Source organism: Primulina tabacum, chromosome 2 (genome assembly GCF_025594145.1).
Source record: "Primulina tabacum isolate GXHZ01 chromosome 2, ASM2559414v2, whole genome shotgun sequence".
Taxonomy (NCBI): Eukaryota; Viridiplantae; Streptophyta; class Magnoliopsida; order Lamiales; family Gesneriaceae; genus Primulina; species Primulina tabacum.
The window spans coordinates 3124086-3185033 of NC_134551.1; the positions used below are offsets into that span (position 1 = coordinate 3124086).

Sequence of the window (60948 nt, forward strand, 5' to 3'; positions counted from 1 at the left end):
GGTGCTAGTAGCTCCGGCGGTGTAATAAACATTATTTTGAATAAAATAAAAAGAAGGGTCTGACCTGGCTGACGCCGCCCTGGTGTTCAAATTCGTGGCATTATTATAATTAGATTGCATCATCGTGGAGTAGCTGGGGGCTTGTATTAAATGTTGAGATTGTGGGTTAGGAAGAGGAAGACTAGTAACATCCCCGTAGTCACCATGAGGTGTCGGCGGCGACGCGGTACCAGCGGCCGCCCGGCGGAGGAATCTGGCCCCGTGGACGGCTTGTTGGAGTTCCATCTCCGACGCAGCCCTCTTTCTGACCATTTTGCTGCAGCCCTGCAATGGAGCGGTGGAATAATTACTCAAATGATCAGCAGTGTCTCCCCCGCGAGCTGCACGTATGTTATCACCCTCGATAGCCCCAAAAGCAAAAGCCTTCGCCGCCATACAAGCAAGGGAAAAAACAAGGCTACGGTTTTCTGATCATGTTCTTGTTAATCATTGATTATATAGACAGAGGATGGGAAACTAATCTTTTCTCCATAGCTCATGAGAAGAGGATCCAAGGAGATAAGAGCCGCAAAGATTCAGACAGAAGCATTGGGATTCTGTGGAGTTCCTCGCATCCCCCCCGCACATCAATTTCCTAGCTGTCGCTCTAGTGGTCGTACAATGGTGGTGGTGCAAGCTTCCACCTGAGTAGAAGATAATATTAAAACATCGACAGAGATTACGGATGCTTTGATGTATCTAATCTCGAGTATCAAGCCTTTTTGTCCTTGTGCATTTGACTTTTGTCTTGGAAAATTTCAAACTACGAGTGTGAAATATTTTCAATTCTTCAACTTTGTTACGTACGCTAAAGAAATTTTGAGTTACACTTTATTATAATTTTTTTTGTAATTGTAAAAAGTTGGAAAATTCAAAAGTTAACAAAATCTTATTGTTTTATTGAATAGGTTTATGGTGAGACGGTCTCACGGATCTTTATCCGTGAGACGAATCAACACTACCGATATTCACAATAAAAAGTAATACTCTTAGCACTAAGAATTAATGTCCCTACCGATATTCAAAATAAAAAGTAATATTCTTAGCATAAAAAGTAATATTTTTTCATGGATAACTCAAATAAGAGATACGTCTAACAAAATACGACCCATGAGACCGTTTCACACAAGTTTTTTCTTATTTTATTTTAATTTCCAAAAGTTAACAAAATCGTATTATTTTATTTTTATTTTAATTCGAGAGAAGGGGTATTAATTTTCTCATAATACCGAAAACTTAATCCTATAAAGATGTTGGCAACAAAAATCTATTCCCCGAAAAAAGCCTCATTAATTAATCGATTAACTTCCTCGTATATTATATTTAAATTAATTTGAAAAATGATTCATATTATTAATTTGTAAATGAGTGAAAAAAAGATTATTAATTTGCGTATGATGGATAATAAATGGTGGGCTTAGGAGCAGGTAGAGATAGGACGCAACATGGTGATCAGAAGTGTAGTAGGTAATACCATGAAGCAAACTCGGTTTCCTATAATGCAACGTAGCGTTTGACATTTTGCTTTCAACGGCATCATAGCGTGGCAGCCTTTTCCTCTTTGGCCCCTTTTCATTTGTTTCCTTGTTAGCTTTTGTCTGCGTTTGACTCCCATCCTCCTCCTTTTTGGTTGCGCTGATCTATGTGCATCGCATGCAAACTCCAATGTTACCTTTTTAAATTGTTTTAAATATATTTGTTTTTTAAATTTAGAATTAGATACAAAGAAAATATTACGGCCAGCCGATTCACTGATATCGCACAGTCTTCGAGGGAGGGGAGTGAATAAAAAAAAATGGTGGGTATCAATTTATTGCAAAAGATGGAAATCTTTAGCGTCTAGTTGCTGTCAGGTTCATGACGCTGCTGCGGACTTTTTCCCCACTTTCAGCTTCTATACAGAGGCACGTGGGCTGAGATTACACACATTGCTATTTATTTCAATTTTGAGGAACCCAAAATAAATCAAATGGATGTGCACGGCACTCTATGCAAATTCAGTAACATCATCCTCGTAGCATCCAACTATTAGAAAAAACAACATTGCGTCGAAAATACCAATGACATATTTAACCATTTTGCATGAGATCATCTCCAACCCGACCCTATTTCAAGGGACGGATCATTCCGATGCTCTCCTTTTTGGTGTTGCACTCTTCTGCGTTAGCTAGGTTTGGATCTACGCTATTTCTGAAAAGTGACAGCGGTTCGTTTCATTTTTTTTGTTTTTGTTTTTGTTTTTGTTTTAATAATTATCGTAATATTTAATTTTGACATATTTTAAGTTTGACGATGATTTCGATAATATCATGGCCTACTGACATGACATGGGACATTCGTTAGAAGATAAACCATGTGCATATGTCTAATCAGAAATAGTGTACATTCACTGTAATCAATCGAGACCCCCCTATACTCATTTGAGAGACATGACAATCTATAGCATTCAATAAATTCTCTCTATACTTGGTGAATCTTATAGTGACTTGAACGTTGGAGTGACTACGCCAGAAACTCTTCTAACACCTTACTTACATTATCTTGTTGAGTGTGTGCAGATTTTCTGACCCGGGGTCATCCCACCAAGGCAGGTCAGTTCAACCGAGAGATTAGGCCAGATCACCCGGACAGAACATGACAGACCATACTACCCGGAGACCAGGCCAGATCACCAAGGCAGATCAGGACATACCACCCAGGGTCATCTCATCAAGGCAGACCATACCACCCAGGAGACCAGGCCAGATCACCTGGACAGACCATGACAGACCACACGAGGTCATCCCACCAAGGCAGGCCAGACCACCCGGGCTTATCCATCAGATCTGAGCACCCATGCTCATCCCATCAGGTCAGGTCAAACTCATCTCATCATGTCAAAATCTTCACAGGGAATGTACATATCTCTGCTCGACAGATTGTCCATCCAAGCTCATCCAATCTACCCTGACATCATCAGTTTGAGTACTTATTTTGAAACATACTCAAATTAAAGAGATAATTTCGTTTGCATGTTGTTAATTTTTCGTTATGTTATAGGTTGTTTTGTAATTTTAGTTAATTAATTTGCATTTATTTTAATATAAGTCATTTTACATGGAGTGCAAACATGTTCGATTTTCGACGTCACAGGTATGGATGAACAACAACACATAACAATGGATCTTTAACTCTGAATGTCAAGTTAAAATTATTAGTTATGTATACCATGTATTGTCGAATACTCTAGTTTTGTAGACGATAAATCTGATACCTCATATGTTAATTATTTATTGATGCGCATGTTGTTTATGAAAAAGTAATACTCGCAAAATGACCTATAACATGCACATGATCCACATGTGGATTGTCCATCCAAGCTCACCCAATCTTTCTACTGAACTAATTTTTGGGGTGGAGTTCAAACTTATTAGAATTCTACGTATAAAGCTGAAACACAATGAAGAAATTAATGGAAGGAAACCAAGTTGTTTCATTTATTACTTGCGAGTATTAATTTTTCATAACATGTGCAACAATTAATAATTAACATATGAGGGATTAGATTTATCGTCTAAAAAAAAACTGAATTATTCGACAATACAGGGCATACATACATAATAATTTTAACTTGATATTCAGAGTTAAAGATCCATCGTTATGTGTTGTTCTTCATCCATGCCTGTGATAGGTGTGTGTTAGGTGTTTCATATCGACTGAATAGGATTCTTGAGAGTTGTATATGTATTGACTTAACAATTTTTTATATGACTAGCTTTTGAGATGAGTTTAGACACAACGTTCAATCTTAACAAGATATAATTCGATTTTTTTATCTCTATTTTTAATCGTTGGAAAACAATTATGTAAATTGACAATAGTAGAATGAAAATTATTCCCATATAATTTATACAGTGAATTTTGTTAAATTAAGTAATGAAATAAAATTTATAAATTGAATAAAATGCACAAGTACAAATTTAACGCAATGCAAAGTTTAAAAGAAATACGCAACCCAAGCGTGAGAACTGATAAAGAGTTGATTTTGTCTACAGGCGTACGTAATGAAATTTGTTAATTTCATTTTGATGGGTTGTTTATTTCGTATACGTGACTATTTTGTTAGATACATCTGTACCAAATTAAATATCTATCAATAATAAGTCTAAATTAACTATTAATGTACGTGTGTGCCTTTTTTTCCTTTCATTTTCGATACATAACATACATATGTCATAAATATTTAATAACATTTTAAATTGAAATTAATATTTAAATTTGCAAAAAAAAAGTTAATTATTAAGTGTATTGAAAATTAAGTAATTAATTTTTTTGATGACATTAAAACTCACCATCGTTATTCTTTCAATTCATAACGTGAATAAATTTCTAAATTAATATAATAACTCGTAAATCACGTTAATTAATTTTATATTATCCATATTTGTCAGAATATAATTATGTTGAAAAAATAAGTATGTATTAATGAAGAGCAACATAAAAGGAGGATAGTTTGTTAAACGAGGTGGAGCACTTCTCTTCCTTTCGAACTTGCGTTTGTTGGCTAGCTCGGGATCGAGGAGTTGATGGTTGATCAGGATCCTAGGAGTCGCAAAATCATTGAATTTATGGTGGGGTCGATGCTCATACCATTGCCATCTTAGAAGAAGAAGAGAATACGTAGAATGATCGATGGCGTATAGAAGAAGACATGGTGTGGGAAGATCATCCACCTACGTGCTGCCGTCGGACGACAGAGATGAGGCGGCGTTGTACACTGCGTCGTCTTCGCTGGCGGCTCAGGCCTTAAAGGCATCCGCCGCGCATTCTGACTCCTCTCGTTTCAAGGACCACCCCAAGGTTCCCGCGGCCACCTATCTGATATACTCTCCTGCTATATAATACATATAAGAACAAATCCTGATATATACATGATTTTGAGTTGGTTTTTCTCATCTTCTCAAACACGAACGCATGCACACAGACATATATATACACGGAGTTCTGGTACTCCCTTTATATGTCTTTGATCGATGTGGTTTATATAAACAGGGAGCAGGTCCTGCATATGATTACACGTCAATGGGGAGTTCGAGCGAAGACGGGAGCCTTTGGGGTGTTCTAGCTAGGAAAGCTAAGTCAATTCTTGAGGATGAAAATGCCCATCATTCCAAATATCATGGCGATGGCGTAACATGGCCAGAAATGTTGAATTCCTCAAGGATTGGGCAGGTGAATAATGACATCTAGCTCTTCTGAGTTGAGGTGGAGTGTTGCCATGTGCACTTATGGAATCAATTTATCTTCACCTGTCTTTCAAGTCACATCATTTTATACGTATCAATCCGCGGTAACTGCTTTGCTTATAAGCTTTAAAACCATTCTTGTCATGTCTTTTCGTTCCTTTTTTCTGTAATAATTGTAGGCTGAAATGTCTACGAGGCTGGACAATCCTACTCTGCGTAAGAGACTGGATGCACTTGCATCTTCGATGAACCGCATTGGTGACTCCATTGGGAATGCTTTGGAGGTCAGATTAGACCAGTTGTTCTTTGTCTTGTGTGAACCTTACAGATATCAGAATCCAACGTCAGAAGTTTTTATCTGGTTTTGTTAGAAATAGAGATGAATATTTACTCCTGAAATGACCATCTTGTTTTCTATTTGACATTCTTTGGTGGCAATCTTAGTACAAAAATACCACAGGAAACTTTGTTTTCTTGCATTAATTTCACCATTCAAGGCAATAGATGCCATTAAAGGTCCCTAAGAGTCGATTTATATGTCAACATCTATTTCTCATGGTTTTCAGGTGCGGCGCACGATTGTTGAAACAAGACAGCAGATTTAATCCAAGAAACTCGCAAACGACAGCTAAGAAAAAAAGGAATCAACTTGGAGGAACTCAGCTTTGAATCAGGTGCACCTGGTTCATGGAAGCAACTAACGGAATCGCCAAATCAAACCAGCCAGGAAGATCAGCTCAAGGCAGCTCGCGACGTAAGGTTGCCATATCTTTGGTCTGCTTAAATTATATAGTATTATGTTTCTGTTTAAGAGCAGCAATTGTGAGCCATGAAGTATCAGTTTCATTACCTCAAAGTGACAAATACAAGTTGCATATATGCATGTATACCACCTGTTTCATACAACAGAAGAGGCATCTTTAACAAACAATTACAATGGATTAAAGTATCATAATCCAAGAACCGCATATAGCTTGGTTTTTCTTTGTTAGATTTAACCTGAATATTAACTTCAACATCAAAAAATCAAAATGTAAATCCAATATTAGTTTAAACGTTATTTTAAATTGGGTTTTGGAGACTCATTTGAAACAGAGTTAAACAAGATCTCGTGCTTCAATCTGCCGTGTTTTTCTTGCTTTTTCAGTGTTGAAATGAATTGTACACTACTATTTGGCAACGCAGGTGGCAATGGCAACAGCTGCCAAAGCAAAACTACTTTTGCGAGAGCTGAAAACTGTCAAAGCAGACCTGGCTTTCTCAAAGGAGCGGTGCTCTCAGCTAGAAGAAGAGAATAGAATCCTTAGAGAGGCTCGCGACAAAGGAGTTAATCCTGCTGATGATGATATGGTATCTCCCTTTATTCCCTTCTAGTCCGGATTGAACTTAATTCAGTTGATCTATACGTAACTTGAAATTCACTACTTTATATTTGCTGTCCAGATACGCCTTCAGCTGGAGACACTATTGGCAGAGAAGGCTCGACTGGCTCGCGAAAACTCCCTGTACGCTCGCGAGAACCGCTTCTTGAGGGAGATTGTGGAGTACCACCAACTCACAATGCAGGACGTTTTGTACCTGGATGAGGGAAATGAAGAACTTACAGAGGTGATTTCTCCCATTCCTATGGTGTATAGGGCAACACTCTCTATATCTCCACCATCGCCAATGTCTCCACCCTCGCCTTCCGAGATTTCCAGTCAGAAAGGAAGCTATGCAAGCTCCCCCACCTCATAGTGAAACAATAGATATCCCCAAGAACCCAAACTCTGCCAACTACAAAGATAAAAATTGATTAGTTTTCTTTGTTCCATTCACAAATTCATTGTATTCTTCTAGTTTCAAGTCTTTGATTCTTTTGGTTCGGTCAAGAATGGAGTTATACCAATCCACTCTCCTTTTCCCTTTATTATACTAGCTAGGAAAACGTACTTGTGTTGATTGTCAAAATATATTGGTTATGATTCAAAAGCATTTCAAGTTTTATCTGTATCTCCCTTTCTTTTGCCTTCATGCTTTGGTACAGTGACTTTATTTTTCTTGCATTCTTACGTTCTTCTATGTCTTTTGATGTATTTTTGGGTAAAAAAATATTGACTCGTTGATTTTCTGCATAGGTCTTGACTCGTTGATTTTCTGCATTGGTCTTACAAATCATCCAAGGAGAATAAGAATAACAAATATAACAATATGGATTGAAATAAATTAGACACTATTTGATTTTTGCTAATACTACATTCATGTGATATTAATTAGAGCTTGTTTGACGTAACCAAGGGATAAATAGATATATAGGAGGACATTCTTTATCATTTTCAATAAAAAAAAAAAACTTCGGTTATTATTTATACACACAACGTGTAATGTAAATTAAAGTTGAATTTTATACAATCGAATCTTCCCGAACTATTAAATTTCACTTATAATATAATATATATATCAAATCTTCAAGTAGGAGAAATGTGGGTAAGAAAAGTCAACAAATGTTGGCTCGTACAAGTTGCAGCAGGATTTGAAGACTGAAGACGCGCTTTCTACGCGTTTTCACACTGACAGAGGCTCTATAAATAGAGCTCCCCCTTCATTTTGAAATCATCCATTCTTCGAGTTTTCTCTCATCCTATAGCATTTGAGTGCTTAGTTCTAATATTTGTGATGTGTTTGTTCTCCTATATTAAGAGAGAGTGTGTTCTATTTGGAAACACAGTGAGTGAGTTGTACACCACAAAATATTACAGAAGTGCACTATAAATACTCCTATTAACTTATAAAAATATTTAATTTTTATTTATCATAAAAATATATTTTAGTAAATTTGTAATTTATCTATAAATAATATGTCTTATCCACATATTTTATTTATTTTTATTTACATATTTAAATTTTTAGATGACTAGATTATTTTTATAAAAAAATAGAAAAAATATTAATTTAAACATAACAATAATTATTATGGTTGAATGATTATTTCAAAGAAGACAAAAATTTATGTGAGACGGTATCACGTCTCGTTTTTTGTGAGACGGATATCTTATTTGAGTCATCCATGAAAAATATTACTTTTTATGCTAAGAGTATTATTTTTTATTGTGAATATCAGCAGGGTTGACCCGTCTCACAGATAAAGATTAAAAACTCGTGTGAGACGGTCTGACTGTTCATATTTTGTGAGATAGAACTCTTATTTGGGTCATTCACGAAAAAGTATTACTTTTTATGTTAAAAATATTACTTTTTATCGTGAATATCGGTAGGGATTGACTCGTCTCACAGATAAATATTCGTGAGATCATCTCACAAGAGATCTACTCTTCCAGTAAAGTCAAGGGTGCAAAGAGGTTCGATTTCTTAGAATAACTGCTATGGTCAATTAAAATGTGAGAATAATTACCCTTCTCTAATAAATAAATTGCTATGGTACTTAACAAGCAAAACTTAAAAGTAATTTACTAAATTTGGAAGTTTACAAACCCAAAATCCAACTAACCCGCTTCTTAATCTACAACTCACTTCAAATTTGCAAACCAGTTTTGTGGCGCCCCAAACCTCGCCACGTAATCATACAACATGTGACGTCATATGGATAAAAATTTTCTTTTCGACGACGTAATAATATAATGCATATACGACAAAATAATGTCATCACCACACTATCTACGTCAGTGTAGCAGAAACAGTACAATAAATACATACACAACAACTCAAATAAGACAATAAGCTATATTGTCTCTATCTACTATCAACTACAGGACTGTTTGACTAGACACACCTAGTCCTTCACCACTATCATGTCTCACGGCATAGTCCTGTAACCTGTCCAACAGAAACAGCCCCCAAAGAATGAGCATATACAACAATCATCATCGTAATACATAACAGTTATATTAACAACAACAACATAAGATATAACTGAAATGATAACAGAAATACTCCATTTGCCGTTTCTGGACAATCAACCATCAACAACCTCAACAACATCACAATGCAACAACATCGACGATACGTCGCACCCCAACACCGGCGACAGCAATATCGTCGAACGAATAACAACATCAACGATACGTCGCACCCCAACACCGGCGACAGTAATATCGTTGAACGAACAACATCAACGTGCATCAACGAGACGTCTCCCAACAACGATAACCAACAACATCAACAATAATAAACAACAAATATAATACCAAATCACCCAAATCCGGTGATTTATCGTCGTTCAACGCAATAGTATTCATCAATACTAAACAATAACAACATATGTTCGTACGTCAACACGTACCTGATAATCGAGTATATATACAATCTGGCTATTTCTTTGATCCTGATGCTTGTGATGTATCTAAATAATTCAACTAATAATTATCAGATCATTGTCACCGTATCAACACAGTCATAATAGCCTCAATATACAACATCAAATAGCCCAACAACAATGAATTCAACAAAATATAAAACTCGATTATAAATTCTTATTGTTCAACAATTTAATATTCTAGTGTATTTAACTCATAATACTACCATCAAATACACCCTAATTAATTTAACATCAAATAATACGCTATTTTACGACATCCGTCAAATTGCGAAAACTTTATATCAACGTGTAGCCTATACTTCGTAGACTCCGAATATACAATCAGATTTAATAACAACTAACAAACAACTCTCCAATCTCAATTCAACGATTAAAATCCCTAATTATAATAAATTAGGAATAATTCAAAACAACAACACAATAATTTTCTCTACTTCGTTAAAATCATACACTACTCAACAATCTTCAATTTCTGTATGATTTCACAATTTATCGGATTTATTCCAGAAATCGACGAATTTCAAATATCACCAAAACTATAAAATTTATACCTCAAATCGAAGACCTCGTGTCAACGATCTCAAAACTGAAGTTGGTTCGTCGATTGGATAAACCGATAAGTCGCACGATTGAAAAGAAAATTCAAAACTGTATTATTTCTTTCTTCTCTCTTTCTCTGTTCTCGTTGAAACTTTCTGATAATTGCAACTTCTCACGTAAGCGCATCTTTATCCATTTTTTAATTTTATATTATATTAATAAAATAATATAATATATAATATTTAACATTTTAACACCAGTAATATCTCTTTGGACCAGTCAAACGATCAAATTTTCCAAAACTCAAAACATGAAACTTCTATATCTTTGAGTTCTCTACGTTATATCCAAATTTTAAATTATTTGGACTTCATATGACCAACATATATCATATTTCATTCTTTAAAAATCATTAATTATTTAGTAATCTCATATTACTAAATCAACAACTTGTGATATTACTTCAGGCATTACAACTTCTCAACTTATTCTCTGTTTTTTTCCCAGCCATCTCGATTTCATTTTCATTTAAATTAACTTATCTAAATTATATCAATTGACATGACTATTCTACATCAATTACAAAAAAATATTCTCTTTCAAAATAAATTATCCTAATAAATTAGGACTCGAACAAAATCCTTAAAAGATCAAATATTAAATGTGATAAATTATAATCAAATTATATGTTAAATATATCAATGTCTTTTTATTTGTGGACACGAACATGGACACGAAAAATATACGATAGAATAACGACATATCAAAAGTATATTATATATATATATATATATATATATATATATAATGCTATTATTGACTCTTGGATCTGCTGCACTGCAGATAGGGATGTAATCGAGTCGAGCCGAGCCGAACTCTTGAATGTTTGAGCTTGGTTCGTTTATAATCGAGCCGAGCTCGAGCTTTATTTAATGAATATATGCATGGCTCACGAGCATATTCAAGCCTTTATCGAGCCTAAACAAGCTTAATAAATATGAATTATACATTTAAATTTTCATTAAATTAATTAAAAAGTAAATTATATATTTAAGGAAAAATATATTTTTCTTATTAAAATTTGTAAATTTATTATAATAAATAAATTTAATAAATGTTTCTATATATTTCATAAATAATATGCAAAATCATAAATCAAATATCAAAACTATTATTTTTTCATTTAAAAGATTACTCATGAACTTACCAACGAACATGTTCACGAGCTAACAAGTCGAATAATGTAAAGCTTGAGTTTGGTTTGTTTATCTTAACGAGCTCAAAACTTTTCTCAAATCGAGCTTCGAATAGCTCACAAACGATTTGGTTATTTTACGTTCCTGACTGCAGCAGAACGGGGAGTCCTTCAGTGTGGATTGATCTCGAAAAATGCCTGCCCCGCGCCGCCTTCGTGTTACCCGCTTTAATCAAGCTGTGAGTACCCAATCCAAACCCTCGTCTCACTCTGCCCACTTGTCCTAATGCGCTGCTTCTGTGTATACGGTTACCCTTCACTTCTTTCTCTTGATTGCCGCTCTCACCCGCCAAATTTCCCGTCTCCTCAGCATCTCGTGCTGGGGACAGGTTTGTTCTGCCGCTCCTTTTGTTTGCTGGAATCATTTTCTTTAGTCGGCAATTGGGTTGATACCTGTTCGTTTAGACCGTACTTGAAATTGAGCTGCGATATCTTTAACATCCGAAGCAGAGGAAACTAGCTGTTTGTTGGTTTAAAGCTACACGCTAGGGTTATGTGTACTAGATATATATGGTTCAATTGGCTGCTTTACAACATGACATATCTCCGTCTACTTTGCAGGTAGCAGGAACCAAAAGATTTCTGGACTTAAGGTTCGCTTTTGGGAATCCATAAGATCAGGGTAAATTGAGGTGTTTGATATATGTATTGTATTTGTGGTAGCTATGTTAACTATATCTGTATAATTATGGTGGTCGCTTCTATTAGATTGAAAGATGAGTCTTTCAACAGTTTCATGGAAAATTGGTTAGGCAAATATGCTGAGAACGGCTAGCATTTATGTTATTTTTATGTAGTAAGTAGTGTAACCAGTACACGTTAATGTAGTTTAAACATGACACGAGCTGTAGGATGTGGACTAGATGAACACTTTGATGTGCTTTATGTTTTAGGATTTTGAAGAACAATATGGCACAAGTTATAGAACCGCCTTCCACAACCGAAGAAGAGGAAAATGCCTTACCTGAAGAATTTGTTCTTGTTGAGAGAACCCAACCTGATGGAATAGTCGAACAGATCATATTTTCATCCGGTGGCAGTGTCGATTTGTATGATCTTCAAGCTTTGTGTGATAAGGTGATTAAACCATTACTTTGTTATCTTTTCTCTTGAAGGGTATTAGTTGTAAACTAAATCACTGGACACATTTATTTCCATGGACATAATTCTCTTAACCACAATTGGTTGTTTCTTCTCTGCTTCTCTAAAAAGAGATGCTATTGCTACCAATATATAATGGCTATGTGACACGATAATGCAGGATCACACACTTAAATTTTGGCGACCATGCTTCACAGTAGGAAAAAAGCTAACTGTTACTTCCACTTCAGTTTTTTAGTTGATCAGCAAATTTATTGAATAATCTTGTTATGAGCTGTAGTATTCCTCATATGCAATCTCCTTTTGGCTTCATGTTTCTTTGAATTCATACAGTTCCCCTTAAATGGAAATCCGGTCAGAAATCTACATTATGTCGCGGAGCTCCTCTTTCTTTGACCTTATATATTTCTGTTTCGAACTATTATTCCAGAAAGGAGTAGGTAAAGGCCTGTTCACTGACCTGTACAATAGAGGGTTATGTTCATTTGGCTTCATCTCTTGCACCTTTGGAAACTTAGCAATATTTTAGAATTTCGAACAGTTTCTTTGTGATATTGGCACCACTATTCCTTATAATTATCTTAAGTAAATTTGAAACATTTAAGATCAATATAATGATTTCATAGGTTGGTTGGCCTCGAAGGCCTCTGTCAAAGCTTGCTGCAGCTCTGAGAAATAGCTATATGGTTGCTACGTTGCATTCTGTGAGCAAATCAGCAGGCGAAGGTACTTAGTAATGGGACCTATCCAAGTCAAACGTCAGAATTTTTGCCAAAAATAATTACTAGAAGTATATTACTCCTTTTTCTTGCATATTTGTTTATAAATTATAACCTACATGACTCTGAGTACTATGGCCTTTTGTAAACTGAGTGACGGACATCTTATGTACTTTGGCAAGTTATTTGGCAGAGGGAAACGGACAAAAGAAGTTGATTGGGATGGCCCGTGCTACGTCTGACCATGCTTTTAATGCTACAATTTGGGATGTTCTTGTTGATCCTTCATATCAGGTAGTCTCATTATATTAAGCTAGAAGCAAGCTCTGGCAATTTTTTTAGAATTTTTGCTTAGAAATATAATCTTTTGCTACTTTGTTCATCATGATTTATGAATGTTTACCTGTGATTTAGGGCCAAGGACTTGGGAAAGCCCTTATCGAGAAGCTTGTAAGGTCACTATTGCAACGGGACATTGGAAATATTTCACTTTTTGCCGATAGTCAAGGTAAAGTGCCTCAACAAAAATCTAATAATCAACTGGGAAGAGCTTGTTTGCACCGAGCAACATGAGGCAAAAATCAGTAAGGAACAAGCGCTAAGCATGGTGGTTTATCTTTTTATCTGTAAATGTAAATTGTACTGATTGATGATTGCATTTAGAAAATACTCCCGACATACCTGGGCAATACAAAATGGATCAAAAGCCTAGCAACCGTATAAATTATGAGAATTAAGTCCTACATAGAAATGCTAATGACATTCCTAGCGAAAGGGAACTAATCATATACAAGACCAAGTGACTGATAGGGAAACAGAATATATAAACATCTATACACCTGGACTTTGAGTATCGTTGTTTATTGGTAGCATAATGTTTGGTCGTTAACATTTTATGCAGTCGTGGAGTTCTATCGGAACCTGGGTTTCGAACCTGACCCCGAGGGTATTAAAGGCATGTTCTGGCACCCAAAGTATTAGCTTATCTCAAATTCTAGTTATGTAATATGGTTCCAGTGTACCAGATTGCTTGGAAAAATTGGTCCTAATATTAACATATTTGTACATTTACTCTGAAAGTGTTTTATTTGTAAAAATGTATCTTCATTCACTACAACTTATCTTCTTTATTCTCCAACTGTTTTGGGGCTGGTCGACAGTTGTAGCAGCCAAATCCAAGGAAGTTTTAATAGAGTGATACTTGAGCAAGTAAACGGGATGGGAAGCAAAAGAGTAAATACAGAAATAGCAAAAAAGTACATAAAATGATAAAAAGAAACAAAAAGAGGGTCTTTAGGATTTTCGAATAATGCAAGACTATATTGTAAAATGTTTGATAAATAGTTACTTTTAAGAAAAACATTTTTAAGATGTGCCATAATAATTAAATTCCCAACAATATTTTGTACAACCGCAATTGGGTTTTCCGTTTTGGGCCAAGCCCAATAAGGTGATTTAAGCCCGATACAGAACTCGACGATCTTTGGATTTAAGGAGAAGTTATAATCATTCAATATAGTCTACTGAAGCGGAAGCGGAAGACGACGGAAGCAATTAGAAATGGGGATGGTGTGGCTAGAAGCGATGCTACCTCTGGGAATTATAGCGGGAATGCTCTGCGTCATGGGAAACGCCCAATACTTCATCCACAAAGCAGCCCATGGCCGCGTCTGTACTTCCAGATCCATTCTTCTCTCTATTTCTTTTTGTTTTGAATCAATTGAATCCTTCTGATTGATGAATCGTACGATTTTTGCAGCCGAAGCACATCGGGAACGACGTGTGGGATGTGGCCATGGAGAAACGGGATAAGAAGATCACGGAGATGCTCTCCTCTCATTCGCCTCCCAGCTAGATTATCGTATTCGTAAAAGGTTTTTTTTTTCTCCTTCTTGTTTTAAGTTTGCAAAGTGGCTTCGCGAGTAGTAATCACTGCTACCATCTGATGAAAATTTTAGAGTAGCGAATTGATGCTTGGTAATCTAAGAAGTTAAGTACTTTTGTCGATACGACTGGGGCAAGGCCTTCGTGTTCTCGTAAAGAAGAAATTTTGTGACAGAAAATTCTTGTTTCTTCAATTTGACAATTCGCTTACATAGTATATGAGATAAACATTCAATACCTTCATTTTATTAAAACTGGGATCTCTACCTCCAATATGATTCTTTTTAGACAATTTGCGCATGGAGTTGCTCAATTTTTAATGTGTTATTAGAACCTTTTAGGCACCAGTAGTACTGTCAATCGAGCCGGCCTGCCACCTGGGCGGGCTGGGAAATCCCAACCCAACCCAAGCTGTGCCGCAATTTGGGCGGGCCAGCCTAAAAAATCTCCAGAAAAATTTCCGGAAAAATTCAATGAATTAATCCACACCAAACAAAATAGTCCATAACTAAAAAGTTCAACAAAGTATTGAAAAGTTAAAGAGTTCACAAAGCAAAAAATTAAAGTTTAGTAAACTAAACAAACAACACAGATTTTTAAATTCCATCAATCATGAGATCATCCATTTCAAATTCTTCTCCTCCATCTCCTTCCTCTTCCTCGTTATCAATATCAGCATTTGATCTTTGATTGAACAATGTTGTTTTAACACTTGAATCGTCTTCATTACCTTTATCAACCTTAATATAAAATGAAAACAATCATAAACTAATGTATCAACTAAGTCAAGAACAAATTAAAAATTTGTAAACAAAATTACCTAACAACATAACCATGTAACCAATTGCGAGTGCAAATAAGAATCTGATTTTTTTCAGAAAGTGTGCAATTTCTATACACGGTTAGCATAAGAGCACCAATGGAAAAAGCTGATTCTGATGCAACCGTAGTAATAGGAGTAGCCAAAACATCACATACCATTACTGCAAGGGTTTGGTACCGAAGTTTTTTATTCTTCAAATACTCTAAAACATTCAACTCTTGATGATATGTAAATTCAAGTTATGGCTCTTCCAAACAAAGATCCAATTGAGATTTTCCATCACTTGTGATTGTTTGGCTCTCATATGCCATCATTTCCTACATTAATTGGAATAGTTATGACATGAAAGTATAAGCTAATTAGATCATAGCACTTATCACATCATCTTCATGCAAATAGTTTTTCTTTAACAAGACTTCAATCTTCTAAACTCGCATAAAATAAAAATTTGATGTAGGATAAGAAGAACCAAAGATCAAATTGGTAGTTTCATAAAATGGCTCAATGAACTCACGCATTTTCTCTTCTCTTTTCCACTCTTCACTTGAAGGACCAAATTTATAATTCTTGTCATTGAATTGAAGGAAATCAAAAACAAAACTTTTTTTATATTTGATGGCATCATCAAGTATTAATTACGTTGAGTTCCAACGAGTAGGCACATTCCAATCGCAAGCCAATACTAGTATCAATGTTACAAATTGCTCATACACAATCTTGAAACTTTTCCTTCCTAGTCTCCGAACCTTTAACATACTTGACTGACTCTCTAATTTTATTCAAAGCTACAGTACCCACTTTCAAATCTTCTTAGACAATTAGATTCAATATATGAGCAGCACAACGAACATGAAAAAACTTACCGTCACAAAATAAACTATCATGCGAAGAGAGTTGCTCTTTCAAATGAATTTGCATGTTGTCATTACTAGATGCATTATCTAATGTCAAGAAAAACTTTTTTCTCAACCTCCCACTTCCTTTCAAAAATTCAAAAAAATTCGCATCTAGTTCAACTTCCAGTGTGGTGGAGGCATATGAGAAAAGCTAAGAATTTTACTATTCAACTTCCATTTATTATCAACAAAATGTGCAGTCAAGCAAATACAAACCTCAATAGTGCACGCCGTCCACAAATTTGAAGTTAAAAGAAACTATATTCTGAACAGTAGAAAAAAATGCTTTAGTTTCTCATTCTCCCTCAAGTAGATTTGTTTAATATCCGAAACAAGAGTATTTCTAGAAATACAATAAACATCGGGATTTATGTATTTCATCCAGGCTTTAATACCATCATACTCAACAAATGAAAATGATAAATCATGTCTAATGATTGCAGAAGCCAGTAACTCACATTCAAACTTTTGGTCTATTTTCTTAGGCCTTATCTTCCCATCTTGATCAAGAATCACTTGTCCTACATCATGGAACTTCAATTTGCTACAAGTTTTAAAATGACGCCACAACATAGAAGTTCCATGTTGTTTACTCCCACTTTTATACTGTTTTTTACATCCATTACATTCAGCTTTATCTACACCTTCAATCCCTTTGATTTTCTTAAAATACATCCAAATATCAGAAGTTTCTCTATGCCTTTTAGGTTTAGTTGAACTCTCATCATGCTTGGTATTTTCCAATTCATCAACATCTGCGTTAGTAGTTGGAGTTTGAGAAGCAAAGTCCATTTCAAAACCAATCTGTAATTTTTTTAAAAGTTTTAGTTTCAGAACAGAAAATATAAATCTTAATGCAAACAATAAAGGCTAGCACATACGCTGAAGCAACACATTGACTGAACATATGTACTGAGGAAAATTCAGGGCACCCTAAAGAGAGACATGTGAATTTGTTAGATAAAATTTTTATAACTTTATTGAATTTCGGATTCTATACCTTTTCTGGTTGATGTCGTTTTTTATTAATATAATTATAGCTTAACTTATTTTACTTTATGATATTTCTTTAATTACATATGAATTTATGAGTTTAAAATGTTAATTTAAATTTGCTAAAAATAAATCAACAAACTAAATAGATGAAATCCTTTGTGTAAAAAATGAGCTAAAACTCTCTGTTGATAATAAAATTTACAGCTAGACCCCCCCTTAATTATAACATTCAAATTATTATTTTCATCTCTGAAAATTTTAATTTGTGTCGACATATATAAATTCCTAAGCATAAAAATTCCAAAAACGATTGATGGCGTTGGAAGCCTGGAAGTTTAGGCAACATGAAGTAATGAAGCAAACAATAAAAGATACCATCATGCTGAGCTGCGGTGGAAGTTCAGACGGCAGACAGGTGGCGCTGGGTGGTCAATGGTGGTGTGGCTGTTGTGCAGTGCAGAGAAAAGAGGAAGAACTTGGAAGAGATGTGGGTACCGAGAGGCTAAAGCTGAGAGACGGATGTGGCTTTGACTCTCAAAGAATTAGGGCTTCTCTTGTTCTCCGGTCTTCAGACTCCGCTTGAGTTTAGAATTTTTTTCGATTATTTACTCAACATACAGGCCAGCCTGAGCCTGATCGAGCCACCAAACCCTACTTGATCCTCAACCCACGAGGACCGGCCTCCGACTTTAAATGGGCCTATAAAATTACAGCCAACCCGCTAAAATTGTTTGGCGGGCTGGGCCGACCTGCGTTGACAGCTCCGGGCACCAGACCGTTACTTTTTTAATCCGTTGCTTAAAATGAGTGCTATTTAAATTATTGATATTGTGAAAATTCTTAGACTTTTTTGCTGCTGTATTTGAACATATATTTCTTTGCTCCCATTTTGTACTTCAAAAAAAAACATTTAGGATTAAAGTCTTCATCCATTCTATACAAAGACAACTTTTTTTTCTGTGAAATTAATTTAGTGGGTTTAGGGTTTAGAGTTTTTTTAGTAGAAACTCCGTCAGTGTGGCGAGGGGTTTGGCGGACCCCTACCTGTAAATAAATAAAACATGAAAAAGTGTCAACCGTACAAAGAAAATAAAACCTAAGTGAGTAGGGGAACTGAACCACGACCTCCGCAGAAGGCTAAATTCGTATGAAAGCAAACATAACGAAATAAAAGTAACCAGATAATACTAGGATAACTCAATACGGAAAACATCAAGGCCCTCATAGTTGAAAGAGAACAAATGAGCATAGTGAGAACATCCTCTAAAGCCAGTGTAAGCAATGGACTGCCTAGAGTCTCGATGGAAGAGGTGTCCATTGTCAAAGTATATGGATCCGGGGAGGGCGTATGATCCCGCCAGGACTCCCTGATAAGTACCATGTCGACAGTGTCCAGGCAATGGGACCGACCGCAAGCGCCTGAAACTCCAACACCCATTGGTCCAAATGAGTGACCCACCTACACCCCGAAAATGTGATCATGGGCGTCTGTTCCCGCCCAGGTGGCAAAGCTAACCTCCTCACGTAGTGCGTTAGGCGTCTGAGGCCCGTCAGAATGAGACGTGCAAATCAGACAGCGGTAGAATGTCTCAGGCGTCTGAAATACGCCCAAAGGCTGAGATTGAGAGACGTAAACATGAGCGTCAAATGTCAAGATACGCCCAAGGAGGAGAGGCACATGAAAATAAGTCCGAACATAGAAAGACACGCAAAAATGCACAGCACACACTCAACTCAATAAAAAGTAATATTTTTTCATTGATGGCTTTGTGTTAAGCTACCTCGAACCACTGATTTTGGTCATATGATGTAGAATGAAAGTAATCGCAAAGGATTTAAACCTAGCCTACTTATTTTTAATATAGGCATAATTTGATGTTTGCTTCATGCCAAAGTTTCCATTTTTTTTTTTGGGTTATGGAATGACAAAAGTGTAGGCTTTGCACCATGTGTAGTTTGTTTGAAGATAAATAAATTAAGGTGTGAGAAAATTGAGGAGTTTTATCTTTCCAAAAATTTCCATACTCTTCCTTGATCAAAAAATAGACGACGATGAGAAGTTCCTCGGTTATAGTCCGAGGTTTTTCATCGAAATCCTAGATCTTGGCCTTTTCAACCTCTTTTTTTCCTTATTTTACTTTCAAATATAGGTTTAACTTAAAATCAGGTGCAGCACCCATTTCTCGGCGTGGTTATGCCATGTCTTCCTTTTTTTCAAATATATTTCGGGCATTGCAGCCCCCAAATTGAAGCAATGATCTCGGCATCTCACATTGTCAATCTTCATTTGTTCCGGGTGTAGCAGCAATTCAAGCTTAGCTTCTGCTATCTCACGGCTTCGATCTTTCTACTTTGTTTCAATTTTTTTTCACACAGCAATTTTGGATTTGAGTATTGCATCCTGAAATCTCGACCTTGATGTATCATTTCTCCTTAACCTCAATATCCCTCTATTTCAACCATTCTTCAATTTTATGAGGAGTTAAATAAATGCAAGGAAGTTTAACTACCATTACCTGTTTTTTGTGTCACGGTGATGCAGGTGACTCTATTGGAAGGCTTCTTTGTAATAAAAATTAATGGCTGGTTCGCGGTCTGTGGACTCTTATGTGAACTACATTGTAGTTGTATTTTCTTGTGTTTATTGCTTTGGACCCACGCTTATCACATGGGAAAAATGTTATTTGGCGACTGAACATGGTCTTATGATAATGCCTGAAAGCTTCTTTACATTCCAAAAGATATGGCAGTTTCTTTCATCAATCTGTGTTTTTTTTTACTAGAAACCATGCTTTTTGTTATCCACTGTCCAGGAACTTGTTAACCGTATGCCATTTATCAAGAGTAATCCTAGAAAATTTATCAAGAGTAATCCTAGAAAATATACAAGGAAATGTATATCGACAATTTTGAAATTGTTCCTTTATATCCTTTTTATTTCAATTGAGTTTGCAATTATTTTTGGAAATTTACGTTTTTTATTTCCATTATTGAAATCTAGATGAGATTTTATGGGTTGTTTCCTCTGATGCATATTGATTGTGAGCACGTATGTTTCATTACAATAATGTTTCACACTTGTCAGTATGCACATGACATGCACGAAGCCTTTTTACTGAGAACACGATTCTAAGCAACGTGACTTATTGTTGACTAATCAATGTAAATTTGATTTGGTTGAAAAACAAATAGTTTATTTCTTAAATTTTGGTGGTAAAGGAGTAATTATATGAAACTAATTAAATTTATTTATCTATTAACTATTTTATGAAATATTATGGATGTTTTATTTTCTATTAATTAAAAGAAACATAAAAAGTTGTATTTTAACATCTAAAAGTCAAACTCTTTAAATTACATAAATCAATGCCTACTTAGAACTTGAGAGAATTTTTAGTTTCTACTTTTTCACATGGTTTCGGTTCTGATTTTTGAAAAACTGGAACCAAATTGTAAGTTTTCGATTTCCCGAATTATGATCTAGTTTCTATTTAGAATGAAATATATAAAAAGACTGGTTCTGTTCATGGTTCGAAGGAAAATTTTAAAATCATAGTGGAATCCAGAATGAAATCAGCCACCTTCAGACATTAGCTAACAGAAAAGAGGTGGTACCAAAAAAATCCTGTAGCGTGACAAGTAAAATTCCTTCATCGGAGACTTGAAATCCACTGGTTCCAGTCAAAATGCACACTACTCACAAATGAATCAAATATGAATGTTTTTCTAAGGCCGCCGTAGATTATTATATACATCAACAATAATCTCTATACTTCCCACAGCACAACCCGCAAGAATGAACAAAACAATGGACTAGGCATCTACTAACTGATCTGCAATCAGAAAGCAAGAATTCCAAACATAAACTCAGGGTATGTATTCGGTCTCAAGCGTTGGTTGTGTCCTTGTTCCAGTAGCTACTGGTGCTTTACTGCTTCCAACAGTGGTCATATGCAAAGCCTCCCCCACCTCCGCTGCCCTCTCCATTTGGTGCATTTTCTTCCTGTGTTTATACCTGCACAGCCACACGATCACGAGTCCTAGAATGATTAACAATGCAAATCCTCCTACCACGGACCCCACTATTATCCAGACCTTGGAATTGTTACTCCCTTGCTGCTCTTCTTGAGCACCACTAATTCCTCTTGGTGGCGGAGGTGACGGCGATGGTGGTGAAGGGAAGGAGAATGGTGCAGGAGCTGGGGCAATTGATTCCACTGCAATAGAGAAGTGCCCCTGTTGGAATGTCGTACAGATATTATCTGACATCACACTAGAGAAACTAACTGAACCATTTAAATCAAATGAAGCACACTTGGGAACTGATCCTTCTGGCACCGACTTTAATTCCGAAAACTTGATAGATATGGGTTGACCAGTTGCCTTGATATCCAGCACAGGTAAGTTTTTGGCCATAAGATCAGCAGCATCATAAGCTAGAAGGCCCAATATTGGTGATAAATACATGTAACCAGGAAGGGGGTAATATACCATAGACCAATTGCCCAAATTCTGGTAGACCAAAACAAGCCTCTCAGTGTAAGGCTGTCCCTTAACACCCTTGGGAATCTCAAACTCCTTGTACATACGAACACCCTTTGTCCTTAAGCTACCACTCCTGAGTCTCATGGCCGAGACCTGAATCCCGGACAGATTAGAGGGGACAGCCCCATCATAGACAACACCGGTTCGTGGACGCACAAATGCCTGGTACGCATAGTCTTGGAGGAGAGCATCTAGTGCCCGTGCATTACTAAACATTGAATTAGACGTTGGAGAAGGAGGTGATTGAGCTCTGATGACTCTCAGCAACAAGAATAACCACACACAGAGACAAAGCAATACAAGATCTCTAACAAGCCTCATGGATGGATGCTTCGAAATAACAAATTGATGCGAGCCAACCAATTTAGTAGATACAAATCTAGTTTCAAGACAAAAACGTCAACTGTCCACCCACAGGCAATCTGAATGCCGAAATGATCCTTAGATCCCAGAGGATCAAGCAGGCAAAGAATAAACTCCCCCCTATCCTCCTCTGATATTTATAACAGGATCAAGAAACTTCAGTCACACATCACAGGTTACCAAAGTTCATAAAGAATCATATTCCATGATCGTTAACCAACAATGACAGTTGGAAAGTAGCAGCAAGCCTCGCAGGCACTTTTAAGTCCCCCATCCCCTCTCTCCTTTAGAATCTCCACCATCACAATATTTAATACCATAATCTAAAGAGAAGATTCTACTGCATAAAAAAATTATAAGAAAAAAGAAGCCTCTCTTCTTTAAACAAGTCGACGAAACTCCAAAGGGAATATAAAATTCCCAAATCAAGAACTCACCGACTCAAGATGTGATTACCGTTCCCCAAATCCAAGTTGCGGCCAAGCCGGCGGATTCTGTATCTTTATACACACAGCGCGCGCATATAAACCCTAAACCGTAAGGGACGCGAAGCACCGACAAAATCGCGGTGCCCTCCGGATAAACAGGAAAAGACTATATCCAATAGAGGAATGACTGAAATAAATGAACGGAAATGAAACCCAACAAGCGGAAACAACTGATTTTCCAAGAAATGTACGCCCCGGAAACACTTCTCTCACCCAGTGAGATCCACCCTTTTCCTTATCTATTTATTTATTTTTCTGCGAGAAAAGGGGAAAAGATCCAAGAGCGTATTTTCAATAAAATCAAAACAGATAAAGATCACTAACATATCCTATCCGCCTATAAATAAAAAAATGCTCAATGCGTCAGCATCCCACACGCAAATTTTATCGTTGTATCATTATAATACAGATAGAAGAACTGGATTGGAGCAAAAAGGGTAGGTGTAGCAGCAAAGATAGAGCACAAGAGTAGCTGGGTAACGTACAAGTGTGCGTGAAAGATGTATGCAAGTGGAAGACGAAGTGGAGGAGAGAGGAAAGTGACGGAGGTAGATACAGAGAGTGTAAAAGACAAGTGCCAGGAAAGCAAAGGGAAAAACAACTAGAAGAAAGTAGAGACTATGAACTATACAAAAGCGGGGGTAGGGTGTATCACGTAGACACTGAATTACAATCCATCTTTCAAAACAAAATAAAACAAGTTAACAAACACAAAAATTTGTGTAAGACGATTTCACGGATCGTATTTTCTGTGACGGATCTCTTATTTGAGTCATCCATGAAAAATATTAATTTTTATGCTAAAAATATTATTTTTTATTGTGAATATTGGTATGATTTACCGTCTCACAGATAAAGATTCGTGAGACCGTCTCAGAAGAGACCTACTCGTTAACAAAATGCATTTTGGAGTGGATTTGCAACATAAAAGATGTTACTTAACGCAATGGTAGTAAAACAACATGATTGAACTCAATTGGCCTCTTGAAAGACAAGATTTATTCAAGAAGATATATTTGGAAGACATAATTTATTTTGAATACAAAGAAGTCTGGTTTATTTGACCCTAACGTCTTCTTGGCTGTGTACTTAGAATGTGACTATATTCAGAATCACCTAAGAGGTGGAGAGGAAAGATTTTAGCAACACTATATTATTATTGTTGTTGTTCCTCAAAAAAATGTCCGAGTTGATGGAGTGAGCGTTTGACTACCGGTGAGAAGTTCGATTTTCCTATCAATACTTTTTTGGACGAACTTGTCATATTCATACATAACATGTTCGATGTGATTTACTTGGAGTATGTTTTTTGTGAGACGGTCTCACGAATCTTTATTTTTGAACGGGTCAACCATACCGATATTCACAATAAAAAGTAATACTATGAGCATAAAAAGTAATATTTTTTCATGGATAACCCAAATAAAAAATCCGTGTCACAAAATACGACCCCTGAAACTGTCTCACACGTTTTTGCCATTTACTTGACTACGTTATTTCAGGGTTTAATGGGTTGTTGGCAACAATAGTCTAGATAGAGAGCTATAAAACAAACACGAAGACATTTAAGATATCAATTAAAGATTAAATCATGATCATACGGTGAGAGATGATTTTTGTTTCCATTCTTCTGGTTCAAATTTTAACTGAAATTTATTATTTTCAATTTCAAATGGAAAGAAAAAAAATGGTTAGAATCGTCAAAGAGTGGTTATTCGAAGATGGGTTAAAACAAATAAAATCCCTATAAAGTATTATATGTTTATATTTTATTTAAAAAAACAAGGTGTTAAACTGAATTCATGTAATTTAAATTTATATAAACTAAAGCGTCAATGTATATTCTCAGGATTTTAAAACTCGAGATTAATTCCAAACAGCTACGATTCTGGCTTTTTAATATTTAATTTGATTTAGTATCAACTATGAAAGCTTCAGGTTTCGAAAAACACGTGCATCGAAGTTGGCCTGCACATGGTACGAACATCTGCCAAATAAATATAAGATTATATTATATTTTAAATTCCATGGATTGTTGAGACCGAATTTTAACTCTAATGAGTTTATCTTATTTTTTCTTTAGTAACGACTCAGGTTCGAGTCAATAGGATTTCAAAAAAATAGAATAAAAATCCTTCGATTGTTTACCTTAATCTTGATTGTCTAGCTTTCAAATAAATTGATAATAAAGTAAAAGTACATATATTATAGATTATAATTCATAACTATGATTATGTTTATGATAATAGAATTATAAATATATACTTACTATGTATAATTGTTACTAAAGTTTTGGGGCTAAACTAATTAATTTTGATGTTATGTTCCGTTCTTTTTCTGGAAAAAAATTATCCATATTCATAGTTTGTGATAATATTTAATATTAAAAACAAAAAATTTCAGTATGATATATTCATTAATATATAAAACTATCTCAATCTTAAGTAAAATTGTAAGGTCCGAGATGTTATCAATTTTATGAGACCCCGAAAAGAAAATATTATGGATGACATTTTTGTAATTAAGTGAAAAAATATTTGATTTAAAATTTGATGGTAATTTCGTAATTATTGAGGGTCGAATTGTAAATAGTGAAAAGTTGAGGGACTAAAGTGTAAATATGGAAAATTGAGTGGGACACTTGGCTTTCTTATGCAACTTGATATATATATATATAATGTTATTTCCCTCAAACTTGAGAAGAAAGAATCGAGAACTCCATAGCAAATTTCCCTCAAAGTTATTCGTACTGTAGAATTTCGATTTTGGCAAATTCGGTTATCAGAATTTAAATCCGGACACAGTTCTGTGATCCTCTCATCGACAGCTACAACTGGACGTAAGTTTTATTGAGTTATGTTATAATTTGAAATTATGATATTGGAGAAATTATTATTTGATCATTATTATGTGTTCTGGGAATACTACACATCGTATAATTGAAGTCAGATCGAAGAACAGATTGATTATGAAATTGTTATGAATTTCTGATTATATGGACTGAAAACCAGACAAATTTAGATTATTGATTGATTACAGATTGTATCGGATATGTGTTATGATTTGTAATTGATATTTGTTGATATGGTATTTACGGGGATATTGAGATTGTGCCGTTATGCCGATGATTTGAATTAAATTCAGATTAATCAGATTCAGTATTGAATTGAGAATGGAAGGTTGATATTATTATTCTCGATATGTCATTTCAGATTTACAGAGACAGTCTTGAGTTCAGAACGTATATTGCTTCAGACCGAGACTACGAACGAAAGGTATAAGTCAATGTGGTACTGGGAGATCGACTCAAGTAGGATATACTTGAGTTTCCCTAAATCACATACTTCTTATTATTATGTTCATTGCTTTGACTTGATATGCTTGTTCTATGGATGTATAGAAAACAGATATTAGTCGAGTGATCTTGTGACAGAAGTGCCTGATAGTGGTGGGATCGCCATGGGCACATTGCACGATGTCACAAGATAGTGTATTGGCGATAGTGCCACAGTCTGTGACGGATAGGTCAAGACACTGGATGTTTGGTTATATCGACGTGGATAGAATCGGAGTTTCTTCTATTACTGTTGGTCGATATATGAATACCAACGTCTGGAAACCGGGATCCCTAGACTAGGATTGAGTCTAGTCTGAGTCGTGGAGTCACGAGCATTGACGACAGTTTTATATTGATTATGTTTCAGATTTTGATACATATTGCTGTTATCTGTCCATGTTTTTATGTTTATCATATGATTGCATGTTCGTTGATTTATACTGTGATTATATTCTCACCGGAATTATCCGGCTGTTGTCGTGTTTGTATGTGTGCATGACAACAGGTGGGACATGATCAGGGTCGAGGAGATGACGAGAGATCATGATTAGAGTGGAGACCACGGACTTTGATGTTGCTGTAGATAGGGTTTGAATACTTGATATTAGTAATTGAACCTTAGTTTGTATTGATGACAGATTGTACTAGACTTGTACTTTATTATATTCTGAGATGTATATTATATTGATTTCACTACGTTCCGCATGTAAAAAAGAAAAAATTTTATGACCCTAATTACTTGATTAGTAATTGATCCTAATAATGAATAAGAATTGATTAGCGTCCGGATCCCTACAAAAATTAACTTAATATTTGACACACTTGTTTGGGTCATGAAAAAAAAATCAAGAATGGTAATATGATAACCATGAGGTATAATCTAAATTTAAGTAAAATATAATTTGTTTTAATTTATTTATACAATTTTGTTTTTTTTTTTTGGAAAAAAATAAATAAACTTGGAAAGGTATGATGAGCGAGTGTTTTGCTCAATTATTCTAAAGAATATGTCTCTTGTAAGACGGTCTCACGAATCTTTATCTGTGAGACGTGTCAAACCTATCGATATTCACAATAAAAAATAATAATCTTAGCATAAAAAGTAATATTTTTTCATAGATGGCCCAAATAAGAGATCTGTTTCACAAAATACAACCCGCGAGACCGTCTCACATAAGTTTTTTTTATTCTAAATGATTATGTAAATTACGAAAAATCAACATATAACCAGAAGTAAATCTCTTGTGAGACGATCTGACGAATCTTTATTTGTGAGACGTGTCAACCCTACCGATGTTCACAATAAAAAGTAATATTCTTAACATAAAAAATAATACTTTTTCATGGATAACCCAAATAAGAGATCCGTCTCACAAAATATGACCCGTGAAACGTCTCACACAAATTTTTGCCTATAACAAATATATAACACACACAAATAAAACATGTTTTAGAATATCATTCGATGTACCGCTCGAAAATAAGACTTGAAATATACTTATTCAATACATATATAACAATATTATATTAATAAAATATTAAAAATCGGTTGGTTTCATCCTCTCACATGGAAATTTTTGATTGAAAGAGCATTACGACCGTTGCTTCTTCACCACCAAATAATACGTTATATAATAATAATTAAAGGAATTTGGTTAACCACGACAATGAAAGGGAAACAAGGGAGGGAAGACTATCGTTATCGAACAATATACTACGTTGAAGCTGTCCCATTCTTCGTTTAATGTTTCACTTTATTATATACATACACATGGTTGGGCCATGCCATGGACCCATCCCATATCTTGCTTATGGATAATAGTTTAATTAAATTGAAAAAAAATTTGTGCTGTTTTTATAAAAAAATTAATAAACAATCCATTGTATGAAATTTGCCACGATTTTTTTTTAAATAAAAAGATATTGATGCGTAGACGCTCAATGACAAATTATTTTATATCTTTATAATTTGAAATAATATCATTTTTCTACACCAAAAAAACAAATTATATCAATTATGGAGGTGGTGGTGAGTGGCGCAGAGGTTGAAAAAAAAAAGATTTAGATCTGATTGATATTTAGGGTTGAGCAAAAATTTGTGTGAGACGGTATTTTGTGAGATAGATCTCTTATTTGGGTCATCTATGAAAAAATATTACTTTTTATGCTAAAAATATTACTTTTTATTGTGAATATCGGTAGAGTTGACACATCTTACAGATAAAGATTAGTTTACTTTTGGTGCCGTACACTCTTTACATAAAATGACAAATTGATTATCTCATTTCTACTTATAATTTTTAAATTATCTGAAATGTATGATCGCCTCACATTATTTCGTGTAAAAAAATATGTTTTCAGCCACGAGAAGATCCAAATAAAAAAAAAGGTAAGTTGGATCGTACGCAGCATTGGCCATAATTGCGCCTGCATTGCGTTCTTCCAACTCTCTGCTAGCTCATTCAGATTTCAGATCTAAATCCCATATTCTTTTATCCATTCGAGCATATACTGTGTTGTGAGTTATCTGATGAGTCGCAGCCTCAAAGAACCTGTCACCGGCGCCGCCCGGAAGAGCCCGCCAGGACTCTTTCCAAATGGATCACTTCGTAATTTCAATGGCGATGATAATTTGGATCTTTTCTCCAAGACCCGCCGCCCTTTTTCCTTTACCTCAGCTGCTCACCACCCCGATGGTTTGCGATTCTACTGCATTTGTTCAACCAATTGTGAGTTCGTTTTGATTTTTCATGTTATTGTCCGTTTGGCCTTAACTGTGTGAATCTGTGCTTTAGTATCTTTAAAGCTGGGGAGACTCTCGATTGGATCGGCTAAACAGGGGAAGAGTGGATTGGATGATCTGTTGTCAGCGGATGGCGGGAAGCACGACTATGATTGGTAATCCCTCGATCTCTTTTTCTTGTTATTTTCATTCTTGGGTACTCAGATCCGGATTGTAGCTTATGCAGAGATTTTATTTATTTATTTTTTTTGGTCTTGAAGTTTACCCCTGTCCCAAGCACCGCAAAACGATTGTGGAACGTGGTTGATTTTGTTTCTGATTGTTATAAGTTGGATTCTAGGATATTGGTTTAGTTTCTCACTTGAAATATGGAATGAACTTGCCGAATATGCATTACCGTCCTGATTTTGTGATGTATTTATATATTGTTATTTCAAGACTATGCTACTTTTGATGTGGTGTAAGTTGTAGATTTGTTAATAGCTTGGAAACCGGATTGATATTCAAGAGTTGTTGCATAACCTACGTAATTGGTGACGAGAAGAGATATGGAATGTTAACGAACATTTCTAGGATAATTTTGGATACCCTTGGATTCTTTCTGGATACTCCACAACGGATTGTCTGCTCGTTGATTATATGTTTTATAACTTCTCATATTTCCCTTTTCCATGCAATGAATTTTCTCAAAGATATGTAATGTCTAAATAGGAATTTGATCTTTCTTGATGACTTTGAAGTCAGAACATGGGGTACAGCCTTCATGCCTCAGCACTGTGCATGTTTTAGAAAAATACGACTGAGAATGTAGCTGAATGTTCGCATCACTGAACTAAATCTCTTTCTTGGAATGTTCTCTTAGAGTCACGCGCTCGGGATAGTTATTTCGCGTAGAATTTCAATTTGAACACCAAACAATTTCTCAATGATTACGATCAATTAGAAGGGGCAAGTATTCTTCAATTTTTCGCTGATTATTCAAACTTAATCTTGTTGTAATCAGCTCCATTCCTAAAGCTCGATAAATCCTTTTTTGAGTTTTCTCTGGATTAACACAGTTACAGTTAACATTATCAATGTTGCTAGTAATAATCTGTATCGAACAAATCCACACGATGAACTGTGCAAAATTTTCTAAGTAATAATGTCTTGCATCATTGATTTCTATCTGATAGGCTTCTTACACCTCCTGGGACTCCTTTGGTCCCTTCTTCGGATGGACATGAATCTCAGCATGGTCTTCTAGCTCCAAGAAGCAGTCCACTGGTCAGATCAGTCTCGACAACCAAGGCCTCAAGGGTATGTGAACAAGTTTCCCATTATTCACTAGCTTCTAATACAGTTTTTAGCTTCTAATACAGTTTTTGGCTCTTTGCCAGCTTGTTTAATTCTGTTTTTGAAGTATTTCCGCTTCTATCTGTGTTGTTAAAGTTGACTTGCTACTTCATTATCAACTTTATCAAATTTATGAAATCTTTTGTAAGCGTACAAAGTTTCCACTTTCAGCTGTCAGTCTCTCAGTCAGAGAGCAACCATGCTGCAAAATCAACACGAAGCAGATCGGTGACTCGTTCTTCTATCTCTAGTTCCCAACACAATTCCTATTCTAATAAATCAGCATCCATTCTGAACTCAAGTTCTGCTTCGGTATCTTCGTATATTAGACCATCCACTCCCACCAACCGCTCTTCAGGGACCACAAGAGCTTCAACCCCTTCTGCACGCCCAACAGTGTCAAGATCTACAACTCCTTCTAAATCTCGTACCACTCCCACTGCATCTTCAGTGGATAAACCAAAACCATTGCAGAACTCAAGACCGTCTACTCCTACTTCCAGGACACAAGTCTCTGCAAACACGATCTCTTCTGCTGCCTGGACAACATCGAGGCCATCTACGCCTACTCGTCGAAATTCCGCACCATCTTTATCTCTTGTTTCTGGAGCTTCAGTCTCAGGTGGGCATAGTAACACTAACGGACGTAATGTTGCTTCTGTATCTCGCCCAAGCTCCCCGGCTTCACGAGTTTGCACCCCACCACAAATGATTGTACTCCCTGATTTTCCACTTGAAGCACCACCAAACTTGCGAACAACTTTGACAGAGAGATCAATATCTGCCGGTAGGTCCAGACCTGGACTGGCTCTGGCTGCCAAAGGCAATGTAGAGCCTTTGGCGACTACAGTCACTGCGCCAAGGAGACAGCCATCACCAGTGGTCACCAGGGGAAGAGCTGCAGATCCAATTGGAAGGGGTCGACCACTTGTGAATGGACAGCTGAGTAATTCGATGGATTATCGGAGAGAGTTGTCGACTAGGAAACCAGTCAGCACATCCACTGATGGCACTTGGTTTGGTCGGACAATTTCAAAGAAAACTCCTGATATTGCTGCAAGGCATATGGTATTCATTTCTGACTTTGAACTTTCTTAAATCTTTATTAGTAACATATGTTTTAATATTCAATTCCCAACATGAAGTTTTGCCTGTTGCTCTGTACGTTTCCTCAGAAAACTTCTCCGTGTTTTAGTTTACCATTTAGGTGGTAACAAACTTGAACTATCACAAATAACATGGTAATACCAACACCGTCACCATTTTGCCCATAATTCCATTTTCAGCTTAATTTGTTCCCGACACTCAAGAAGCTTTCATGTGGCGATGACATGTTCATTATTCTCCCTTTCATTATTAGTTTATGTAACCAACAAGCAGGATAATGAGTGTGGATAAAGTTATTAAATAGAAGCGACTAGCATTATTAAGGATGCGCTGGTGCCATGTTATCACCAGTTGAGGGCCATATATTGGCTTCTCACTTACGAAATGGGAAATGAATAGCCATAAATTAAATTATTGCCATGTGGTAGTAGGTGGAGCTTATGTTTGCGCATCATCGTTCTGAACAATCTTCTACTTCTATTACAGGATATAAAAAGTAGCAGCAATTTGTCTCGACCTGTTACAGTCTCAAATTTATTTCCTCAAAGCATTCGATCCAGCAACCATAAAACCCATCTTAATGCAGCATCTGGCAATGGATGCATTCCAATCTCTCGTTACGGCGACATTGCAGAAAACGGGAATCATATTAACTCATTTTCGGAAAGTGGAAGTGAAGAGGACAAGCATTTATCTTCAGCAAAACTTGCCAACATCGATATTTATGAAAGCTCCCGGTATGACATGATTCTTCTTAAAGAGGACCTGAAGAATATGAGTTGGCTTCACAGTATTGACGACAAATCCGACGAAGGATCCCTCTTTGATAATGGGTTTGAGCGTTTGCCAGAACCATTTGACAAGGAATAACCTACTCATGAAGGGTTTTTAGTCTTCTTTTCATTCTTTCCCCATGATATTACTTGAAAATATTTTGGTTCCTGAAAATCCTATACTTGTTGAGCGTTTTATGTTACCCGACGAAGCAAAATGTATGTATTTTACTTATGGCTTGAAACACGAATTTTAGATTTAAGAATACCTTTTATCGGCCACTTGGTTGTACTTGTTGTCATGAGCAAACGATGTAAAAGCAAGGTTTGTGCTATACAAAATGGTAGTTGTAATGAGATGAATATTAGTAACTCACTTGTTCCTTGTCATCGGTTTAACAGCAGCAAGCGTGAGCATTAGACGCATATTTATTTCATTTTAAATTAGATTGCAGAATTATGTTACTTTCCGAAGAAATACGATTCCATAGAACAATAATTAACTTCCAAAAAAAAACAGATGGTGAACTTCTCAACTCGTATCATTTCCTTTCGTTAAAAAAATTGTAAATAGAGAGCCAGCCATATTTCGCTGGACACCGCCTATCTATCTGCATTTTGAGAAACAATGCTCCAAGTATCTATTCTGACCAGATGTAAAAACTACGTTATAGTATATATTAGACTGAGTTCTCAGCGTTTTTATTAACTAAATCAGCTCCACTAACATATCTAGCAACAAATGATATGAATCGAAACGGAGCACCAATCAAAGGGGCGTCTATGAATGAGGCGTCATTCTTCTCATAAACCTCCAGACTAGCATCCTCTGTTTGACTATCACCTAATGGAATCTGCACTATTTCATCAGCTTCCACCATCTCTTCCGAGGATTTTGACATTCCAGAACCATCTTCGCCATTCACATCCTCACAATTCCTCTCGAAATTGATCGTTACTCCTGCCAAGGATCGTGCACTGTGTGATACAGGCATCATCTTCGTGCCTTCAGCTCCAAGAGCAAAATGTTGCGTAAGAGCCGTGCTATTATCAACAGCAGATAAAGCAGCTATGTCCGCCGGATTGGAACCAACAGGGAGAGAATCCGCATACATCCCATTAACCTGGAAGATATCGCCATGAATAAAACTCTTACTATATTGTTTATTCAATCCAAAAAAAACTTTTTCAGGGAAGAAACTATCCCAAATTAGAGGCTTGCGGATTTCATGCTGCCACCAGAATGTATCATATCTCATTCATTATAGCTTCAAAACTACCATTACACAGTTTGACACCTTACTTTTTCAACTAGCCCTGGATTTTCTGGAACCAATTTCTCAGATGGTGGATGCATAACTTCTGGTTGATGGTCTGCGTTTCCATCTTCAGAAGTCTGAATCAGATAGTAAATTATTATGATAAAACAAAAACAACGATGAGCCCCAAATGTGACACACAGCTTCTTTCTAATGGAGTCAAATCCCAATAATTGCATGTTACCCCTATGTTATTCATATATGGATGAGAATAAGTGATCCTGCTCTCAAGATTGTCGATATGTAACTGTAAACTGGAAACTTTTTCTATCAACTCTTGCTTTTCCTTGAGGAGACTCTTCCTCGACTCCTCTAACTCCATCACCTGTGAGGCTCAGATGTTAATATCTGTTATTAGAAAAATACCGTTTCTATGAAAAACAAGTAAAAACCACTATTATCAATAATGCATAGATTTCGAAAGAACCGAGACCAAATTAAAATTCAATATACACCTTTATATAAATGAAAAATGCCTGAATTAAAATTCGTCAGTCGAGCGATAGAGCCAAGATTTTTTTTTTTGGTTAGATGAAGGGGGCGAAACTAAGGCTTCAAATCTCGAAGAATTTAAGGGAGTAAAGTCATGTTTTCGTGGATGCATGTGAATCTATAGAAGAATAAAAAAATTGATAGGGATTGACCACCCTTGACCTTCCTCCCTTTGACTCCACCACCGCCGTGGTCTCCCAATCTATTTCATAAAAGTCGAATAGTTTTTGCCATTTCTCAATGTTTCATTGTTTTTTCATGCTAAATTAATTTCATATTAACTTTGGTATCGTATTTTTTGAACTATTCATTTTAAATATTTGTAATCTTTTAAAGCGTATCCACATAATTTTCATGAATATCAAATGGGGGATTTTGGTCTTTTATAGTGTTGATGAGAATCTTTAATAAAAAAAGTGTGAGGAGTAAACTTGAGCAAAACACAAATTTCAAATTTCAGGCAGGTCGGCACAGAAGATTAAATCCTCTGAGAGAGTGATTGCATATTACAGAATAATTCAAATTACTGCTAAGGTTAGTACCCGAGCTTGTAATTTTTTGCTATCATTACTCAGAGCTGCAATTGATTCCTCGGTTGAAATCTGTCAAAATTTTAACCCATCCAGATAATTAGTAATTCTATATCAACAATCAACAAAGGTGAGATTGCTATGCAATGATTGCAAAATTGTAATGAAACAGTGACCTCTTTCTGCAGGTAAGCATCCTTTTCCCTTTGTAATTGTTTATATCTCTCTTCTAGCATTTCCTGTAGATGCCAGAAAATCATCAGCTCCTTCAAGTTAAGTAAGAAAAATTATGCATAAAATTGATAGAATTTCGAATCAGATAGAACATACAGGCAATAGAAAGTCAGTTTCTGTAAAAAGTCAAAAGTAACTACCTCTTTCTGAATGCATGCGATCTTTTCACCATTTAACTGTCTGATTGTTTCTTCTTGACCTGCCTGTTTACGAAAAATTGTCATTGCATGTTAAGGAAAATAAAGCAAGTTAAATACTACATGAAAATAATTCTCTTCGAAAATTGTAAGCAAAGGAATTCAAGGTAAGGCAAATTAATGCTCACCAAATTTTGCAAGTTTTCATCCTTTTCCCTTAGCAAATTTTTTATTTTGTCCTCAAGAATAGCCTGTTAAAGCATATTAAAAAATGCTTAAATAAGAAAGCCACATACATAGATATATATTATTATCTAACAATTGTGTTTTACACATATGTATGAGAGCACAAGATGAACCTATGAGTAACAAGAAGGTTAAATAAAGGAAATATAAACGATCTCAAGTCCAAGCATATAAAATACTGAAAGAAGAATGAGTCAAGTTTTGGTACCTCTTTCTGCATCTGTGCATCCTTTTCAGCTTGCAGTTGTTCGATTTTCTCTTCAAAGCTTGCCTACCAAGCCTAAAGATTAGTAAGTATTCCATACCTAATGTTTGAAACAAGTAACCATATAAATTATGATTCACAGCACCAGATAGATCAGATTTGTTTATACCTCTCTGTCGATCCAATACTGTTTGTCTGCTTTAGCTAAATTTGTCTGTCAAAGATACAGACAAAAGTAAAAGTATATGTAAGTTATTTTTCTGTCAGAAGTATGCAGAAAACGATCCAGTTAATAGTAGGAAAAAACTCACTCCTATGAAACTGGAAACAAGTGATAAAATAAATTAATGACCAAAGAAGTTGTGTTCATTTCGAACCCTCAAGCTTCCTATGTTTACATTTTTCTTGCATGAATTTGTTTAGTGATTGTTGATGTTAGTGATCATAATGGTCATGAAGCATGGGGATTTCCAGCTAAATTTGGAAGTATAACATGCCCCAAACTTCGATACAGAAAAACTGCAGCAATCAGTCTCTCAATGGTAAACAAAAAAAATCTACACTCATGCAAATCCATTTGCCAGAAGATACACATAAAAATAATGATACAAGTCTGCATGGCACATACACATAAAAATTGTCATTGTGTGTCAAGGAAACTAGAAACAAGTGAAATACTACAAGAAAATAACTGTCTCTTCAAAAATTGTGAACAAATGAATTCAAGGGTAATCTGGCAAACTATAACTTACCCATTTTTGCAAGTTTTCATCTTTTTCCTTTAACAACTCTTTGAGTTCATTCTCGAGAATAGCCTGTAAAAGCATATTACAGATTGCTAAAATAAGAAGCCAAATACACAGACCCGACCACAATTCTCTGGAACAACCTCACGAAAACCGGAACAATTTCAGTTTGGTTCCGGTTCCTGAAAATTAGGAACTGGAACAGTAAATTAATCTAAGACGTTGTGGTATACATGGACAATTTAAATTTAATAATCAAACTATTCCTTTAAATTTTAAATGGTAAATTTTATTTCAAATCGGTTCAAACAGTAACGGAACAATTATAAACCACAACTGGATCCAGAACCGTATCCAAGCGGTTCTGTTCCGGTTTCACCTTTCATTGGAATCGGAACCATTGGTTCCTCAACCGTGGTCATGCCTACATACAAAGACATATATATGTGAATGATTGTGTATTACACATGTATTTGAGGACACAAGATAACCCTATGAGTAAGAAGAAGTTTAACCAATGACAAACATAAAAGATTTCAAGTCCTGGAATATAAAAGATCAAAAGAAGAATGACTTAATTACCTCTTTTTGCATCTGTATATCCTTTTCAGCTTGCAGTTGTTTGATTTTCTCTTCAAAGCTTGCCTACCAAGCCTAAAGATTAGTAAGTTTTCCACAACTAATGTTTGAAACAAGCAACCATATAAATTATGATTTACAGCACAAGATAGATCAGATTTGTTTATACCTCTCTGTCAATCCAATACTGTTTCTCTGCTTTAGCTAAGTTTGTCTGTCAAAGATATAGAACATTATGTTTCAGCGTAAAAAACCCAAAAGTACACGTATGTGTATGTTATTTTTCTGTCAAAAGTATGTTGACAACAATCTAGTTAATGATAGGAAAAAATTCATTCCAATAAAACTGGAAACAAGTGATAAAATAAACTAATGACTGAAGTTTTGTTTGTTTCGAACCCTCGAGCTTTCTACATTTGTGCTTTTCTTGCATGAACTTGTATAGTGATTGTTGATATTAGTGGTCATAATGGTCATGAAGCATGGGGATTTCCTGCTAAAAGTTGGAACTATAACATTCCCCAAACTTCGATACAGAGAAGCAGCAGCAATCGCCGGCAATGTTAGGTCAGTCTCTCAATGGTAAACAAAAAAATCCACACTCATGCAAATCGGGTACAAACACATAAAAAAAATGATATAAGTCTGCATGAACCATTTACAATAAAGAAATCAACCCACTTCTCACTCTTAAAAACATGTTAAGAAACTTTTTTCCATAGATGATGAAGCAAGTGAGATAAAAAAAAATCAATGTGTATTTGCACATAGATTCACATTATATCAATCAGAGTCTCATAAACCGGAGAAAGGATTCATGTCCTTTTAAGTTTCTTCAGGTAACCTCAAGCACATTCATGCACAAAGCAAAAAACAAGAAAGTGGGCATACTTCTTCTATTCCATTAGAAAAATGACCATCAGTATCGGAATCCATTTTCCGTCCAACGTCATTTGAGGCATCTGTAGGCCCTGAAAATGGAACCTCCAAATTCTGTTCCGTCTCCACAACATGACTGCGGGTATAAGAAGTAGAGTCCCAACCATCATTGGTGACACTTTCTGTCAGTGTAGTAGCTTGCTCATTCTTCTTCTTGTTGTTCCTTTTCTTCTTTCTCCGACCACTCTCCATTTTGTAATCAGGTCAAACAGAACTTTCGTACCAAGTTTTAATCTGCAGTGGTATTTAAAATTTCAATCAAGAATCAAATATAGAACTCAAAATAGCAATTTAGAACAAATCATGTTTTGCTGAAGCACACTCGCTAAAATAAACATCAGATCCCCTAATAAGAAAAACAAAAGCCTTCATACAATTTACATGCGGCGTTTTCCCATCGAACTTTTTTCCTAGTGAATCAAAAACATATCTAATGCAAAATCAGATCTAAGAAACATAAGAAAATGGATAACGCATCAAATATTAAAATCCAATATCAGATTCGCAGGACACATGAGCAGTGATTCGAGCAAACAAAAGAGAAAGCTAAAGATTCAACACTCGTATGAAAAATCTATAGAATCTGAATATAATTGAATCAGTTACATGAATTCATATCCAAAAACGAAGGCAAAATATACATACATTTTGATGCAGAATTGTCCGTGTTCGGCTGCAGAGAATCAGATTTGGAGAGGAGAGCTTAACGGCATTTTCAGGCAGGCATGCGGGGTACTTTAGGGCTTTTACTTTCCATATATATAAATATTTTATTTATCTCAAGCTCAAAATCTCAAAATTGGAGGGTTTCTTTTGGTTGTTTTCACGTAAAAGGCCACCTAGATTTGGACATTTATGAAATCAAATAAATAAAGTAGGTCTGTCTGTGAGACGGTCTCACGAATCTTTATCTGTGAGACGGGTCAACCATACCGATATTCATAATAAAAAGTTATACTCTTAGTATAAAAAGTAATACTTTTCATGGATGACCCAAATAAGATATTCGTCTCACAAAATACGACCTGTGAGACCGTCTGACACAAGTTTTTGTCATAAATAAAATGTTTTTTTCCCCTAATACAGCATGATTCACTTGGGAAATTTGTATTAAAAAATGGACTTAAAATAATTAATTTTCCCTCTTGTAAATTTGCATTTTTAGGCACTTTTCATATTTAATCTCAATTTGAGGGCTTGTTAGAAAATTGATCAAAATATAATATTGGAGTTCTACGATAAAGTGTTATATAACGCAAATATAACCTTTGATAAAATAGTAAACGCTCAATCAATCATATGCTTTTTCTACCATCTTTTCTCACAGTAAAGCAATTTGTGAAGGACGTGTTTTGATGGATGAATCTGAATTTGTTAAGCTGTTTCATAAGGAATACATAGATTTTCAATTCTCATTTAATTAATCTTTTAATTGGATGAGCATGCTTTTGAAAAAATATTTCAAATTCATTAATTGAAATACAGTATTTTGCTAAAAAATTAAAGCATACATATCTATTTTATTGTAATTAAATATAGCAGATTATATGTCATAAGTCATGACATAAAAGACTACTCTGCAAATTATAACATTACATTTTGTAAATGCTATGCTATAATTATCATCTGGATTAGGAATAAAATGAAGACGAGAAATTTCATACGACAAAGGATAAAGCTAGCAACGTGCACTTATGTATATAATATTATATATTATTTGTTTCTTATATTTAATATATGTTTATTTTTTTAAAAAATATTTTGAATATAATTTTTATGTTTAAATGATGATTAATTATAATGAAAAGTGATTTACCAAATATATAGGAATTATTGAAATAAATAGAGAGAAAGATTGATAAGATATGTTATTAAGTACATGAAATAAAATCTTTATTAGAATGTTGGGTAAAAATATAAAAATATTTTTGGTATGGTAAGTAAAATAGTTTCTCTAATGACATTAAAAATTATAATAAATTATAGATAGTAATGATGATTATTTGTTATAATTATGGTATATTTTTGTAAAAAAAAATGATTGGATAGGTAAGTTCGACCCGTATTAAACGTGCCCCAACGGATGGGTTTAGACCCGACCTAGTAGTCTACAAGTGGGTCTGGGACGGATCCCAGGTTTGATTAAACCCTTCCCGCCAAAAGATGGCTATATATTTAATATATATATATATATACATAATTAATGATATAATTATTTTTTTAGATTAATTAATTAATACCTTATCTATAATTTTAGTTTATAAAATTTTTGGATTGAAATTATTTTATTTTATTATTATATGTTTAATAAGAAAATATATTTTTAAAATTTTTTTAATATTAATTGAATATAAGTCGATATATTTAATTTGTGATAAAAAAAATTTCGTGAATATTATTAATATAAAATTGGACATATTTAATGATTTGTTAAATTCTAAATTTTTTATTAAATAAATATAAAATTAAATATTTTCGACGAGTCCAACTCGGATTGGACCTGCTGGGTTCGCGGGATGGGACATGTCCCGTGTTTGGCCAAACCCACCTAAACCCTGACCCGTTGTCATTCATAGGTTTGGGTTAGCTAAATCCAAGAAAATCACAACTTAATCCTCAAAGATTGCAATTTTGGATGATGATGTTTTATTAACAATTTCCAGATGACCATACAAAAGGTTGCACACTGAAAAAAAAAAAAAAAAAAAAACCGGTTAGCGACGATTTACCGTCTAACCATCGCTAAAATCGTCTCCTAAAGGCTTAGGCGACGGTTCTAGCGACGGTTTGGAGGTCCGTAACCGGAGGACCGTAACCGGAGGTCGCGTCGCCTTCTGCAGCGACGGTTTCTCAATATCCGTCGCTATAATAGCGACGGTTTTGTTAAGAACACCGTCGTTTTCTGCAGAGACGGTTTACATACAAACCGTCGCCTAATTTGAGCGACGTTTTCTGCCAAAACCGTCGCTAAACTAAGCGACAGTTTTTAACAAAACCGTCGATATACTAAGCGACGGTTTTGACAAATATCGTCGCTATAATAAGCGACATTTTTTGAAATAACCGTAACTTAATACACTGATGGGTTACCTTCACAACTATTAACTGCGTCACCCCTGAATCCTGGTGGGCACTTGTATCTTATTTATGAATTATGTAGTATTTTCATTAAAAACCGTCGCTTCATTAAGTTACGGTTTTTTCAAAAAACGTCGCTCAATATAGCGACGGTTTTTTGTAGTGCCAGCCAGCTGCCTCTAGGGAGAGTGTAATGTTACATTACGAAAAGAAATAATGTTAGCCGTATGTAGCAACAGTTTTTATTTTATTTTGATCTTTTCTTAATCTTTTGCTGTCTTATTGATTCATTTTATTTAGAATTTAATTAATTTAATTTTAATTTATAACGCAAACTCCAGCAGTACTTAGTTTGGGATGGTTTCAAATTGTCAATGTCACCTGAATTGGACCCGTAATCAAGAGTAATTTTGACTTTATATACCAATAATCACGACACTCAACCTACCATAATTAACAATATTAATGATACCTAAAAAAATTATTTCAATATATATATACATATACCAAGCTTTAATTTTATCCAAAAAAAGTAACAAAATATTGCATTTTCAAATTATCATGCGTGAGAGAAACAAGCTAAATTTTTTTCTTTTTCCGAAGTTGCTATATACAATAAATTCATTAGATAGGGCCTGGCCTTTTCTTTGTTATCCACCTTTTCAAAGATTGCTGGCGCTATATTCCTTGTAATGTGATATAATTCGCAACTAAATCCAAACTCCATTTCTCGGATGACCATTTTGAAAAAACGTGAACACTAAACCTTTCTGCGATTTTAAATTTGCATCAATCATGCGAGTAGTCATCTTCAACAACGTGCTGTCCCAGCTGGAAACACTAGAGGATATGGCTGCCATCTCCAAGAGTTTCGGTGACGGACAAAGCACGTTGCTTGACCAGTATGAGCGGCTGTCCTTTGAGCTACACCTCAATCAAGCCATGCTGCCGAGGAGCCTGTCGGGATCGATCCCTGCTAGCGGCCAAGCGCCTGTGAGAAGAGGGCTGCGCAATCCGGCTTCGGGTTTTCATGCTGTGATAAAGAGAATGTTCCGACCTATTCTTGATCTTGGTAAAAGAGGAGCAAAAACTGATGCAGCTGCCACTGATCCGAAGTATCCAGCACAGCATACCTCATGTTTTTGCAATTCTTTCGGGGATTGAATCACTTCTTTAGTCTAATGCATGTACGTGGTACATGTAGTCTACCATGGATTCGTTATGTATTTTCACATAATAGAGTGTTGGCATGAATTTTATTTATTTATAATGTTGGTAATAATTTCTGAAACTCAATAAAAAAATAGATCTGATCATAAGAAATACACGTTTTTTGCGTCTTTGATCCTGAGTTAGCCGGAGAACCATGTCTCCACAATGTCATCCCTTTTGGCACGTTTGGGAAGAAGATCTTCGCTTCTTTCGCAAGAGGAATGAAGCTCGGTAATACTTCTTTTCTATAGAATTCACGTAAAGGTTCCATTTTTTCCGCAAATATTGTGTATAATTATCATTTGCTTGATGATTGTCGACGACAGAATAATAAATCTATGATTCTCGGTCCGATTCTTTTGTTTCTCCTTTGGATGAAAGCTTTCGCCTTTTCAATTACGCTAAATTGCTAATATATAATTGCGAGCCCACGCCTCTTCTTTGCTGGTAATTACGTCAAGCTACGCTATATATGAACGGTTAAACAAGTATGTTGCTATTGAGTTCGAACCAGTGGAAAGCGAAAAACCCCACCATGACCCATGTAATGAAAAAAAACACAAGTATGTTGTGTTCTGTCCTTGTTGTGGATGTGCGCTTGCTTTTCTTTTTGTAGCATCCCTCCTGTTTTCTCCTTTTCTTTTTCGTTTGCTTTTTTCATCTTTTACAGCTTTGAGCTGAGTTCACAAATCTTGTGCAGGTTTTATAAGTTCCCCATTCTCTGTACATCATTTGTTAAACGTGTGAATGTGTTAATTTGCAGTAAAATACGTACAGAATGCGGAGCATGAGAAGGAGATTAACGATACAAGAAAAAGAGTTTGGATTTCTTAATGAGAAGCTACTCTTGATTTGAAGGGAAGTGGAGTACTTGACCAAGGAGAATCAGGACTTAATTTTGTCGACAAAATAAACCCGAAAGCTTGTCTGGAAGGTATTGTGTTTGATTCGCATGAATTATTCGCAGTATACTCGAAGAAACCAGCAGGTCATTGAAGTGAATAATCATGTAGTGGAATTTAACAATGAACTCTCAATAGTGTTGGCCTAATTTATGAACAAGCAGGCAGATCTTGTCAGAAGTTGAATTGGATCCGTTTGAGCGAGTCAGAAGAAGGTATTTTTATGTACAATGCTAAGCGTGATTATTTGGTGTAGGATTGTTCTTTAAAACATGTTAGAATGGTGGCCTTTTATTTCCACATCCACATCTCAGTTTTCGTGTTTCATTATTCATAATCACTAGTACAAGAATATAATGGTAAAATATTTCTTTTCTTGACATGTAACTTGACACAGAACTTAAAATAGTAAAGTGAGGCCAAGTTATGACGAGAAAGAACTGAAGGAATTAAATGACCTTCAATTATGTTTATTACAAACTCTCCCCGTGCATGGTAGGGAGAAATAACTACAAGGTACGTATATCACTCCATTCCACGTCCCAGCAAGCTCCAATTACGTTCACTGCACACTGCAAGAAAATTGACAGAAAACAGTTAATCAGAAGATATATATACAAAACAAGTTCTCATCCAATCTGTATGCGAATAATAAGAACGACGTAATAATTGAAGAAAGATTTTACGTGTCGCAGTTGGTGTCGTAGCTGATGGGATAAGGAATGTTAACTTTGCAACTAGCAGGCAGGCCGGAAGCATATTGAGGGTTGACAGCATAAGATTTTGCTATGGTCTTCAAACACTGGCAGACGATCTTGCGGTCAGCTGCGGTGTTAGCGGCGCTTGTTAAGTGAAATAACGCCATTGCAGCATGCAGTTGGCACGTCCCCACCCTGCTCGAGGTATGTTTTGCACGGCAGCAAGCTGTCCACCACAGTCTGGCAGCTTATATCCTGTGCATTTAAAGTTGCTGTCATGCGCATTACCACCATGAAACTAATCAAGATCATTGCTTTTAAAGCCATGGATACAAAATGAAGGAAACCTTTGAAAATCTGTAAATATATATTGATTTGTAAAAGTGGATGTAAAGGGGTAATTGATATACAAGCCCCTTATATAGAAGCCGGCCAACTGGTGTGAAGTAAGGAAAATTCGACTGATTTAGCAGCATTAAATGGTGCCAATATTTTCTGCAGGATCTATATTTTAGGGTGCAACGTGTAAGCGCGACGCGAGTTATGTAAACAACTGAACATAGATTAGCTATGCCACCGTCCCCTATACATTCTCCCAACTGCCAACTCCACAGTAGCTAGATGTTGATTATTTTTGAATTAATGAGCTATATTTTCGTTAGTTCTATCTGGAGTCACAACTCTTTTTCCATGGAAGCTAAAGTCATAATCCAGTGACACTAAATTAATTTGACATATTTTATTACGTACATTGGGACATGTTTTGTATATCAAATGTCAGAACATACAGGATTCTCCAAGATACATGCATGTGTGATCCTTCAATATATGTTTATGATGTAAATTATGTGCGACAATCAAACCTCGTTATGATTGAAATGAAATATCAATTTTGAGATCTAAATAATTTGGAGCATGAACTTAATTATACAATGAATATCCTAAATATAATACTGCGATATAATAATTTCTTGCATCAAATACAATATTCAGATCTTGGACCACCCATCTTTCGTACTTAATATGATTCTCTTTTACCTTTTTTTTTGGGATAATCTCAGTGTTGTTATTTTAGATACCTGTGATTTTGAAGGTAATTATTTTATTTCTTCATTCATTTTCTTTATATACATATATATACATGTTCAATTTCGACTATATATACTGGGACTCGAAAGTCGTACGTCTAGTACTGTCCATGCATGTAGCTAGGGGGTGGCCAATGGATGGATTATAATCAAGTGTGAGGCCCCTCACCACATCTTCATTTTGCCAATAAATATTCCATCCTGCCTTGCCACCGACGAACTGAATATTTTATACGATGTTTTCTTTTTATCAATAACTCCATTTTAGTGCAACTTTATGCGAAAATATTAATACAATTACTTCACCATCAGTTTGGAACTTCCGTCTTAAAAAAGTATCATCAGATATTTCTTATTATTTTATTACAACCGTTCATTTATTATATTAAATAAATATCCATTTTTTTAAAAAAAATTATGTATTAATTAACATTTAAGTAATTTGTATAAATGATTCGATCCTTAAAATTCATTTATTTAAACAAACAATTTACTTACTTTACACAGAAGAGGGCAAGTTTCCCACCTATTTATCCAGATCTTCGTGTAGTCATTGTTACATTCGGGAAGAAATATTCAATTCTTCTTCAACATTCTTTGTAATATTTTTAATGAACGAGTTGTATTTTCTTTAAACTTTCATAATCAATATATATAATAAATTTCTATTGATGATACACAAATTGTTAATAAAAAAATGTTATAGACAATGACGGAACCAGAATTTTAACTATATGTGGTGACCGAGAATCGTCCGACTAATTTGGCTACAAATTTCCAGTCTATCAAGCCATCAAGTTTGCCCCAAGAATCATGTTTCAATAAACCGATCGAAAACATGCTAGCATGATGATTAGCCTTCCATTCTTTGTAGCTCTTCCACTGCCTCAATGCTGAATGATGGCACACCAATCTTTTGGAACACTAGAATACATAAATTTGAAAGCTTGTAGAATTATTTTGTCGAGCGAGTTTCTGTCCAAAAGGTCATCCGATGTCTGTTCCGAGATCGAAAGAGCTCTGTTGGAGCATCATCAAAGTTCTGTCACGTTTTTGTCCAAAATCTGTAAGTGAGCTTATGATTTTATAACATATGTAAGTTTGTGAAAATAGGATCGACATGATATATATATATTTCTTTCAATCTCTCATCAGAACGGGTACTTTTCTCTCTTCGACAAGGTAAATCTGATTAAATGTGATAAAACAAAATATTATTTTATCTTTTGTACACTGATATTCAATATATATTGATACCAACGGGAAATTTAGGGTCCGATTCCGGCAAGTGTCATTAGTCCAGACACAGGTTTCGAATTTGCCCTCAGCCTGAAATCACGAATAAGACCGCTAGAAGGGGGCCATGAGGGTGTCCTGGCGTAGCCCCTCCGACGCTCAAGTCAGAGACTGAGAATATAAGTGGAGAGCAGCTAAGGGTGATGCTGAAAAATAATATAGTGAATATATCAGTTATACATCCGAATCTGGTATTTAAAGGAGAATACATAGGCTCGTGCTGGACTGTCTTCCATTTGGGCTAGGGCAGGGGTAGCGGGCCCATCCATGTGGTATCATATATATATATATATATATATATATATATATAATATATATCATATTTTTTTTTTAGCGCTTGATCCAACGTTCATATATTTCTTCTCGTATATGTTGTCCAGAAAACAATAAAAATCTCACACATGAGAAGCAACGCGGGCAGTTGGATATGCGTCGCCCATCGACTAACCGAATTATAGCTTCTTATTGGGAGGATTCAAAAGTCGTTCAGGTCCATGCATTTAAGGGGTGGCAACAAAAGGACAAATTATTTTTAGATTGTAACAATGGTGGCCGGAACAAGAGGGCCAATTCCCCATCTATATGTATCTAGATCGTGGTGTAGTGTAGTCTATATTACATTCTCGTATCTGGTTTGTTTGATACGACGATTTTGTTACATGGAATGTGTTTCATCATCTTGATTCATGAAGTTAAATAATGGCCAAAGTTGAAGAAAAATGAACTTGGTATTCGGTCAGCAAACTGATTCTTTAATTAACTGATAAACATAAACGTCAACACAGATTGATCATCAAACTGATCATATGATCGTACTCCGCAGCTGCATCGACACCGGACATCTTCCAACTCAAGTTCACTTCACCTTGGAAGAATCAGTAGAAGGGCTGATCTCGTAAGGAATGCTGACGCTGCACAGGCCGGGGAGTGCGGCTGCCCTGCTGATATATGATGCTTACGACGGTGCAAGAGTTTTGAGGCAGTTGCACACGCTCTGCCCGTCAGGTGTGATCTTAGTGGCGGAGTATAGGCCTTTAACGCCGCTGCAGCAGTTTATGGACATAACCTTCATTGCCGCTGCCATTTCAGTTTATGGAAAGTGGAATGTAATGTTATGTAATTTGGTGTGTGTGGAGAAGTTGGTCCGATCGATAGATATTGTGCTTATATAGAGAGTTTACCACTGGCTCGTCAGATCATTAGAGTTAATCACGGGGGTTGGATCTTAATTAATTACAAGGAAATGCTTGTAGTTGGTCGTTGGAGTTGCGTTAAATGCCTAGCTAGCTCCATTTTCAGATTGATTGTTGTGTTTAACAAATTGTGTGAAAGTTCAACCATTTGTGGCACTTAATCAATACGATAAAGAATTCGGTATGATGATTAGCCATGGAAATGGGACCGTCCGGGTCAGTGGCGGAGCCAGTAATCTGGCATTACTCGGGCTAAAATTTTAAACTCTAACATCCTTTAATTTTTTAAATTGATGTACCCGAACTAATATCAAATTTATTCAAAATTTCATATTTTGCGAGGCACGTACTTTTTTCCTGTCAAAACAATCACAAAAATTTCATGAGATAATCTAATAATTTAATTTTATGAATTATTAATAAATAAATATTATTTTTTATTGTGTCGGTTAGTCAGGACTATTTTCTCACTGTGGCTCCTAGCAGTTATAGGTTTGGGAGTGATATTTTATTATTCAAATTATGTAAGTACGTAGATATGTGCATTTTTGGAGTAAAAACACAGAAATTTGATACATTATTACGAGAGGATTAGCCAAAAATTAGTAAACAAATTTTTGACGCTTAGAACATGATATAAAATTACAGCTACTCCGTGCAAGAATCCTGGTATGAACACTGGTTTTATAAGTATGAGGCAAGTTTTTAAATACACTGGCATGGACACTCCCCCACAGTGTGTTGCCGGTTGAACATTTTCCATAGAAATATAGTATTTTAGACCAAACCCAAACCCAACCCAATACTACGTAAATGGACACTGCCGTAGCAATGGCTACTGGCATGAAAAGATTCAGTTACATTCTCGTATCCGTTTTGTGTATATAATGATTGGGATGTGTTCCGTTTACTTAGAATTAAGAAGTTTTACTAAAATAATTGCAGAAATTGCAAGAAAGTGTAACGTACATTGATCAATATCAACGTCAACACGGATTGATCAGCAAACTTACAGATTCATAATAGACCATGGCCCGCCATGGATAAACCTCTTTTATTCTTTCGTAATAAAGTTACTACAAATACATAAAGTGAGACTTGGCAGCCGCGCGGAGAAGCGCTGACACCGCCATCTTCCCAGCTCAAGCTCAATTCACCTTGGCGCAATCAGTAGAAGGGCTGATCTTGTAAGGAATGCTGACGCCGCACTGTTTCGGGAGTGAGGCGGCCTTCCCGATATACGGAGCGTAGGCATTTGCCACACTCTTGAGGCAGACGCACACGGTCTGTCGGTCTGCAGGGGTCTTGGCGGCGGAGTATAGGCCTCTGACCCCGCCGCAGCAGCCTCCCAGAGGACCTCGGCCGGTGACGTAAGGGATGCATCCGTTCAGGTATGAAACCACGTCGCCGCACCCTATCGCTCCCACTCCACCTGGAGCCAAGCCCACGAGTGCCAACACCACCAACAGCATGCACATGCACTTCATTGCCATTTCAATACTCTGAAATTAAAGTGTAATGTAGTTTAGTGTGTGAGTAGTTCAAGATGGTACCATGTGGTGCTTATATAAAGAGAATTCACCACTAGCTCGCTTTTCTTGGGTTAATGATGGGGGTGATGGGTGTGCAGTTGGTAGTTGGGGGTGGATTAAATGCCAAGCTCTAATACCAGATTGATTGTTGAATATTAGTTTAACAAATTGTGTAAAAAGTCCAACAATTTGCGGCACTTAGATCCGCGATAATCAAGAATTCATAAACTTACATTGATTGCTTATCTGATTCAGTGAGACACTTGTCTCGTTTAGAAACAATTTGGTTAATAAATAGGATGGACCACTACCCTATATATATATATATATATATATATATATATATATATATGATGTTGCTGCACAATAAATGTGGCTCCTGTCAATCATATGGTTTGGCAGTGGCATAAATTTTACCATTTCAGATGGTGGAATTATTTAAGAGGCGCAACAGGTTATACATTCAATATTTGAGCAGAATGTCATAAGGTATCACCAGAGGAGGGACTACTACGTATATATAAGTACAAACCTACGTATTTTGAAGTGTTTAAATGCGAGCTTATCTTGATAAAAAGATTTATAAAAAAAGATTTGTCATAGATAATTATTTTTGTTGAGGATTCCAAGTTGATGCGATATAATCGGTGATTGGAGGGTAAGGTTTCCGAAAGAATAATGACATAGAGTAGCGATTGTTTATATCACGACCGCGTGATGAATATTTTTAAGTATAAATACAATATTTTAGCTAAAATTATATTATAAATCTATACGAAAATATTGTTAGATAGTTTAATTTCATACAAAATTCAATTTTCAAAATAGGGATGTTTATTTCTTTTCTTTTTTTCATCCGAGCGTCGACATATCAACTATGTTCAACTTAATATCAGTAATCATCGGTAGTAGGTGTCAAGAATACTTGGCCATGTTAACGTTCTAGCAAAACTAGAATTAAAAATGAAGAAGAATCCTGTTTATTGTACCATTTAACAGACCAATTTTAATTTTTTCATTCAATATATGACCAATTTATGGTCTGAAGTTTTGGACAATATTTACAATTTGAGTAGGTCGCATAAACATATGTTGTTAAGCGTAAGACAATGTTTGCTACTATTAACTAATAATTTTTTTATTATTATTAATTGCAATCATTGTAATCCATAAGAATTAAATGTATTCAATCAGTAAACTAAGCTCGAGTCTCTTTATATTTTTTTAATGAAATTGCTTCCATTAAATTAAGGTAAAAAAGATACTTTATGTACAACTATAATGAACATCCTCGTGATAAATCCGACATATAGACTCCTCAACAAAGCATGATCTACTACAATTCTAAGAATCCAAAAGCAAATTTATTTTACAGTCAAAGAGAAAAATTGCTACATCCCTTTGGAGAGTCGCATTTAAAGGTAAATTTGTCATCCCATGGTTTGCCTCATTTCCTTTGAATTTGCTTTTTAAATTATTTAAAAACAAAAGAAGAAAGAAACCTTGTGACATGCCAGATCATCACGTTTTTATATATATTTTTTAGAGTAGGAAATTCCCTAATGCTGCAAACCCAAACTGGCTACATAAATGGAAATGGCCCACATTTATATTATCTGCTCTTGCGCATTACAGGACCGTCCCCCACACCATGAATCGCACACGCACACACAGATATATATATATATATATATATCGGGATGATTTAGATAAAGATTAATAAAAGGATATTTGGTAGGCTAACGACATGCCACCGCGCACATGCACAAGCTAGCGTAGTAATTATATCATGATCGATTAATGTGGCTGCACACTTTGAACTAGGATACATGGCCAGCTTCCGACAATTACTTCACAAAGGAAACAAAAAACAAGTTTCAATTGCAGAGCTGCATGGATTAACAATTCCCGCACAGGGTGGCAGCCCATGGCCAGAAAATTGGCGTCAAAATTGGCAGACCAACTCCTATCCCAACGCTGATGCCTGCCTACAGCCCACCGCAGGGGAAAACTTTTCAAGTCCCGTATCATAATAATGGTAAACTTAATACCTACGTATAACAATTTGGATGCATATGAGCATATCCTTACTATGGATATCCTAGTACAAATCCCGTTTGCATAAGAGATCTGCAGGCCACATTTGTTTATACACCAAAAAACATCAAGCTATCATCAGTTAAGAAAATTGTGTTCATCAGAAAGCAGTCCCATGTAACCCACACACACTCGTACAAACACAATTAACAAGGATCAATGTACACTATATTTGCCACACAGGCCAACTCAATCAGTAATTAAGTAACGAGTACTTCACTCTCACTACAATTCTCCCTTTCTCTACACCAAGCTTGCCGCCTGTCACCAACCAGTGGCCCGGGTTATCTTCGGGCCCCTTTCTCATTTCAGACAGGTCTATAAATTTTGCCAACTTGTTCCCCACATAGTTTTCCTCCAAACTCGAACTCGAACCCGACTCATCCTCATTTTCCATACTACTATGTTTTTTCGACTTATCGTTTGGAACATGATCCCATAAAGATCTCCTTACCGTGCATCCAGGAAGTTTCGAAAACAACAGCTTCATATGCAAGACGTTTCTTGACCCAAAATCCCACACACCTAGTTGAGCCCCAGTGACAATGTACACACCGATGAGATCACTGATGAAGGTTTCTGGGTTCTCAACTGGAGCGGTGCTCACATGAGAGAATTTTTTCCACTTTACCGGCTCAAACCATCTGCTGTCTTGTTCTTCAGGCCCCTGCCATTTTGGAGCACCTATTGCTATGTGTGAATCCCAGTACGGAAGGAGGATCTTTGGAAGAGACACAAGGTGTTGAAGATGGATACCGACCCGGTTTTGCTTCGATCCTTCAAGACACAATCGCATCCCAGTTACGGGTTTCCGGCCGACTGATACCTGCATAATTCATATCAAGACAAATACAAATTTATCTGTATGCCATATGCCAACACAACAGGAAAAAGTTTCATGCTTGAAGTCAACTCTTAATTATTCGCTTAAAGATTAACTTGCATTGCAACGAATGCCATGAAAAAGATGCACTAATTCTTAAACCTTGCTTTACTTGAACAATTTTTTCATGCCTTTCAATTTATTTTGATTTGGAAAAAAAATGAAACCTTTGAGCATGCAGTTTATATTAGAATTCATCCAACGATTTCATGTCTGGAAAGCTGATGAAGGATATATTCTATCCCCACTCCCAGTTTCAGTTAGCAACCCCCAAAGAACAAATAAATGAATCAATAGATGATGTAGGTTATACACGTTTACAATCATAAATAAACTCGAACATACTTGCTCTTGGCTGACATATAGCTTTTGGCCCATCATGCTAAATTGTAAGGATGGGCACACAGGTTCCTTTCTTGGTTGCCCAGGAAAAATATTCTGTATGGGGGCCCATACTCGAGGGACCTGAAACTCCAGAAAATATCTTAGCTCTTCGATCTGAGGCTTGTCTGCAAAAGATTATTAATTGTGATCTTTCAGGCAAAACGTTCCAAACAACACCATCGAGTCACTCTAAATTCTTAATGGTAGGAGATCATCCAGAAGACAAAGAAGAAATTTCTTACACTCAAGGTAGAGCGAGATGGCGCGAGACAAATGTTCCTTTCCTCTAATTCCATCAAGAAGTTCCGTTATCGGAAAGAATGACATTTCAATGACATCTGGAGAAGATTGGACTGTTGTTGCCCATTGGGTGTGGCTTTGCTCCAGGTCATCCCCTCCCCTTCTTCTGAATATGACTGTAACATCCTGCACGAGACACAAAAAATTCTTTAGGTGTGATTCTAGATTAAGCATTGCTTCAATTTCGACAAGCATTCCACTTGCAAGAGCGAATAAATTTATTGACACCATTTATTACCAATAACAAACTTCGGTACCTAATAACTTATTACACCAACAATTTAATTAGCAGAAGAGAAGTTTGGACTTCAGGGAGGAAAAAAAAGCATCACGCCCAATTAAATGCAAAACCTACTCAAGAAGCAGTCTGTCACTAAGGCATACAATATACATCATCATCATCCAAATACGATTCCCCACAACAAGGACTCTATTTAATCGATAATGATGAAGACTTTCGAACATAAAGGATGCTAATGAACCCAACATTTTGAAGCACATAATCTCTCCCAAAATAATGTTAAAACAAAAATCAATCCTTAATCTATTAGCATTTGTCACAAATATCAAATAGGCAATGTGTAGCAACTTAAAGTGATGATCTATATCAGCTGAAAAGGTTGGTGAATTGCTTTATATCAGTGATTAACATATTTTCTGGCAAAAATTTCATCTTCAAGTTTAGGTCAGCAACAACAGACACGATTAGAAAGATTTGTGACATACTGGGAGCGCTTAGTATCAATAGAAAGGTATTTTAGCGGGTAAAGAATTACAAGAAAATTTGCACAATGGAACCAGAAAATCAACCTTACCAGAAACTTAAATTAAATTCTTCCATAAATAATAACGTGATCCAAGGGATGCAAAAAACCATATGTCAAAGAATGCAAAAAATGATATCATTCTTACACAACATTTCCTATTCATATTAGTGGGATTGTCAAATGTTCCAAGGTCGTCTTCTTTTTATACTATGCAGCTGAGTTTCATTTTTTCAGTTTAAGATCACCATATCCGCATTCTCAGTTACACAGCACAAGCATATCAACAAGGCAAGTTTCCAAGTTCTCAGCGATTTATTTCTTCGATGACTAGTTGGTGTGCTATACAATGGTCAAATGCCACACCCTTGCGTAAGAGGAAGAGGAAGTGCAAAAACACAATGAGCAATTATCTTTCTGTTTCATGTCGACAATAACAAGGTTCAACATACTTCTTTACCGCTACCAGAGAGATAACGTGCAGTAGCTGGTTGTGGGTAAATCCCTTGGCTGTTGAACAGAGAAGGATCAGTGACCTGGATTATTCAAACAGGTAGGAAAATGTGAAACCAATGAAGTGGAACTAGACAGATGAGAAAATGATGTACCAAAAATCAAGAAACATAAAACAAGAAATACAGTGGAACTAGCCTTATCCTTGAAACTTAATAGACCTGAACTTGCAAGGCCTTCTGTGCTTGAAAACCTTTGGTTTCCAATATCTTGAACATAATTCTTGATTTCCGTCATAGACAGAGGAGATGATAGGTGCTGTTTGACATAGATCACATCTTTACCGCCAATAGTTACGGACGTAATAATGTGTGTGCCAAAATTTTCGATGAAGCTGTCCGTAGTTACAACAATTGAGTGTCGCATACCTTGTAAAAAGAAGTAAGCATAAAAATTTTGAAAAATGTCTACCAGTCTATACCTCGCTAAAGCAGGTGGGTCCCATGATGTTGGGACTGCTCTTTTAACATTTTCATTCAAAACCATGGGTGATTTAACAAGCTGGATCTTAGCCAGAGGAATAAAATATCCATCCATGCAAAGGGATTTTGTGGCAGCAGCATCCACGTGCTTAGAACCAGTGAAGCTGAATGCAGCATTGAAACTACCAAGTGGGGTATATCCAGAGAGAGCAGCCATTTTGTTAAAGTATTCTACCATCTGCATTCATGTTTCACTTAGTAAGAGGTTACATTCAGACATTAAAATGAACTCATATTAACTCGGAATGGTAGTGGAAAAGCATCAAAAGTTGATGAATAATCATACATTCACTATCAATCGCTACTATAGGATTTATTGGGCTATATCATAGTCAATGCCAATCATCACAGCATCCATCAGATGAAGAGGTACAAGCATGAGAGAACAAAAGAAGTGTAGACAAAGGCTAATGCAACCGCTGTTTGTGTAATCAAGTCAAGGTGGAAAAACAACGACATTCATTCAGTACACGAGGATAAAACAAAGGCCTCAATTTCCATCTTTATCATGGTTCACCAAAACAGTCACAGAAGGTGTCGTGGAGGTTGTCGTTCCAGTTTCATATTTCCAGTTCCATAGACATTTCATAGTACGGTCGTGGTGACCGTCACAGATTTATTTTAGGAAAAAATTTTAAATTTTGGAAATATATATTTGATAAGAAAATATCACAAAATTTGGAGAAAATTGTGGGGGCAAAAGTTCCCCAGCGGCTGAGGATTCAGTGCGAAATTTTGTCGTGTCAGCATACTCAGAAAGGCTGGGATGGCGAACTGTGATCATTAGTCATCAACCAACCCCTGCTCCATTCAAATTTTCATTTTACATCTAATAAAAAAGTTGAAGCAATTATTTACCACATATTTTGAGTTATGACAGTGAGACAATGTTTTCTTTAGCAATAGCTGTAAATGCAGCGAGATTCGCAACAGATAACTCAAACGACAACATATTATCTTACACAGAAGCATGAGTCTTTCTGAGGCACATTTGGGGTATGATCACTTTGGATACAAACTCTTAGTAATTTATGGTATGAGAACTCATACAGAATTGAAGTAATTTCATGATTCTCACACTGATTTTCCATCACCAGTGATTCTTCTTGCGAGAAATATAAGTCGTCCATTTTTCCATCACACTAATTTCATGATTCTCACACTATTTTCATCTTTATCTTCTCTATATCCGTATGATTTTACCAATTAAAGTCCTAGCAGCATGATTTAATCCAAAGGCATATGATGGCATAAAGAGAGCAGCGGATTCACTCACTTATAATAGGAATAAGAGGGAGGGGGGTAAGAAAGGATATCTCCAATAAACTTCAGTTCATAAAAAATCTAAAATTAGCCTATCCTTCACACGCCTTGGCTACACCTATTCTTTTTCTTATCCTTTCTTGAATATTATTGTGTTGAAACAAAAAGCATCATCTTGCAATCAGCTATTAGGCCCTATTTACATCCCGATTGAAAAGAGATGGCAGAATTCGAAAAAAGTAACATGAAAAAAGACGGTCAAATATTACATTTTATCAATTGTTTACCTCAGTATAACTGCAAACACCAAAGCCATCACGGCCACTTGGATCCTGTGAATTCTTGATATCCCTTGAAACATTAGGAACAAGTAAGTTTTCAGTTAAGTACAGATTTCTCGTATTCTTTTCATCAATTTCCACAATTTTTGACCCTGCAACACCTTTACAATAAAGCAACCTAGTATCATAGTTCACGTCAAACCCCCTTCCCAATGCCTGCACCGAATTCACAGCTGTGTGCAAAGCTGCCGCATTTTCCCCCATATCATCACTCCGGCCTCCCCACCCCTTCCTCCGCCCACCAGCTAAAATAAAAAAATCCCCGAAATTCTCAGAACCTCAATAGTCCAAAACAAATCCAAGAGATCCCAGTCCGATTCAATAGCAAAGAAAGACACTTCCAGCAATAAAGATTCAATCTTTGCAATCAGGATAAAAGACCCAATTTAAACTCAATCTCATTGAGCAGGGCTCAGTAAATTTCTTGCCCTGGCATACAGCATAAAACGTAGAATTCAACCATAAACTAAATCTTAACTCTTGCAGATCGGCTAACCATAAAGCTCGATCTAACTTCGAAGGCAAAACCTCCCTCTCTCAGAAATTAACAATATTCAAAAAATCAGAAGCAAAAACCAAGTCTTTTTCGATGGCGACTAATGACAAATTACCAAGAAAAGATTTACGCCTAGAAAAAGGAAAGAGCTTTGAATTTGAGGATAATTTTCTCACAGATCTTGAACCTTCTTATATCAGAACTTTCAGGTTTCACTTGGGTCACTAATCATGATGTACGTATCTAACAAATTAACATACTTTGTGTGTACGTTTGTCTGACCACTGGTTGACTGCGCTCTTTTCATTCATTCACGAATGTCACCAGGCAAAAGCCCTTATAATCTGACCGTCGAATTGGATTATTTCCTATATCCGACGGAAGGGTGAGGAAAAACGAGTTGACTTTGACTCGTGTGAGATGCAAGTTACCGTCTTTGTGGGCATTTACTATTTTTAAAAAAGCACCATTCCTTCGTCATTCATTCAGTATTAAATTGAATTACACAGTTTCTTTTTTTAAAAAAACAACCAGTTTTAATACAGTTTGATTTGTTTGTTTTTGCCACATTGATGAACAGTCAAAGACTAAATGTAGTGGGAATATTTTTTTCCCTTTGTTAATGATAAATGTCGTTTTGTGTCCACACATCAACAAAAGAACTGAAGTCGATACAAACATACAGACATACTTAAAGCCGATAAAAAAACCCTGATGGGGAACTTGGTGGCAACTGGCATGTTCCTTGGTTCCATTTCCTTAGAAGGCCAGGTGTGGAAATCAGTCAAGTTTAAGCCGGATCATCAATAATATGAGCAGGTTTCAAGAACTCATGAGATAATTTCTCTGCAGATAAGTGTGAAATTGTGTTCCAGTGATGATTTTTCTGATGACAAGTGCGAAAGCTTCAGCAGATTGTATTTTAAGGATGCTCAAAACAGCAAAATAATAGCAAAAACCGCATAGTTATGTAAACATAACTGGGAATTTTTCTCAGTTTCAAGTGCTAGAACACTGCTAAGATGTGTCACAACAATACGGGATCATCGTTCGAATCATTCATTGATAGTGCTTCTAAAACTTCTCCAAGTTATAGTTTCCACCACATCGGTAGCTTTCATGTTGATCACGTCGAGAAATTCATAGCAAAAATACTACATTTTCACAGATAATAAGTGGTAAAAAAAGTGGATAATATCATAATAATAGATGTGTTAACAAATTATTATGCTTCACACGTTGTTTTTAAATAAATTATTTTAAAAAATAATATACTCTATCGACAATTAGCATTCTCTAAAAAATATATTTCGTATTTTCTTATATAAAAAACAAAAAAGATCATCAAGTTTTGACTCATTTTATTCTATATTCGAATAGGTCTCTTGTGATACGGTTTCACGGATCTTTATTCATATAACAATCAACTTTGTTCATATTTATAATAAAAAGTAATATTTTTTCATGGATGAATCAAATAAAATACTCGTCTTACAAAATTAATCCGTGAGACCGTTGCATATAAGTTTTTGTGTTTTCTTCAAATATAACATTTGACTATTCAATGATAAATTATTGATTATATTTCTATTTTTTCTGTATATTATTAAACAGAGTAGATCACTTGTGAGACAGTCTCGCGAATCTTTATCTGTGAGATGGTCTCACGAATCTTTATCTGTGAGACGGGTCAACCGTACTGATATTCACAATAAAAAGTAATACTCTCAGCGTAAAAATTAATATTTTTTCATTGATCACCCAAATAAAAGATTCGTCTCACAAAATACGACCCGTGAGACCGTCTCATACAAGGCTTTGCCTATTAAACATATTTTTATTCTTCATGTATAAAATCTAACTCGGTTTTTCTAAAAAAAATCATATTAGCTGATATGAATCAAACTTTTATTTTTATTCTAAATTAACATATATTTATTTTCACGTATTGTTACATGAATAGCATTTATTTATCATGGATTTTTATAAATGATGATGTCATAATTAAAATTAAGAACGAAATTAAAATAAAAACTAGTTAATCAGACAGAGAAATTCGGGCATATATGATATATCTAAAACATTTCAACTCTAAATCTTGTATGGCCTAATTTGACCCATAAAGTTACCAGATCCACTTTAATAAGCGCACATGGTGACCCGACCCATTTGAAGTAGTCTCAAAGTAACTTGAGCTTTTCACGGATAGAAGTCATCAGCTAAAAAATATATACATACCTTGGGTCTCAAATTTTGGCTCCATCAACTTCTTCATCCTCCTACATTTCTAAATGTTTAGATATTCTTTCTATCGAACCAATAGACGACGAAATTACAAAGAAATCATCGCTAATTTGGAGACTCAAGCAATAGATTTTTTCTCGAAAAAATACTTTTTTTCCAAATCCGACGTATCTAAAGAAAGCGAGACGAAAACTGCTAAAGAATCTTGGTGCGCCAAATTAAATTGTAATATCTATCGCCCTAGAAGTTGGGTTTCGACAAATTCAATAGATTTTCTTATTTCAAGCGATCTAGTATGCCATGCAATACTTCGAGAAGGCACAAAAATGGCGGGCCAGGTAGGGGCTTCGAAGCTTTAAAATGGCAAATAACCTGGTCGTGGAGTGTAATGCAATGCACGTAATTATTAATAAAATCACAAATCAAGACGTGATTACTACTACGTTTAATATATGAACACGTCCATTCATACTGAATCAAATGCAAAAAATTTCATTTATGACCTTTCATTTGCCATCATCAGCAATAAATTAACTTGCCTGTGTAGAGTGTCAGATCATGCCTGCCAAAAGACGTTGGCAGCTTCCATGGTCGCGGAAGACTCCGCCGCCGTCCCCGATCCCCACTGGTAAAGGCTCTCGGTCCGCCGCGGGTCCAGTTATATCCGACTACATCGATAAGTCTTTAATAATTGTCCCCGTGTTAACTCTTCCTCAACGCGTACGTCGGCATAAGCTGGAGGAAATCAGTTATGGCTCGCTTCTGTTCAGAGAAACCGATTCTGTGAGAGGTTTCCTTAGATTAATGTCTAGGGAGTACGTAGTGTTCAGGATCAGTGATCATGATTCATGGGATTCCGACGGAGGATCTGAGGTTGGCTCTGGCTAATAGTGATCGGATTTTCGGATCAACGGTTGAGTCCTTAACCCGTTACGGGGATCACGAGAAGCTTGTGTGGCGCCGCGATGACCAAGAGATGATGGAGAAGGCTAGCACTGTGATTGGAGATTACAATTTTCAGAGCCTATGGAAAATCATGGAGAATGTGGCTGGTAAACTGGAAGAAATTGCGGATGGATTGGCTAAGTTAACGGATAAAATCTTTACAAAGCAATCAAGAACACGGATTCGGGTGAAAGAACCCACGTTGAGCATTTACAGATACCATCGAGCTACCATCATCGATTGAAATTTTAGTCTTCAGTTAAATTAATTTATCAAAATAGTGTTTTTATCATATCAAATTACATAAATATCCCCTATCATTTAAACTATATTCACCATCAATTTTTTTATCTCAAACTTTTTATTTGATTTTCGCAATTTCTCGAATAATCTTATGAATTTCATGCATTTGGACATAGAGTGGTGATAATTTGAGATAATTCTTTTGTCGAGTATCATTTTTATGCATTTTATTTTTTTGAAGGTTTGTTGTGTATACTCATAAACTGTTAGAATGAAATAAAGTAGAGACTTAATTGAGATCATCAGATTTTTTGTTTATATTTGTATAAACTCACATTGATGTAATTATTACGTTTCATAACCATGGTGATTGGTGATTTTGTTTATATTATTTTAGATGAGCAACAATCGTAATTAAAATATTATAACTTTTGTGGTTTCGTATGCAATAATTCAAACTAACAATTCATAATTTTATTAAAATATGTTTATTGATATAAGTAAGTAGTATTAAAAAAATTAATATATTTTAAATTAAATAAAACAGAACAAATGTTAAATCAACTCTTAAAGAGAAATAATAGATAATTAAACAAATGAATCACGAAAATGGAACATGTGTGTTCATAGGAAAAAGGTATTTTAGGATTTTTTAATTAAATAAAGACATAATGCAAAATGTTTAATAAAGAAGGCTATTTTTGAAATTATGACTTTGAAATAGACTAGAATAATCAATTTTCCATTGAATTTCGTCGTCGGTCATCGACGAAACGAATCAAGAATCCTGGACCATATGCTTTAAGCCTTCATGTTTGCTGGAGTCATGAGAACTCTGTGTGCAAAGAGACGGCGGAGAATTATTATTTGGCACCGGCGCCGATGCCATTGTTGTCACCATAGGGAAACAGATTGAGGTGAGTCAGGTTGTCTTAGCCAACTTTAAAAGTAAAAATTAGTACATAGGGATCAATTTATATTTTTATAAACTCTTTTATATAAAAAATTGACATTTTTAAATAGTTAAAAATTAAAATCTTTTGGAAAATGGGTCTATAACAAACGGCAATGCTGTGTATAAGT

At 35.6% G+C, this 60948-nt stretch overlaps 7 protein-coding genes, 1 long non-coding RNA gene and 1 pseudogene across 12 annotated transcripts in view; 3 read left to right on the plus strand and 6 right to left on the minus strand.

Moving 5' to 3' along the window:
• Positions 1–781, minus strand: part of LOC142525363 (protein SCARECROW-like) — a 3208-nt gene extending 2427 nt beyond the window's left edge. Inside the window, exon 1 of the mRNA XM_075629641.1 lies at positions 1–781. This exon is cut by the window's left edge and continues 1439 nt beyond it. Coding sequence (XP_075485756.1) covers positions 1–435 — 435 coding nt within the window. The 5' untranslated portion in view covers positions 436–781.
• A 3770-nt stretch (positions 782–4551) lies between these two features.
• Positions 4552–7291, plus strand: LOC142525372 (uncharacterized; annotated as a pseudogene).
• Positions 7292–11557: 4266 nt separating this feature from the next.
• Positions 11558–15070, plus strand: LOC142525380 (histone acetyltransferase TAP1-like). The gene is made up of 8 exons (XM_075629663.1): positions 11558–11703; positions 11936–11996; positions 12268–12451; positions 13102–13201; positions 13388–13488; positions 13609–13702; positions 14096–14862; positions 14954–15070. Exons 1-7 carry the CDS (start codon positions 11601–11603, stop codon positions 14173–14175), a joined length of 723 nt encoding a protein of 240 aa, XP_075485778.1. The 5' UTR covers positions 11558–11600; the 3' UTR covers positions 14176–14862; positions 14954–15070.
• Positions 15071–21426: 6356 nt separating this feature from the next.
• Positions 21427–23823, minus strand: LOC142525387 (uncharacterized). Its single transcript, XM_075629674.1, has 2 exons — positions 23139–23823; positions 21427–22994 (listed from the first exon to the last, which is right to left on the minus strand). The coding sequence occupies exon 2, from the start codon at positions 22657–22659 to the stop codon at positions 21661–21663; it is 999 nt and encodes a 332-aa protein (XP_075485789.1). The 5' UTR covers positions 22660–22994; positions 23139–23823; the 3' UTR covers positions 21427–21660.
• A 5056-nt stretch (positions 23824–28879) lies between these two features.
• LOC142525395 (uncharacterized) lies at positions 28880–32856 on the plus strand. Its single transcript, XM_075629684.1, has 5 exons — positions 28880–29222; positions 29322–29424; positions 30445–30568; positions 30776–31672; positions 32198–32856. Exons 1-5 carry the CDS (start codon positions 29057–29059, stop codon positions 32579–32581), a joined length of 1674 nt encoding a protein of 557 aa, XP_075485799.1. The 5' UTR covers positions 28880–29056; the 3' UTR covers positions 32582–32856.
• Positions 32857–32996: 140 nt separating this feature from the next.
• On the minus strand, positions 32997–38679 carry LOC142525405 (uncharacterized). Of its 5 annotated transcripts, none has more exons than XM_075629695.1 (14): positions 38557–38679; positions 37864–38145; positions 37142–37186; positions 36976–37038; positions 36400–36462; positions 35817–35861; positions 35651–35713; positions 35385–35447; positions 35200–35262; positions 35002–35064; positions 34838–34897; positions 33988–34128; positions 33788–33880; positions 32997–33608 (listed from the first exon to the last, which is right to left on the minus strand). In XM_075629695.1, the coding sequence occupies exons 2-14, from the start codon at positions 38101–38103 to the stop codon at positions 33165–33167; spliced, it is 1446 nt and encodes a 481-aa protein (XP_075485810.1). In that variant the 5' UTR covers positions 38104–38145; positions 38557–38679; the 3' UTR covers positions 32997–33164. The 5 variants fall into 5 exon arrangements, with proteins under 5 accessions (XP_075485810.1, XP_075485816.1, XP_075485824.1 ...); XM_075629701.1 differs by having other exon boundaries at positions 38553–38647; XM_075629709.1 differs by lacking the exon at positions 38557–38679 and adding an exon at positions 38518–38536.
• Positions 38680–43457: 4778 nt separating this feature from the next.
• Positions 43458–44299, minus strand: LOC142537275 (uncharacterized). The gene is made up of 2 exons (XR_012818509.1): positions 43790–44299; positions 43458–43675 (listed from the first exon to the last, which is right to left on the minus strand). It is a non-coding gene; the product is annotated as an uncharacterized LOC142537275 (long non-coding RNA).
• Positions 44300–48526: 4227 nt separating this feature from the next.
• On the minus strand, positions 48527–48871 carry LOC142537163 (non-specific lipid-transfer protein 2-like). Its single transcript, XM_075642722.1, has one exon. The coding sequence runs from the start codon at positions 48869–48871 to the stop codon at positions 48527–48529; it is 345 nt and encodes a 114-aa protein (XP_075498837.1).
• A 2195-nt stretch (positions 48872–51066) lies between these two features.
• Positions 51067–56854, minus strand: LOC142525438 (MACPF domain-containing protein CAD1-like). Its single transcript, XM_075629733.1, has 8 exons — positions 56535–56854; positions 55884–56471; positions 54273–54511; positions 53990–54185; positions 53791–53874; positions 52517–52700; positions 52236–52399; positions 51067–51833 (listed from the first exon to the last, which is right to left on the minus strand). Exons 2-8 carry the CDS (start codon positions 56139–56141, stop codon positions 51201–51203), a joined length of 1758 nt encoding a protein of 585 aa, XP_075485848.1. The 5' UTR covers positions 56142–56471; positions 56535–56854; the 3' UTR covers positions 51067–51200.
• Positions 56855–60948: the final 4094 nt, after the last annotated feature.

Bases quoted from the DNA above. Each gene is read 5' to 3' on its own strand.
- LOC142525387 (XM_075629674.1), bottom strand. From the start codon at position 22,659: ATGAGGCTTGTTAGAGATCTTGTATTGCTTTGTCTCTGTGTGTGGTTA.
- LOC142525438 (XM_075629733.1), bottom strand. From the start codon at position 56,141: ATGGGGGAAAATGCGGCAGCTTTGCACACAGCTGTGAATTCGGTGCAG. The intron at 54,512-55,883 runs GTAAACAATTGA...ACATGAATGCAG, and splicing joins GTGTTTGCAGTTATACTGAG to ATGGTAGAATACTTTAACAA. The intron at 52,400-52,516 runs GTAAGAAATTTC...AATCTTTTGCAG, and splicing joins CATCTCGCTCTACCTTGAGT to ACAAGCCTCAGATCGAAGAG.
- LOC142525405 (XM_075629695.1), bottom strand. From the start codon at position 38,103: ATGGAGAGTGGTCGGAGAAAGAAGAAAAGGAACAACAAGAAGAAGAAT. The intron at 36,463-36,975 runs GTAATTAAGTCA...ATGCTTTTACAG, and splicing joins ATATACAGATGCAAAAAGAG to GCTATTCTCGAGAATGAACT. The intron at 34,129-34,837 runs GTACTAACCTTA...TGAGCCTCACAG, and splicing joins GCAAAAAATTACAAGCTCGG to GTGATGGAGTTAGAGGAGTC.
- LOC142525380 (XM_075629663.1), top strand. From the start codon at position 11,601: ATGCGCTGCTTCTGTGTATACGGTTACCCTTCACTTCTTTCTCTTGAT. The intron at 11,997-12,267 runs GTAAATTGAGGT...TTTATGTTTTAG, and splicing joins TGGGAATCCATAAGATCAGG to GATTTTGAAGAACAATATGG. The intron at 13,202-13,387 runs GTACTTAGTAAT...GTTATTTGGCAG, and splicing joins GAGCAAATCAGCAGGCGAAG to AGGGAAACGGACAAAAGAAG.
- LOC142525395 (XM_075629684.1), top strand. From the start codon at position 29,057: ATGAGTCGCAGCCTCAAAGAACCTGTCACCGGCGCCGCCCGGAAGAGC. The intron at 30,569-30,775 runs GTATGTGAACAA...TTCCACTTTCAG, and splicing joins CGACAACCAAGGCCTCAAGG to CTGTCAGTCTCTCAGTCAGA. The intron at 31,673-32,197 runs GTATTCATTTCT...CTTCTATTACAG, and splicing joins ATATTGCTGCAAGGCATATG to GATATAAAAAGTAGCAGCAA.
- LOC142537163 (XM_075642722.1), bottom strand. From the start codon at position 48,871: ATGGCAATGAAGTGCATGTGCATGCTGTTGGTGGTGTTGGCACTCGTG.